General features: G+C 37.1%; 2 protein-coding genes across 11 annotated transcripts; one reads left to right on the top strand and one right to left on the bottom strand.

The window, feature by feature from the left end:
• Positions 1–36,597: 36,597 nt before the first annotated feature.
• LOC114385692 (1,4-dihydroxy-2-naphthoyl-CoA thioesterase 1-like) lies at positions 36,598–49,123 on the bottom strand. 7 transcript variants are annotated; one of them, XR_003660995.1, is made up of 5 exons: positions 48,786–49,122; positions 48,305–48,517; positions 45,705–45,853; positions 44,512–44,650; positions 36,598–37,292 (listed from the first exon to the last, which is right to left on the bottom strand). XR_003660995.1 is itself a non-coding variant. In XM_028345724.1 (5 exons), the coding sequence occupies exons 1-4, from the start codon at positions 48,921–48,923 to the stop codon at positions 44,578–44,580; spliced, it is 573 nt and encodes a 190-aa protein (XP_028201525.1). In that variant the 5' UTR covers positions 48,924–49,123; the 3' UTR covers positions 44,254–44,472; positions 44,541–44,577. The 7 variants fall into 7 exon arrangements, 3 of the variants coding, with proteins under 3 accessions (XP_028201525.1, XP_028201526.1, XP_028201527.1); XR_003660993.1 differs by lacking the exon at positions 36,598–37,292 and adding an exon at positions 38,380–40,501 and having other exon boundaries at positions 44,499–44,650; XR_003660992.1 differs by lacking the exon at positions 36,598–37,292 and adding an exon at positions 38,380–40,501.
• Positions 43,265–45,691, top strand: LOC114385694. Of its 4 annotated transcripts, none has more exons than XM_028345729.1 (4): positions 43,265–43,534; positions 43,683–43,733; positions 44,330–44,987; positions 45,101–45,642. In XM_028345729.1, the coding sequence occupies exons 1-3, from the start codon at positions 43,298–43,300 to the stop codon at positions 44,432–44,434; spliced, it is 393 nt and encodes a 130-aa protein (XP_028201530.1). In that variant the 5' UTR covers positions 43,265–43,297; the 3' UTR covers positions 44,435–44,987; positions 45,101–45,642. The 4 variants fall into 4 exon arrangements, 2 of the variants coding, with proteins under 2 accessions (XP_028201530.1, XP_028201528.1); XM_028345727.1 differs by having other exon boundaries at positions 45,087–45,642; XR_003660996.1 differs by lacking the exon at positions 43,683–43,733 and having other exon boundaries at positions 43,398–43,534; positions 45,087–45,691.
• Positions 49,124–72,089: the final 22,966 nt, after the last annotated feature.

The raw sequence follows: 72,089 nt of genomic DNA, 5'->3' as shown, positions 1-72,089 counted from the left end.
TACCCCTTTGTCTTGTTTTCTTTCCGTTTCATGCATACGCATCGCATCATTCATGTCGGAGTCTTGATCCACCCCTTTTTTAGGTAAATGATGGGGACAAATCAAAACGGCAAAAGGTTTTATCAAGTCAAGGTTAAAGGTCTAGATGTCACTAGCCTCAAGGAATTGGGACGATTGATGGGACCCCTCCAAAGACAAGCCTTCTGCAAAATTTACGGGAAGATTCTAGATTTGACCGTAGTGGAGGTATTTACGGAAGCCGTAGTATCCATCGCCCAATACTACGACCAGCCGTTGAGGTGTTTCACGTTTGGGGACTTCCAAATGGTACCAACTATTGAAGAGTTTGAAGAGATATTAGGATGTCCTCTTGGGGGGAGAAAACCGTATCTTTTCTCCGGCTTTCTTCCTTCCTTGAGCAAGATCGCAGCTGTGGTTGGAGATTCAGCAAAGGAGTTGGATTGCATGAAGCAAATTCAGAACGGTGTAGTGGGCCTGCCTCGGAGATACTTGGAAGACAAGGCAAGGGATATGGCAAGCCAAGAGAAGTGGGGGGCGTTTGCGGATGTTTTAGCTTTGCTGATTTTTGGGGTTGTCCTCTTTCCGAACGTTGACAGTTTGGTAGACTTAGCCGCCATTGATGCTTTCCTCGCATATCGCCATAGCAAGGAAAGTCCAGTCGTGGCTATCTTGGCAGATTTGTTTGACACCTTTGACTGGAGGTGTGAGAAAAACAGTGCACAGATCGTCTGTTGTTTACCCGCTCTCTGTGTATGGTTCATTTCGCACCTATTCCGACAAGACACGAGACACCCGTGTCCGCTTCAAAGCTATCGCTCGTGCGCCGAAAAAGGAAGAGTCGTTTGGGACCAACATTTGGCTGGGATAGGGGGCAGCACGATCAATTGGTTTCCTCGTTGGAAGGAAGGCAAGGAAGAAGTTCTTTTCTCGTGTGGAGACTATCCTAACATTCCACTAATAGGGACTAGGGGTTGTATTAATTATAATCCCGCACTCGCCATAAGACAGCTAGGATATCCCATGAGGGGAGCGCCGACCGAAGAAAGTCTCTCACCTTTCCTTATGAGAGATCTAGGCGCGCAAGGTCTCAAGGTTATACAAAGAATCCACAAGGCATGGAGGAGTCCGTTGAGGAAAGACAAGGAGCTTAGAGGCATCCGAAACGACGTCATTGGAGGTTATCATGGATGGCTAAGAATTCACATGCGGGGCTTAGATTGGCTCTCCAAATTGAAAGTTATCGATGAGGAGAACTTCGAAGCTCCGGAGGAAGATGAAGAAGTTTGAGCTCTAAAGTTAGAGCTAGGGAAAGCGGGACTCGCCAAGGAGAAGTTCAAGTCAGCTGCTACACACATCCGGAAGGAGTGCACCGTGTTACAAGAAGAAAACGCGGCCACTGCAAGAGCCCTTGAACAAGAAACCAAAAGGGCCCGCAAGGAGGAATACGGCCGAGAGAAGTTCCGGGGAGCGTTGTGGGGTAGCAACAATGAGCTCAAGCTCTGAAGAGAGGAAAGAGATCGGTCACGAGTGCATGGCATGATCTTAAAAGAAGAGTTAGTTGCTTGCGCAAGGTCCAAAAGGAGTTTGGCTCAACACTTGGAAGCCACGAAGCAAAGCATGCTAGCCATCATAGGGCAATACAAGGAAGAATTGAACCAGTCCATGGCCCATGAACAAAAGCTAGTGGAGGATTTTGCACAAGTGTATGCTGAAAAAGAAGCAAGAGGGAAGGTGATTGATGCGCTGCATCAAGAAGCGACTATGTGGATAGATAGGTTCGCCTTGACCTTGAATGGAAGTCAAGACCTCCCGCGTCTGTTAGCCAAAGCAAAAGCCATGGCCGAAGTGTGTATTGCCCCCGAGGAGATTCATGGGCTAATCAATTACTGTCAGCACATGATAGATTTGATGGCCCATATAATTAGGAATCGTTAGGTTCTTTTGTAACACCTTTGTATAATCTTGGCTAGATGAAAGCTTTTGTTCTTTTTATAAAACGAGAAGTTCTGGACTCATTACGTTATCTAAAAACCTTGGGATGGATCCAAGTGCTCCGATCATCCATTTGCATACTCATGTTTTGGTGGCATACTCACCGTTGTTTATTTCTTTAGGAATTTCATCATAACTAAGAAAACACCGAGGCACCCCTATAACACTCGATCCAGAAAAATGGATAATGAAGAGGGCGTGCATGAACAGATGAAGGCCGATCTGTCGGCCTTAAAAGATCAAATGACTTCCATCTCGGAGGTCATGTTAAAACTCCAGAAAACCATAGAGGATAAAGCCACCGCAACCGCCTCCAGTACAGTTAGGGAAGCGGAGCCGGTGCTGCAACCCGCCTTGAATCCGGGCCTAGACAGAAACACGGCCGTGTTCGGTCGAAGGTATAGTCCGCAAGCTTATCCTTATGGCCTGCCTCCGGACTTCACCCCCCGTGCCACCCCGGAAGATTTAAGTCAAGCCCCTACTTTTGAGGGGCAACTCCCACCTTATGAAGACTATCCTGGGCAGGACGATAGGGAAGGAGATACCCATCTTGGCCCCCTACTCCACCTTAAAGATCCGTCCCCGCATGAACTACCCCAGCCGAACATAGTTCGCCATATCCCGGCCTCACCTGCACCCGTAAAAAAATCTGTTCCCTTTGCGGAAGATAAGGGAAAGATTGAGGCCCTTGAAGAGAGGTTAAGAGCAGTCGAGGGCCTCGGTAATTACCCATTCTCGGATTTGGCAGATTTATGTCTTGTGCCCAACATCGTCATCCCTCCCAAATTCAAAGTACCAGACTTTGATAAGTACAAAGGGACGACATGTCCAAAAGGGCATCTCCGGATGTATTGCCGGAAGATGGGGGCGTATTCTGCGGACGAAAAATTGTTGGTCCATTTCTTTCAAGACAGCTTGGCTGGGGCAGCTGTAGCATGGTATACCAATCTGGAAGCTTCCCAGATCCGCTCATGGAAGGATTTGGCAACTGCCTTCATTAGGCAGTACCAGTACAATACGGACATGGCTCCCGATCAGAACCAGCTTCAGGGTATGACTAAACGAGAGCATGAGTCCATTAAGGAGTATGCCCAAAGATGGAGAGATCTCGCAGCCCAAGTCGTGCCGCCCATGACAGAAAGGGAGATGATCACGATTATGGTAGATACGTTACCCACGTTCTACTATGAAAAGCTGATAGGCTACATGCCAGCTAACTTCGCGGACCTCGTCTTCGCCGGAGAAAGGATTGAATCCGGGCTACGAAAAGGCAAGTTCGAATATGCTGCCAATATGGCCCCCAACAACAATAGAAGAGCCCCAGTAGTGGGCGCGAGGAAAAAGGAAGGAGACGCCCATGCTGTCACCACCACCCCAACATGGATGAAAGCACCCCAAAATATCCAAAGCTCATACCAGCCCAATCCCCCAAATTTTTTTATCCGAGCCGGGAATTCCCTCCCAACTCAAGTAAAAGGACCACCCGTGGCAGAAAGAGCGCCGGCCCAACGCACAGCTCCAGCCGCACCCCGGCCAGTTAATAATGCAGCCCCCGGCGCGACCTATAAGTATGCACAGCACCCGAAAGACAACTTCCCTCCTATCCCCATGGCATACTCCGAGTTATGGCCTTCACTATTAGAGAATCACTTGGTGGTGGCCATACCCAGGAAAGTTCTCCAGCCACCCTACCCCAAGTGGTATGATCCGGGTGCCAAGTGTGTGTATCACAGTGGAGTTCCCGGACACAATATTGACTCCTGCATCCCGTTCAAGTATAAGGTGCAGCATCTGATTAGTGCCGGCTGGCTGGCATTTCAGGAAGAAGGCCCAAATGTTAAAACCAACCCACTAGCTAGTCATGGGGGTGCTAGCGTGAACGCCGTCGAAGAGAATGGGCCATCACGGACAAAGAGGTTAGGAGACGTGGCTACTTCTAGACGCTTCATCTATCAATCACTGCAAGCGGTATGCATGGTCCCCCGAGGTGGGGATGAAAGGGATGAATGTTTGTTTCACCTCGGGGAGTCGCATGACATGGAAACCTGTCCCGTGGTGGAAGAATTGCTTCAACGGCTCATGGATTGCGGTCAGCTTGAAGTGTTCATAGGAGGGAAGGAAGAACCACAAATCTGCATGCAATCGGAAGAGAAGAGGGTTCCTCTAACCCCGAAGGCCCTAGTGATATGTTTTACTAGGAAAGGGACCGGCTCCACACCCATATACCCGCGGGCGGCACCCAAGCCAACGCCATTTGCATATCAAAGTAATAAGGTCGTTCCGTGGAAGTATACCCCTCCCGCGTCCAGCGAAAGAGTTACAACCAAATTTGACTCCCTATCAGCTAAGGTAACCAACATCACTGGCGTCAGTGGCATAACCCGCAGTGGTCGGGTGTTCGCTTCCCCTCACCCGGCGGAATTGCCCTCTAAAGGGAAGGCGCCCATGGTCCAAGAGCCCACAGACATAGCCACCCCCTCAAAGGAAGTAGAGCCTCCCATGGCAAGAGGAGCCGAAAAGAAAGAAGGTCTTCAAGGAAAAACCGTGACTTTGGAAGAGGTCCATGGGTTCCTCCGCCTTATCCAACAAAGCGAGTTTAAGGTAGTCAAGCAACTGAATAAAACTCCAGCAAGGATCTCTTTGCTTGAACTACTCATAAACTCCGAGCCTCATCGTGCGCTATTGATGAAGGTTCTTAACGATGCCCATGTAGCACATGATATCTCAGTGGAGGGTTTCGAAGGCATCGTTAATCATATAACCACCAACAATTACATCGCGTTTGCGGAAGAAGAGATTCCCATTGAGGGGAGAGGACACAACAAGGCTCTACATGTGTCGGTGAGATGTATGGACCACGTTGTCGCAAAGGTACTTATCGACAATGGATCAAGTTTAAATGTGATGCCGAAGACCACTTTGGAAAAGCTTCCTTTTAGTGCGTCACATTTAAAGCCGAGCTCGATGGTGGTGCGAGCCTTTGATGGTACCCGGCGGGAAGTAATGGGGGAAATCGACATTCCCATTTAGATAGGCCCCCACACTTGCAATGTGGTGTTTCAAGTAATGGATATAAATCCTGCCTATAGCTGCCTCTTGGGAAGACCGTGGATTCATGCCCTGGGAGTGGTCCCCTCAACGCTTCACCAAAAATTAAAGTTCGCAGTGGGAGGACTTTTAGTGATAGTGTCGGGTGAAGAGGACATGTTAGTAAGCTGCCCTTCCTCTGCACCGTACGTAGAAGCAGCGGAAGAATCGTTGGAAACGGCTTTCCAATCCTTTGAGGTTGTGGGCTATGCCTCTGTAGAACCAAGTCCGTCGCTACCTTCTCTCTCCAACGCGGCCATAATGGTGGCGCGTGTTATGCTCAGGAACGGATTCGAGCCCGGAATGGGTTTAGGCAAAGACTGCCTCGGGAATCCCGACGTGGTCGATATCAAGGGAAATCCATACAAGTATGGATTAGGGTACGAGCCCGGGATGCCGGGAAGGAGGAACGTGCCCTCAAGATTTTGGGCAGATAAGGTATGGCCCGGCCGTATTAGCCAGTGTTTCACTAGTGCTGGAATGGTGTCCGAGAAGGAGGTGGCCGCAATAGAAGAAGGGTTTCCTCAAGACCCACCAAGTTTTGTGCAACCATGCCACCCCGATTCCCAAGTGGGGAACTGGCGCGTGTTAAGCCAGTCAGAAGTCTATACCGCTGATTCAATGTAATTAGAGCCTATAGATTTCCTCTCTCTTTTGTTTTGTGAAACCTACCTTATTAAATAAACAAAGAGATCTTGTTTCATCTGTTCTTGCAGTACCACCCTTTCTCATATCATTTTGCATGTTTTTGTTTCTTTTGTCTTGTTTGGTATAGATATGAGGGTCGAGTCTTTGAGGATCCTAACAACGAGGGTTCGACAATCGATTTCGATCGAGACATAAGCCAAACGATAAATGAGGAAGAGGAAGAGGACATCCTGTCACCGGAATTGGAGAGGTTGGTCGCTCAGGAAGAACGTGAAATGAAGCCCCACCAAGAGGAAACCAAATTGGTAAACTTGGGGACCACGGAGGAAAAGAAGGAAGTAAAGGTAGGAACCGACATGACCGCGCTTGTCCGCCAAGGCTTGATAACCCTTCTTGAAGAGTATCAAGATGTCTTTGCGTGGTCGTATCAAGACATGCCCGGTCTGGATTCCGACATTGTGCAGCATAAGTTGCCTTTGAATCCCGGGTCTTCTCCGGTTAAGCAAAAGTTACGAAGAATGAAACCCAAGATGTCTTTAAAAATTAAAGAAGAAGTAAGGAAGCAGTTTGATGCAGGTTTCTTAGCTGTGGCGCGATACCCGGAGTGGGTGGCCAACATTGTCCCAGTTCCGAAAAAGGATGGCAAGGTTCGAATGTGTGTAGACTACCGGGACTTGAACCGGGCTAGCCCAAAAGACAATTTTCCCCTGCCACACATTGATATATTGGTAGATAATATAGCCAAGTTTGCCCTTTTCTCGTTTATGGATGGTTTTTCAGGGTATAATCAAATAAAGATGGCACCCGAAGATATAGAGAAGACCACTTTCGTCACCCTATAGGGGACATTCTGCTATAAAGTGATGGCCTTCGGGTTGAAAAACGCTGGGGCAACCTATCAGCGTGCCATGGTGGCATTGTTCCATGATATGATGCATAAGGAAATAGAGGTCTATGTAGATGACATGATTGCCAAGTCTCGGACTGAGGACGAACACCTTGTCAATCTACGTAAGCTGTTTGGAAGGCTGCGGAAGTACCAATTAAAACTGAACCCGACCAAGTGCACCTTTGGGGTAAAGTCGGGCAAGCTGCTAGGATTTATCGTAAGTCAGAAAGGGATAGAGATAGATCCCGAGAAAGTGAAGGCCATCCTTGAAATGCCGGAATCATGCACAGAGAAGCAGGTTCGGGGTTTTTTAGGCAGGTTGAATTATATCGCGAGATTTATCTCGCAACTCACCCCTACCTGTGAGCCCATTTTTAAGCTGTTACGTAAGAACCAAGCGGTCCTATGGAACAGTGACTGCCAAGAGGCTTTCGAGAAGATCAAACAGAGTCTCGCGAATCCCCCGGTACTCATGCCACCTGTAACGGGAAGACCCATTTTCCTGTACATGACCGTGTTGGACGAGTCTATGGGGTGCGTGTTGGGTCAGCATGATGATTCTGGAAAAAGGGAGCAAGCCATCTACTATCTAAGCAAGAAGTTTACCGCATGTGAGATGAATTACTCGATGCTGGAAAGGACGTGTTGTGCTCTGGTATGGGCATCACATCGGCTTAGGTAGTATATGCTCAGCCATACCACGTGGTTTATTTCCAAAATGGATCCCGTGAAATACATCTTTGAAAAACCGGCCCTCACGGGACGAATCGCCAGGTGGCAGGTACTATTGTCTGAGTTTGATATCGTTTACGTCACCCAAAAGGCGGTAAAGGGAAGTGCCTTAGCGGATTATTTGGCCCAGCAACCCCTTCAGGACTATCAGCCGATGCACCCCGAGTTCCCAGATGAAGATATCATGGCCCTGTTTGAAGAGAAGCGGACGCATGAGGACCTAGACAAATGGATTGTCTGCTTCGATGGAGCATCAAATGCTTTGGACCACGAAGTAGGGGCAGTCCTTGTATCCCCGGATGATCAGTGTATTCCTTTCACGACTAGGCTAGGTTTTGATTGTACCAACAATATGGCCGAGTACGAAGCGTGCGCCCTCGGGGTTCAGGCGCCCATTGATTTTGATGTAAAACTACTCAAGGTGTATGGAGACTCAGCTTTGGTGATACGCCAGTTGAAAGGAGAATGGGAAACTAGGGACTCGAAGTTGATACCCTATCAAACTCACATCTTGAGGTTAGCCAAGTACTTTGATGACATTTCCTTCCACCACATACCTCGGGATGAGAATCAGATGGCTGACGCACTAGCCACCCTGGCATCCATGTTTCAACTTGCCCCACACGGGGATCTGCCATACATCGAATTCAAATCTCAAGGCAGGCCGGCATATTGTTATGCAATAGACGAAGAGCGGGATGGGAAACCGTGGTATTTCGACATCAAGCAGTATGTCGAGAACAAGGAATACCCACCAGGAATTTCTGACAATGACAAAAGGACGTTGAGGAGATTGGCTACTGGTTTCTTTGTAAGTGGTACCATCCTGTACAAACGAAACCACGACATGACCCTCCTACGATGCGTAGATGCCAAGGAGGCGAACTTCATGATTGAGGAGATCCACGAGGGTTCCTTTGGGACACATGCCAATGGGCATGCTATGGCCCGAAAAATCCTTAGGGTCGGTTATTATTGGCTCACCATGGAAAGTGATTGCTGCGCTCATGTAAGGAAGTGTCATAAATGTCAGGCATATGCGGACAACGTCAATGTTCCGCCTCATCCTCTGAATGTTATGTCCGCCCCTTGGCCTTTTTCTATGTGGGGAATAGATGTCATTGGGCCATAGAACCCAAAGCGTCGAACGGTCACCGCTTCATTCTTGTGGCGATAGATTACTTCACCAAATGGGTCGAAGCAGCCTCCTATACTAACGTCACAAGGAATGTGGTAGTTAGATTCATAAAGAAGGAGTTGATTTGTCGATACGGACTCCCCAGGAAGATCATTACTGACAATGGCACCAATCTGAACAATAAGATGATGCAGGAGATGTGCGAAGACTTCAAGATCCAGCATCATAACTCTACCCCTTATCGGCCAAAGATGAATGGGGCTGTAGAGGCTGCGAATAAGAATATCAAGAAGATTGTTCAAAAGATGACGGTGTCATACAAGGATTGGAATGAGATGTTGCCGTTCGCCCTACACGGATACAGAACCTCGGTACGAACTTCTACTGGGGCAACGCCGTATTCCTTGGTTTATGGGATGGAGGCAGTACTCCCATTTGAGGTAGAAGTTCCTTCTCAGAGGATAATGGCGGAGTCGGGCCTGAAAGAGTCAGAGTGGGCTCAAGCGCGCTATGACCAACTTAACCTTATTGAAGGTAAGCGTTTGGCCGCCATGAGCCATGGGTGTTTGTATCAACGAAGGATAAAGAACACATTCGACAAGAAGGTACGCCCGCGCAAGTTCAACGAAGGGGACCTCGTGCTGAAGAAGATGTCCCACGCTGTTAAAGATAATCGAGGCAAGTGGGCCCCGAATTATGAAGGACCTTTCATTGTGAAAAGAGCTTTTTCTGGGGGTGCTCTGATACTCACCCACATGGATGGCGAGGAATTGCCTTCGCCCGTGAACTCCGATGTAGTTAAACGATATTACGCTTAAAGTCTGGGGCAATCGAGAGGACCGTTGCACGTTTTTATTTATGAGTTTTTCTCGTTCCTTTTGGTTTCCTCTAGGGATTCCCATTCACTGTATTTGTCTCGTTTCTTTGAAAAGAAAAGATGGGCGGGGTTTTAGTCCCCCCTTTGATGTTTCAAACTTTGTGTTTTAGCATTGTCATAAGCATGAGCCCTCTTCGCTCGGTGTATGGGGTGCCCCAAACGCTTATTTTAAAAATTGAATCTAACCAGTCTTCACTAAAATAAAATCATTGCATTAGAAACATTCATACATGCACATGCACATGCATATCTTGTGATAGCAAAGAGTAGGATCATCTCAGGCCACGGTCAAAAGTCAAGACAAATCAATGGCAGAAATCAACCAAGGTAAGAGATGACCGGTCACGATTGGCCGCGTATTTTTGTTTCTTATTTGCAGGTACATAGGAACGGATGCAAGTGGGGATAGGGTCACGGCCGATTGACCGTTGCCCCTCCCCGGCGCTAAACAAGCAGAGAACGTCGCTGCAAGGCAGCCCAGTATCCTTTGTGTTCGCAGTTTCTTTTACTATTTGTTTGTTTTAAATAAGTAATCGACGCCTAATTCTAACTTAAGTATGTTCAAGTAAAGAAAATGCTAGCCCATAAGGGGGGAGGGGACATGGTTAATGTTCCCCTCAAAAAAAAAAAAATGGCAGGTTAGCTCGCCTGGGCGAGCAACCCCTGCACCCAAATTATAAAAACGAGGGAGGGGAACATTTTGGGCATCCAAAAACTTCCCCCCTCATTCAAGAAAAGAGAGAACACGAAGGCTTGCGGCTTCTTGCTCCCCTAAGCCCTTTGATCGCGTTTTGTTTTCGTTTTTGGTGTTTCAATTCACTCTAACAAGTAAGTATTCCATCCTTGAGATTTTTGCTTCCCATTGATGTGCTTTCTTCATCTTTTGGTGCCTTAAATTGTGAGAACATGCTCATATTTATGAGGCAGTTTTTGGTTTGCTTTGGTGCTTGTTTTCTTGAATTGAGGATTTGAATGAAAGGCCTTAGGCTTAGGATGTATTCTGAAGCAATGGGGCATGCCACATTGCTCCCATTCTCTTGCAATTTGTATTCAAACAAGCGCCCACCAAGTGCTCGGCGAAATGCCCCAATGATGAATGAATATGATTTTGCAAAATTGAGGTGATGGGGCTGTTTTCTATATCTAGAGACAACATAGGAAGGTCAAAATAGATGCCCAAATGCAATCCCGAGCCTAGGAACCTAAGCTTTTAATTTCAATGTAAGGAAGCATGACTTATGCCTAGGGATTTAAATTTTGGTTTTGAATGTAAAAAAGCATGAAAATAGGGACTTGTTGGTAAGAGTGTGGGCTGCCCCATGATTAGTATTTTTACACCTAAGTGACGTGGGACATGCTTTTCAATGGTGTGTAGATATATGTGTAAATGTACATGGCATAAAAATATTTTGCGAAATATGTGAATATGTGGCATAAAAATACCTTGCAAAGTGAATAAATAGTAAATAATGCATTTCTAAATATGTATATTGTAGCATAAGAGGCTTTTCAAAAAAAATGTACCCATGCCAAGATGGCACAAGAATGCTTCCCAAATGAATATATGATGTGGAATTGCCCCTCAAGAGTAGATAGATGGCATGAAAGTTTCTTTTCAAATGCAAGTGTGTGCGTGACGTGAGATTGGCTCTCCGATGCGCATATATGTATAAATAAATAGGAATGGAACAACAAAAATTTGTATGTTAATAAAATACTTCAAATGTGTGGGTAGTTTGTGGTAGCAAATGGTTAGGATATGAACATATGTAATTTTGACACAATACCTTGAGCATGTATGTGAGTATTCTTTCCAAAAAAATGTATATGTGTGGTGAATAGAATGTTTTGAATATCCTTGTATGTTGATAATAGGATATATTTTCTACACGTACATGTGTGCATAAATGGATTATGTGAGTCCGTTCTCCATCAGAAGGATTAGCACGACCTTTTTGTATTAAGATAAGTGTTATCTTGTAAGACTAACTTTTAAATGTTTGTTCTCGCAGGAAATGGCCCCGAGGAAGCTCCCCTCAAAGAGATCCAGGAAAGATAAGGCGGTCGAAGGAACTAGTTCCGCTCCCGAGTATGACAGTCACCGCTTTAGGAGCGCTGTACACCAGCAGCGCTTCAAGGCCATCAAGGGATGGTCATTTCTCCGGGAGCGACGCGTCCAGCTCAGGGACGACGAGTACACTGATTTCCAGGAGGAGATAGGTCGCCGGCGATGGGCATCGCTGGTTACCCCCATGGCCAAGTTCGATCCAGAAATAGTCCTCGAATTTTATGCCAATGCTTGGCCAACGGAGGAGGGTGTCCGTGATATGAGGTCCTGGGTGAGGGGTCAGTGGATCCCGTTCGATGCAGATGCTATCGGCCAGCTCTTGGGATATCCTTTAGTGTTGGAAGAGGGTCAGAAGTGCGAGTATGACCAGAGGAGGAACCGGTCCGATGGGTTCGACGAGGAGGCCATTGCCCAATTGCTGTGTATACCGGGGCAAGATTTTGCCCGGACTGCTGCCGGGAGACGGGTGCGGATCATGCGCACCAACATGACCACCCTGACTCAGATATGGATGACTTTGATGCTCAGCAACATCCTGCCCACCAATCATAATTCCGACCTCCCCCTGCCGAAGTGTCAGCTGGTGTACGCCATCCTGACACGGATGAGCATCCATGTGGCTCAGTTAATTGCTGATGTCATCTATATTTTTGCAGGTATGGCGCCTACCAGGCACCCTCTAGACCCAGATAAGTCCAACAGGGCCTTGGGATTTCCCGCCTTGATCACGGGACTCTGCCAGTCATTCGGCGTCCCCGTCACGCCTAGCAAGGTAATTCGGCCGCCCATCACCCGAGCTTTTATCGAGAAGTACTGCTCGCAGAGACAGGGCCAGGGTGATGTACCACAGGCCGTGGACGCGCCGCCACCTCATCAGGCTGGCCCAGCCGGATTGTTTGATACAGAGCGGTATTTGCGGCATTTGGTTCGCCAACAGGCGGCCAACCACCGGGCACATGTACAGACTCATGATTGTCTGTATCAGATGAGTCTCAGCCTGCAGAGTCAGGGCTTTACTTCTTTTCCGTGCCCTACCCCGGACCAGTTTAGGGCAGAGGTCGCGTGGCCTGGGGATTGGCCTGAGGCCCAGGCAGCAGAGGCACCAGCAGAGGCTCCCGATGAGGCAGATGAGGCCCGCGAGGACGAAGAGATGACAAATTTACTTGATTTCTTAGGAGGGAGCGGAGCCGCATGATTGGGAGATTCTTTGATCCATATTTCTTTTTGTTTACATTTTTTCTTGGTATATATCATCTTGTTTTATTTGACTAAGGGACTAACGTTTGTTTCATGTGTTGACTTTTGTTTTGCACATACATATCATTTGAACTATTACGTTAGTACTTGTTTCGTTGTTGTCAATGATGTCTGTTAAAATTCCGGAATCACGTAGAATTTTTCATTTAGGAACGTCGTCCTAAAAAATAAAATGAACCAAAAATAAAAAGAAAAAGAAGCGTTGTGAATAAAAGTCATGTTCATAAAGAAAAGAAAAAGGTTTTTATCTATACATGTGTACAGAAGGATTCCTGTGTGTAAATGATGCGTGGAAAGGAATTCTTGTGCGTGTAAGCAACGAGTGTACTTTTGTGTATAAGTGTGTGTTGGGAAAAATGAAAAAAAATCTTTGAATGTAAATAGACGGTGTGACGTAAAAAGAAGAGTTCTAATGTGTGTACAAAAACAGTTTGTCATATAGATGTACAAAGGAAAGTTTTCCTCATAAAGAACCACAAGTGTATAGTTTTAGTGAACAATGTTTAAAGATAAAACAAAAAAAAGGGGGTAAAAAGAAAGAAAGACCGCGAAGGTCGACATGTTATAATTGAGAAGTATAAATCATTCGTAAAGAGCAAACGCATCTTCTGGAAACAAGGGACTGATGCTGAGAGTTCATTTTCCGGAATGAACCGAGATAAGGATAGATGAATTCATTGAACTAACGAAAGAACATAATTGGGAAACGTTGGGTCTGTCTGTGTAAATTCCCAACCGTAGTATCACAATGCCATAAACGGGATGCTTGAGTGCCCACCTGGCTGTAGCCATGACTGATTTTGCACGTTGTTTGCACGTTGTTTTCAAATAAACATTACAATGTAGTAACTAGGAAGTGATCCTAGGTCGTTTCCCAACGAGCAGTGACAAGCCAAATGTTCATAATATACTTGCAGTAACAGTAACAGTAACGATGGGGGGGGTTGTTTGCTTTTGTAAATTAAACAGCGAATATATGTGAATTAGAAAATATCAGAATTAAAACACGTTGCTTCCCCTTGATTCACAAGCAAGTCTCTTATCCTAGGTTACGAGAGTTTATCCTTTATCAGTTTAACCACTTAATCCAACCCTAAATTAAATTACTAAGCGAAATTCAACATAAGGCATTCATTATGTGATTAAGCATCACATACACCAATTACTCATAAACGATCATTAAGCATGAACGTAAATTAAGCGCAGAGACAATTAATCAAGCACTAAGCATGCGTGAATTAAAAGCAACAAATTCAAAGTAATTAGTGAAGAGGAAAAACTAAACAGAATTTAATAGTAATAATAGAACCTCAAAGAGAACTGTGCTTGATCCTCAAGGGAAAACAACGCTGCGGACTTAGCCTTCCATTAATCAAATAGAGAATGAAATTTTATTGATAAAACTAAAAGTCTGAACTGGAATTGTAAAAAAAACGAAAATAAAAGAGAAAGAGAAGAGAGACTAAAACTAAAAATGAAAAATAGAAGAGAGAGAGGAGAGAGAGAGAGTCTCCCGCGAGGGAGAGAGGGAGTCCCGTAAACTAGAACCTTGGTGCTGTTATATAGTTTTTCAGTCCCAAAGCTTACAAATCTGTTTTAAATCCAGGCCCATAAATAAATTAAATTCAAATCTAGATAAGATAAGATAAGATCTAGATTAAATAATATCTAGATGAGAAATTCAAATCTAGATAAGATAAGATCTAGATTAAATAATATCTAGATGAGATCAAATCTAAATAATATCTAGATAAGATAAAGATAAGATAAGATCTAATTTTGTAGAATAAAATAGTCTGCCCTCTTCAAGTCCAAGCTCAATTCTGGATTCAAGCCCAAGCCCAATTCTGGATTCAAACCCAATGCTTCATTAATTCCTGAAATTAGATTAAAAAACATCAAATTAGCTGAATGGGCCCAAATAATAAAACTGCCTAATAAATTTGACAATTAAGACTAATCAGTATTTAAAATGGGGCAAAAAGGGTTAAGAAATAGGAGAAAATGATGGCACATCAAAACCCCCCATACTTAACCTTTTGCACTCCTGGGCAAAATGAAACAAAGAACAAAATCCAAGGATATCAGAGGGAGACAAACAAAAACATTCACATATTTCTCAATGAACATCAAGGAATAAAAGGAATGGGTAACATCTAACATAAGGAGATCCAAAAAGTCAAGACATTCATGAAAATCATCCAAGCAACCCAATCATGGCAAAATAGTTAATCAGCTCAAGAATGAAAAGTGATAAAGCCTCACAAGATATACACTCTATCTCTCAAGTGTCTAGGCTACTATTTACCCTCAAAGCACCCATGAAAGCAAACACCACATAAACTTGGCAAGATTCTAAAATTGACAATCAACTCATAAACACAAGCACATGAGGATCAAAAGGTCTTTTAAGGTTGTAATGGGGCCAAGGACAAGGTATGGAGAAATATGGAATAAGTGGCTAAATCCCAAAGGAATAGAGGAGCAAAGGGGAATAAGTGCATATTAAAAAAATAAGAAAATAAAAAGAAGTAAAGATAAAAATTAAACATGAAGAGTAGAACCAAGAGTTTCATCATTCTTGTGCCATTTAAGATCTTATTCACTCAACTTTATTGCTTTTTTTTTTTCGAATTTTTTTTTTTTTTTCGAAATTTTTTTTTTTTTTTTTTGTTTAAACTAGCCTTTGAGAAACAACATTTCATTCAGCATGTCCAACATTTAACCAATATACAATGTACATCAAGTATGGCCCAAAATACATCATGAAGCATAGTCAACAAAACAAGTTGTCCAATGAAACAAAAACCCCCCACACTTATTCCCAAAACAATTCCAAAGCTCCAAAATTCCTTAAGGATATGGTAATATCATGGTTTTTCACTTAAGGCTTGTAGTGAGCTTCAAAACAAGGAAAGGGAAACAAGGCTCAAAAGGGCTATCAAAGGAATTAATTCAAGGTAAGTCCATTTGGCTAGAAGCTTATAAGAACAAAATTGCCTTAATCATTTCCAAATATGCATGTGAATTAGGACGCATCAACAAGAATCAAGCCAAGGCTATTGTGCAAGCAATCAATGGGGCAAAACACACCAAATGATTATAATGATGAATGGCTCAAATTCTCACAAAGGTAAAATCATCACTTTCAAATTGAGCTTTCAAAACTATCATGACATGTAGAGAAGAATCAAGGATTTCAAGTCACAAAATGTCAAGAACTTTTATTTTCAAAACAATTACCCATTTCTTGAACATATCCTATAATTCAAAGAAAAACATGCAAAGTCGTACGTGCACACAAAATTGACCCAAAATATTAAACTGAAAATCCGACGAAACTAACAACATTAACAAATTAACACAACTAACAAATTAACAAAACCAACAAAACTAGCAAAACCAAAGAACACTCCCCCCCCCCATACTTAAACAACACATTGTCCTCAATGTAGCACAATTAAAAGATTAAAAACAATTAAATCATCAAAGAGAATCGGACAAGTGTAATAAAAGCAAAGAAGGAGATAGGAAAAGAAAAACTCCCTAAGTCATGGTGGAGGAAGAGTAGGGTGGAGTAAGGAAGTCTCTTCCACCACTACGTCCACTAAAGAAGGGTTCGTGAGGAATGGCTTAAGTCGATGTCCGTTGACCTTGAAGCTCTTGTTTGTGGAGTCGCTTTTGATCTCAACTGTACCATAAGGAAAAACATTAGTAACAACAAAAGGACCAATCCACTTAGACCTCAACTTACCACTCATGAGTCCAAGCCTAGAATTATACAATAACACTTTTTGCCCAACCACAAAGTCTTTTTTAACTATCATGCTATCATGGAACTTCTTGGTCTTTTCTTTGTAGAACTTGGCATTCTCGTAGGCGTCTAGGCGGATTTCATCTAACTCACTCAGTTGCAACTTCCTTTCCTCGCCAGCTTGATCCATAGAGAAGTTGCAAGTCTTCACTGCCCAGTATGCTTTGTGCTCAATTTCCACTGGAAGATGACATGCCTTTCCAAAGACAACCCGATAAGGAGACATTCCTATGGGTGCTTTGTAGGCAGTCCGATGTGCCCAGAGAGCATCATCAAGCCTGGTACTCCAATCTTTCCTGCTTGGCTGCACAATCTTCACAGCAAAACACCCAAGACTGAAACAGGGACTTTGTTTGTATTTAGATTAATGCAAACCCAATTTAAAAGCAAGAGATAAGAATTTAAAATAGAAGATAGAAGATAAGGTAAAGAAAAGATAAGATATTTAAAGATAAAATTAGAAGATAAAAGAAAAGATAAGATATTTAAAGATAAAATTCGAAGATAAAAGATTGAAAGATCAAAATAGAAGATAAAGATAATAGATAAGATAAGATAAAAAATTTAAAGATAAGATATGATAAAATATTTAAATTGCGATAAAGATAACTACTTCTAAGAAATTCAAATAAATAAGATCTAAATCTACTAAATCTAAATACTTACTCCTAAAACCCAACAGGAAAAAATAAGGAATAACTACTTCTAAGGAAGACCGACAATGAAAATAAGGACTAAAATCTATATATTAAAATCGCTAAAACCTGACAAGTCTACTTAGCCTAGATATATGGATTCTGGATTTGTCTGTTATCAATACCAGTGAACCAATCAACACTAACACAGATACTAACACAATACTAACAATTAAACATAAAACATGAAAGGATTAAACACACAACAATAGCTAGCTATTATGAACCTTTGGACACTGCTCCCCGGCAACGGCGCCAAATTTGATCGAGGCCGTACCCGAATCAAATAAACATTAAAATGTAGTAACTAGGAAGTGATCCTAGGTCGTTTCCCAACGAGCAGTGACAAGCCAAATGTTCATAATATACTTGCAGTAACAGTAACAGTAACGATGGGGGGGGGTTGTTTGCTTTTGTAAATTAAACAGCAAATATATGTGAATTAGAAAATATCAGAATTAAAACACGTTGCTTCCCCTTGATTCACAAGCAAGTCTTTTATCCTAGGTTACGAGAGTTTATCCTTTATCAGTTTAACCACTTAATCCAACCCTAAATTAAATTACTAAGCGAAATTCAACATAAGGCATTCATTATGTGATTAAGCATCACATACACCAATTACTCATAAACGATCATTAAGCATGAACGTAAATTAAGCGCAGAGACAATTAATCAAGCACTAAGCATGCGTGAATTAAAAGCAACAAATTCAAAGTAATTAGTGAAGAGGAAAAACTAAACAGAATTTGATAGTAATAATAGAACCTCAAAGAGAACTGTGCTTGATCCTCAAGGGAAAACAACGCTGCGGACTTAGCCTTCCATTAATCAAATAGAGAATGAAATTTTATTGATAAAACTAAAAGTCTGAACTGGAATTGTAAAAAAAACGAAAATAAAAGAGAAAGAGAAGAGAGACTAAAACTAAAAATGAAAAATAGAAGAGAGAGAGGAGAGAGAGAGAGTCTCCCGCGAGGGAGAGAGGGAGCCCCGTAAACTAGAACCTTGGTGCTGTTATATAGTTTTTCAGTCCCAAAGCTTACAAATCTGTTTTAAATCCAGGCCCATAAATAAATTAAATTCAAATCTAGATAAGATAAGATAAGATCTAGATTAAATAATATCTAGATGAGAAATTCAAATCTAGATAAGATAAGATCTAGATTAAATAATATCTAGATGAGATCAAATCTAAATAATATCTAGATAAGATAAAGATAAGATAAGATCTAATTTTGTAGAATAAAATAGTCTGCTCTCTTCAAGTCCAAGCTCAATTCTGGATTCAAGCCCAAGCCCAATTATGGATTCAAACCCAATGCTTCATTAATTCCTGAAATTAGATTAAAAAACATCAAATTAGCTGAATGGGCCCAAATAATAAAACTGCCTAATAAATTTGACAATTAAGACTAATCAGTATTTAAAATGGGGCAAAAAGGGTTAAGAAATAGGAGAAAATGATGGCACATCAGTCCTAAAAAATAAAATGAACCAAAAATAAAAAGAAAAAGAAGCGTTGTGAATAAAAGTCATGTTCATAAAGAAAAGAAAAAGGTTTTTATCTATACATGTGTACAGAAGGATTCCTGTGTGTAAATGATGCGTGGAAAGGAATTCTTGTGCGTGTAAGCAACGAGTGTACTTTTGTGTATAAGTGTGTGTTGGGAAAAATGAAAAAAAATCTTTGAATGTAAATAGACGGTGTGACGTAAAAAGAAGAGTTCTAATGTGTGTACAAAAACAGTTTGTCATATAGATGTACAAAGGAAAGTTTTCCTCATAAAGAACCACAAGTGTATAGTTTTAGTGAACAATGTTTAAAGATAAAGCAAAAAAAAGGGGGTAAAAAGAAAGAAAGACCGCGAAGGTCGACATGTTATAATTGAGAAGTATAAATCATTCGTAAAGAGCAAACGCATCTTCTGGAAACAAGGGACTGATGCTGAGAGTTCATTTTCCGGAATGAACCGAGATAAGGATGGATGAATTCGTTGAACTAACGAAAGAACATAATTGGGAAACGTTGGGTCTGTCTGTGTAAATTCCCAACCGTAGTATCACAATGCCATAAACGGGATGCTTGAGTGCCCACCTGGCTGTAGCCATGACTGATTTTGCACGTTGTTTTCAAATCATCATTGTCACGCGTGCCTTGTGGAGTAATATGGAAGTTCGGCCCGAGACCGACACCTCGACACCCAAATTTGTCTCGCCCCAGATATCAAGATTGGGGTTCCCACGATAAAAGCTCCCATTGAGACACAACCTTAGACCTCTTTGAACCTTGACCTATCAAAAGAATCCTCCTCCTTTCCCCGAAGCAAAGGGCAGTGGAATCTCCTCAAGGGAGAGCAAATAGAATGCTAAAACCCGATTTCCCATAGAAAGGGATGGGGAAGAAAAAAGTGAAAAGAAAGAGAAGGAAGAAATGGAAAGAAAGAAAGAAAAAGAGAAGAATGAAGATCAAGAAAAGAACAAAAGAAAGGAAAGAAGGATTCCCGATCAAAGATCGAAAGGAAGTGAAAAAGGAAAAGAAGCAACTCTCGATCAACGAAAGGAAGAGAATAGAAAGTCTCCAAAGCCAGACTACCACTCAGAATCATGCTTGATTAGCAATATCCCACCCCACCTGAACAAAGAGGAAAAGACCGAAACACCCAGCTTCCTCTCCAAAAACTCTGACCTCGAGAAAATCCTATTGGTCCGTGGTCATACGTTTGATCTATGATTCGATAGGAAGTCGCGTGCAAAATAGAGTCATGGTGCAGTTATTGGTTGGGAATAGGTTAAGACACTTGCCTTGTGAGTTTTATACACCATGAGTGATTTATTTTCAGCTAAGCCCGGTGTTTCCCCTGCGTGTTCATTTGAAAGCTAGAAGTTGACGCCCTACTCTTCATTCTCGGTTACAAGGAAGATTACCCTTGGCACGAGTATATTGTTTCTCTAAGATGTGGTGCTCTCGCGAATGATTTATTTTTCTTTACAAAAAGCATGTTTGCCTTTCAATTGGAAGAACCCGGTAGACCGTTTGGTCCTGCCAGTCATCCTTTTCCGGAGCCACGTGAGTGAATTGCGTTGTCGTTCACGTGTCCTCCATTTTCGAGTCTGGAGCTGTATTCCATGATTGCCTAAGAGAGGACCCTCAAGGCAATCCTTCATTCTCGTCCTTTTCCGGAGCCACATGAATGTTATTGCTTAGGGATGTTCATACGTTCTCCATTTTTTAGTCTGGAGCTGTATTCCATGATTGCCTAAGAGAGGAACCTCAAGGCAATCCTCCATTCTCATCCTTTTCCGGAGCCACATGAATGTTATTGCTTAGGGCTGTTCATGCGTTCTCCATTTTTGAGTCTGGAGCTGTGTTCCATGATTGTCTAAGAGAGGACCCTCAAGGCAATCCTCCATTCTCATCCTTTTCCGGAGCCACGTGAGTGAATTGCGTTGTCGTTCACGTGTTCTCCATTTTTGAGTCTGGAGTTGTGTTCCATGATTGTCTAAGAGAGGACCCTCAAGGCAATCCTCCATTCTCATCCTTTTCCGGAGCCGCGTGAGTGAATTGCGTTGTCGTTCACGTGTCCTCCATTTTCGAGTCTGGAGTTGTATTCCATGATTGCCTAAGAGAGGAACCTCAAGGCAATCCTCCATTCTCGTCCTTTTCCGGAGCCACATGAATGTTATTGCTTAGGGCTGTTCATGCGTTCTCCACTTTCGAGTCTGGAGTTGTATTCCATGATTGCCTAAGAGAGGAACCTCAAGGAAATCCTCCATTCTCGTTCTTTTCCGGAGCCACATGAATGTTATTGCTTAGGGCTGTTCATGCGTTCTCCATTTTTGAGTCTGGAGCTGTGTTCCATGATTGTCTAAGAGAGGACCCTCAAGGCAATCCTCCATTCTCATCCTTTTCCGGAGCCGCGTGAGTGAATTGCGTTGTCGTTCACGTGTCCTCCATTTTCGAGTCTGGAGTTGTATTCCATGATTGCCTAAGAGAGGAACCTCAAGGCAATCCTCCATTCTCGTCCTTTTTCGGAGCCACATGAATGTTATTGCTTAGGGCTGTTCATGCGTTCTCCACTTTTGAGTCTGGAGCTGTGTTCCATGATTGTCTAAGAGAGGACCCTCAAGGCAATCCTCCATTCTCATCCTTTTCCGGAGCCGCGTGAGTGAATTGTGTTGTCGTTCAGGTGTCCTCCATTTTCGAGTTTGGAGTTGTATTCCATGATTGCCTAAGAGAGGACCCTCAAGGCAATCCTTCATTCTCGTCCTTTTTCGGAGCCACATGAATGTTATTGCTTAGTGTTGTTCATGCGTTCTCCACTTTTGAGTCTGGAGCTGTATTCCATGATTGCCTAAGAGAGGAACCTCAAGGCAATCCTCCATTCTCGTCCTTTTCCGGAGCCACATGAATGTTATTGCTTAGGGCTGTTCATGTGTTCTCCACTTTCGAGTTTGGAGCTAAGTTTCATGATTGCCTAAGTGCGGACCCTCAAGGCAATCCTCCATACTCCACCTTTGTTCGGAGCACCATGAATGTCATTGCCTAGCGCTGTTCATGTGGCTCCATTATCAAGGGCGAAGCTTCTGGTGACTGGGAAGCACGTTATTCTGTTGTTTTCCAGATCGGTTTCTTCGCCAAGTATGTGTATATGTGTGTATATCTGTATTATATTCGTTGTTCTGGTTGTTGTTTGTATTTTTGTTTTGTGCAGAAGAAAGAAGAAGAAGTAGAAATGAGAGTCGTCATCGCGAAAAGGGCAGGACGGACGAAATCAGTGTCCTATCTTTGCTTTCCTCTTATCTCCGATGAGAGGTAAGTAAAGAGGGGCAACTGTCATACCCTAATTTCGTCCGGGGATTATTACTTGAGGACATGCAATAAATGAAGTCTCGAGACGTCTCAGAAATCGAAAGGAAGCGGGCTTGCGCGTTCCGTGAGATTCCGTAATGTGGCGGAAATCAAAAAGAGGTGTTTTTGCGCAATCCGTAAGTTTCCGTGATTTCTTCAAAAAGTAAAAAAGGAGTAAATACATAGTCCGCAAGGATTCATAACCTTACGGAAGGGAAATAAGTATCGTTACGAAATTCGTAAAGTTTCGTAACGTTACGGAAAAAGAATTACAAAAAAATAGAAAAGGGGGGTGCATATAGTAAAAAGGGGGGTGTAAATAGCAATCTGGCCCACTTGGGCCTTCTAGAAGGTTCCTCCAGAAAGCCGTTGCTTCTGGAGGAAGCAACCTGGCTCGCCTGGGCGAGCTGAGCTCGCTTGGGCGAGCTGGGCGGCAAGCATCTCCCCTATTTTGCTATAAATAGGGGAGGAAGTGAGAAGGAAAAGGGTTCAGCCCCTTAGGCACTTCTCTTTCTTTCGAATTTGCTTGGAAAAATTGTTTCCGTGAAGAAAATCTAAGCCGAGGCACTTCCGAAATGTTTCCGTAATGTTTCTGTGAAGAATTTCGTAAAAGGTTTCAATCGTTCTTCGACGTTCTTCGTTCGTTCTTCATTGTTCTTCGATCTTCAACGGGTAAGTACCTCGAACCAAGCTTTTCAATTCATTCTATGAACCCATGGTGGTCCACATTTTGTTTCATGTATTTTTATTCTCATTTTCATTTACTTTTTATACCCCCTTTTGACGTGCTTAAGCCATTTATTTAAGTCATTTCTCGCTTAATGTAAAAGTAAAATAAATTTCCACCGATCATTTGAATTGTATCATCCGTTACTTTCGTTTGAAATGAATTCCGACCGTTCGGTCGTGCCGTAACCACGTTGGAAATCAAAAAAGAGGTAAAATAATAATATAATAATCAAAAAATATCTTTTAGTAAAATAAAAGCGTAAGATCAATCGGACGTTTTTCTCTTTGGGACTTCTCATTCTTAATTGAATTGACCAATAACTAAAGTGAAACTAAGGCTAAAATCAACTCGCCTAGTCAAGCTCGTCCACAAAAATAGGTTTTTTGAAAGTTTATCATATCAGTTTCTTACTAAGTAAAAAAGGATCATTTTAAGGTCCAACGCCTTAAAATGGTCACCCTTCAAAGTAAAAGAACCACTTGTTTCACGCATAAGGAAGAACTACGTAGGTCTGATTTCCTCTCCAAAGGAGGGTACGTAGGAGCAAAAGCCCCGCTTTTGTCGACCTCAAAAAATAAAAAGAAATAAAAAGTTAAGATAACACAATTCCACAATTCTAAAAAATAGGTTGTTGTCTTTCGAGACAAACGTAAGAGGTGCTAATACCTTCCTCAAGCGTAAATACAACTCCCGAACTTAGAATTTTCATTTTTAACCGGTTTCCTTCGGTTTTTCCGACGTTTTCCACAAATAAACGTTGGTGGCGACTCCGCACACCTTTCCTCCTTTGGGAAGCGCACCCGTGAGCCCCGCCCTCGCTCGCCCGCGAAGGGCACGTTGCGACACTGTCAAGTTAGATGAGCTGGAAAACGAGGCTGCCACTATATTGTGTCAGTTGGAGATGTATTTTCCTCATTCGCGTTTCGACATCATGGTTCACTTAATTATTCATCTAGTAAGGGAAATCAAATGTTGTGGTCCCATTTATTTGCGGTGGATGTACCCGGTTGAGCAATACATGAAGATCTTAAAAGGGTATACAAAGAATCTACAATGTCTTGAAGCACCTATTGTTGAAAGGTACATAGCAGAAGAAGTTACTGAATTTTGTTCATAGTATATTGAAAAGGAAAAACCTATTGGGCTTCTCGAGTGTCGGCATGACGAAAAGGTGGAAGGAAAGGGTTATAGAGGATTGCATTGTATCACTCCAAGTTTAGACGATTTGCAACAAGCTTATTTGTATATATTGAATAAAAGTAATGAAGTTTTGCCATACATAGTTCGTCACGATGGTTTAGTGAAGGAAAGTAATCCAAAAATGTCGAAGAATACGGTGTTGAAAGAGCATAACAAGACTTTCCTAAATTGGTTTAAAGATACAATATTTTGTGACCATGATGCTTCTGAAACGTTAAGGAAGTTAGCAGATGGACCTAAAGGAAATGTTATATTCTAGCAAGGATATGATATCAACAAGTATTCATTTTACACCAAATCACAAGACAAAAGTACAATTCAAAATAGTGGGCTTAGTCTAAGGGCTGACTCTCAGCACTAGTGTACATAATGACAATCCCCGCCTAGCTTCCATGTCTTACTTTGGAGTCATTGAAAAAATTTAGGAGCTTAATTATGTCAAATTCAATGTCTGTGTTTTCAAATCTAAGTGGGTTGATAGCAATATCGGTGTTCGAACCGATGATTTTAGATTTACGTTGGTAGATCTAAAGAAGTTCGCTTATCAGAATGAGTCTTTCATCATGGCAGAACAAGCTAAACAAGTATTTTATGTTCAAGATCCTTGTAATGAAAGGTTGTTGGTGGTTTTACACAGAATAACAATCGGTGTTAATGTTGAAGATGACGATTCAATCGTTGATACTTGTGTTAGTCCTTTTTCCACACAGGTAATAAGTTAGGCTAATGTCAACCAGTGTTAGTCCTTTATACTTCTGATTATTGTCAAAGGTAATAAGTTAGGCTAATGTGTAATTGTCATAAGAGGTTCGAAAGAAGGCGTAGACCATTCAGAAACAAAATATTGTCCCTCACGTGTTATTTCATGGGTGTTATGAATATCTCAAAGAAAAGTTCATGGAGAACAAGAAAAAGATATAATTGGAGGAAACAGCCCAATCAGGGAGCAGTGAGACAATCGTTGATCCTCCATCTCCCATTAGACGACACGTGAAGTGGAAGATGGCCCACACAAAAAAATTTGGTCAAATGACGTCTGAGGCAACAAAGGAAATTACAGATAGGATTGTAAGCCACTTTCATTTGTGAGTGTTCATTTTTTATAATAATTGTTGGATGAATAAACCAAATTTTTTTCATCTATTGACTACTGGATTACTTGGAAGAGCAGGCCTCACAAGGAAGCTTTATCGCCCATGGACGTCAGGATGTACTGACTGCTGCCATTGGGTGACTAGAACACCCTGGTCATGTCCGTGTTGTTGGAGCAAGTGTCGCAATCAAACAATACTTTGGACCGGCTTCAAGGACCTCCTGCACATCTTCATCCATGGCTCCTGAAGACCTGGAGTAGCTGACACAAAAAATTAGGGACCAGCTGGAGGAGTTGATCACATAAAAAGTGACTCGACAACTAATGATATCCTTCAATCAGATGCAGTCCCAGTTTCAATCGTAGATGCAATCACAAGGACTTGCACTGTCTCCTGAAGTTGAGGTTGGTCCTTCTGCTGCTCATGTCAGCACAAAGAAAAGTTTTGTTGATCCCTCAAGGCATGAACCAGAAATGGGTGACTCAGATAAATGTGGGCTGTATGTCAATGAAAATACTTCTCGTCTGGTTGTCCTTGGAAGACTTTATGAGGGGTTGACACCCGTTCACAACATCACTTTGGGAAATGATCAAGTAAAGGTCAACATTGAGGAAACTCGAGATGTTGATGCTCACATTCTTGTACCCACTCAAGAGGTTCAGTTAGTGGCGCAAGCACTTAACACCTTCATTGCTTGGCTGACACATCTTGTAAAGCGTTTGTGAGACCATGCATTTCATTTTGTTGCTTTTAAGAATTATTAAAAAGGGATTTGTTACAATTAAAGTGTTCATTGTCATTCACTTATGTTTATCAACTGTGCAGGATAAACAAAGCTGAGGGACCAGCGAAACCTGTAGATAGGCTGGATCTAGATGTTGATCCCCTATACCTGATGACATTGTCCATCCCGCAGCTTTTTCTCAAGCCATTGCAGGTGTCGTGGGATGCTACCATGTTTGGGGTGTATAATGATAACTTCCCTTTATACATAAAGCATGAAGATCTTTCTGAAATAACACACGGTGGTCAATGTCTCGACATCTCTGTTATACAATTGTGGATTCTGTAAGTCACTTTACATTATTGTATATTAGCTAACAGATTGTTTTAAATTCATACATAATTTACTTTATTTTAACAACAATAGGCATATGACTGAGACAAGTATACGAGCGAGAAATGCCTCTGTGTATGGATTCTTTGAGCCACAGTCCATACAGAGATCTGGGCAATCACAATTTGAATCAAAAAATTATATTAAGAACTGGATGCTTAATTCACATAGGTATGTCTACCTAGGAGCTTACTTGAATGGGTAAGTTAAATCGAATAAATGAATGTAATTAATGTAATTACTATAATAACTTAATGTTCTCCACTGTAGTGCACATTGGCAAATGGTCCTTATATGTCCTAAGGACAATGTTGCCATCTGATTTTGTTCCTTGCACAATAGGCCCGACAACTACTTGAAAGGAATTATTAACATATCAGTCGTATTTTCTAATACATTTACAATATCATTAGTTGGGAACATCAATATTTTAATTGTACAATACATATGCATGTTTCTCTTGAATAGTGCTTTGAAAGGATTCGACGATAGTAAACAAAGTAAATCCAAGCCTGTTGCTAGATGGATTCTAATTAAAGTAAGTGATTTAAACAATGTTTGTTGACTTAAAAATTAAATTTTATTACTTTGTACACTACTTTTTGGTTAACTTTGAATATCTAAATATCCTATTCAATCTAGTGTAATAAGAAAAAAGGAAGCACTGAGTGCGAGTACTACGTAATGCATTGGATGTCAACGATAGTCTTAGGAAATTTCAAGGATAATTGGAAAATGGTAATTTTTTACTTCAAAATTAATTCAATTTGTTATAATTATTATTATTTATACTTATTAGCTTATGTTTTATTATATCATGCAGTATTTTACTAATTCAAGACTATTGGAACAACAGAGAATGAAGGCACTTCGCATTCAGTGAGTAAAATATTATCTAAAAGCTAAAAATGAAACACTAGGTGTTTAAGTAATTTAAGAATTGTAGAGTTTTCTTAATTTAGATTTGCTACAACTCATTTTATGCATTGACTTTAATTACTTGAAATATTATTTTAATTCATAGTAAATATTCAATTTTTATGGACTTTCTACTAAGAAATGTCTAAAAACTGTCTGGATTGGTTCTGATTTTCAATTTGCAGGTTAATTTGGGGCAATTAAAAAAACAAACAGCATATTAAAAAAAAATCCAAAAAACAACATCGGTTATCATAAAAACCAACAACATCAGTTTTTCTAAAAATCGATGTTGTTTTTCCTCAACAACAACATCAGCTTTTCCAAAAACCGATGTTGGTGAAAAAAAACAATATCAGTTTTTTTTTCGAAAAATCGATGTTATTTTGTTTATATTTGACATTTTTTTGTTATTTCTTACTATATGACATCAATTTTTTATAAAACCGATGTTGTGTGGTTTATCTTAACATCATTGTTAACGTTATTACTTTTAACATCGGTTATTAACTAATGTTGAAAGCCCTTAATAACTGATGTTAAAAGTCTATTTTCTAGTAGTGACAACATTTCTGAATGTATGGTTATGGTTAATAACTAATAACCGCATTTTACATTTATCTTTTTTATATATATAAGTGCAATTATTTAAATCCTTGTTTTTATCTTCTTTTAGTTCAAAAAGATTTAATTTTTAAGCATTTACTTTGTTGTCTAAATTTGAAATTTAGTCTCATGTTTTTAATCTTTTGACATTTAGAAATTAGAGTTGGACTTTGGAGCATCCCATAATTAAGACGTCAAAGTAGAATGTTATCATTGGCCCAACTGAACAAAGAATCTAGACACAAGTCAAAGGCAACATTTCATTGGAAGAAATTCTAGCCCAGCTAAGAGACTAATTTTAAGTAATGAAGTTTTGTAGGCCCAACTAGTCAAACAGTGCGCCTATCTATAATCCTTCCAATAATGACACTTTTTGGACAAAAAAAAACAAAGCATTAAAATGGGCTTTTGCAATTGAACATGACATTCTTTTCAAACCTAGGTTTTTGGCACAAGTAGGGTAGCTTGGAACTCTCATTCCTCTATTTTCCACCTTCATCTCTTCTCCACCATTTTTGTTGTTCCTTTCACTCAAGAGTGGTTGAGCTCTCTTTGATTGGGGTTTGTTAGTCACCATTACACGTTTTTCTTCCTTAGCTTAATGCTTACTTTGGCTTGATCATCCTTTGTTTGATAGGAAATTGTATTTGAGCTATGAATCGGATAAGAGCACTTATTAGCCACCTTTGACTCTCTTTCTTAAGACAAGTAACTTGGCTATGCTATGCAAGGGATTGGTAGTTTAGTCATGAGACTTGGACTCTTCTTGTAAGGAATTAGGGATTGAGCATTTTTATGAGTTGGTGACAATAATGGAATGATAAAAATTGATTAATAGCTTATGTATGCATGTGGGAGTGGTTTAATGAAGTTGAACCCGAGCGTTCACTATCATTGTTTCTTGTCACTAATTTCCAAAATATAGATCTTTGAGAATCAAAAACACCTGTTAAAAATTTATTTTCAAGTTTCCATCTTTATTTTTGGTTCTTAATCATTGCTATTTCAAGTTCGCTTTATATTTTTTCTAGTAAATAAAAAGTATGTAAATTGCCAAAAATTGAACAATCCCTTGGGAAAATGATACTTGAACTTTCCATTTTATAGTACTTATATATCTATATATATATATATATATATATATATATATATATATATATATATATATATATATATATATATATGCACCGAAGATGCAGTAGTAGGAATTACAATTGAAAACAAAATCACTGCATGGCCTTATAACCCACCCTACTTTCTGAGAAATAACTCGATTATGCATAATCCCCATAGAGCCAACCAAAAACTTACCATCTAATAGCTTTGCCTAAACATTATCCACTTAGAGAAAAAACTAGGCTAAAGCTAGAGATCAAACTCTACAAATGAAGCATCATCAACTTTGGATGAAGGGACCAATCGTATAACGAGAAAGAAAAGTTTTGCAGTTTAGCTTTCCCCCACATCCACGATCTCAATTTCACCAACTCCAAAATATTATCTGAATTCATTGTAGTACCATTGAAAATAATGCCATTGTGTTGTAGCTAAATTGACCATATACCCAGAAACCACACTCCCCACCAGCCAACCCTTGCTTTTTTTCCCAAACAACAATTCATCGTGTTGCCAAATGATCTACCACATAGCATGGTAGAATTGATTCCACACCGAACCAAGGATAAGTTAATTTCCAAACATTAGATGCAAAAGGACATGTAAAGAACAAATGAGAGGTTGTTTCTACACAATTCTGATAGAACACACAAAGAGTATTGTCATTAGAATTCAAGGCATTTATTTTCAATAGATTTTCCTTAGAAGGAATTATGTCTAAAGCTATTTTCCACACCAAGGCAGTGATCTTAGATGGAATGTGAAGATTCCATAAGAATTTTAAAAAGTCTGCATTAGTGGATTAATCACATACCAGTAGATACATGTATGTTTCCTTAACTGAAAAAACATTCGCCCCCCCCCCCCTCATCCTCCCACCTCCTACTACCTGAAGCTCAGAGTTGAGCTGAACATTGCTTATTACCCCCACTAATCTCCCCTAACACATGCCGTTCCCATTCAAGCGTGTCTCTCATTCAAGAAAACTTCCATTGCCACCCCTTTTCATTAAAACTACCCATTTGGATAACGATAATATTTTGTTCAAGAGATATGAAAATAATCTATTATATTTATCCCTCAAAGCCACGTTTCCCATCCAATCATCCTCCCAAAAACTAAAATTCGTCGACATTCCTCACTACTCTTTATGCTCAACTCTAAAACCAATCCTCCTCACCCTCACTCTTGCACATTGAACTTATTACCTTCCACCACCCCGAATACCTGGGATTGTGCAGCAAGTTCTCACTATCTTTTGCCCTTGCTTTGATAACTCTTACCCACAAAGCCTTCCTCTAGTTCATAAACGTCCACATCCACATAGACAAGAAAGCTTTGTTAAAAAACTCTAAGTTCTTGATCCCTAATCCTCCACTCTCCTTTACTGCACAAACCTTCTTCCACACCACCCAACAAACTCTCATTTCCTCTTATTTTGCCCCCCAAAGGAACCTTCTTTGGATGTTGTTGATTTTATCAATGACTCACAAAGGATCTTTAGAAACAGAAAAAAAAAAAAAAAGAGGTATAGAAGACAAAATAGATTTTATAAGGCATATCTGACCACCGAAGGAAAGGTGTTTATATTTCCAAGTGGCGAGTTTGCATTCTACTCTACCATCGGATTCCATATTGGCACCTTGCGAAGGTTTGCACCAACAGACATCTCCAAATACACAAAAGGAATCTGCATAACCTTGTAGTTTAAGATTTCCTCCATCTACCTAAAGCAAAGATCAGAGATACCAATCCTTGCAACTTTACTCTTGTGGAAATTTACTTTTAAACCAAATGCTAACTCGAAGCACCTTAAGACATCTTTGAGTACCACCATATTCCCTGCCTTTGGTTCACTGAAAAACACCACATTATCTGTGAATTAAAGAAGTGATATGCACAAGTCCTTACCACCCACTTTTGAGCCTACAAACAAGCTTTTGGCTACAACTATCCTCGTCAAGCCCACAAGACCTTCTGCAATGACAAGAAAGAGGAAAAATGCCATTGGATCTGCTTGCCTTAGGCTTTTCTGATTACAAAATTCCTCTATCGGGCTACCATTTACCAATACTGACATAGTAGATGATTCCATATAGCCCTTAATCCATGAAATCCATCCAGTGCAAAATCCTAACCTCCCAAGCATAGTGCATAGAAAAGACCACTTAACAAAATCGTAAGCTTTTTTGAAATCCTCTTTGAAGATCACACAAGGCCTTTTTCTCAGTTTTGCATCCTGAATTACTACGTTCACAATCACCACAGAATCCAAAAGATTCCTCCCCACTAGAAATGCCAACTATGAGTCATCAATGATCTTATAAAGCACCCTTTTCATTCTTTGAGACAAAAGTTTTCCAATTACCTTGTACATGCACCCAGCCAAAGAGATAGGTCTATAGTCCCTCAGCTCCCGTGCTTTTTACTTTTTTGGAATAAGTGCAATAAAAGCTGCATTTGAGCCCTTTGGAAGAAATCCATTCCTATGAAAATTAGTCAGGACATGCACAATATCCCCCTTAACCCATTGATCTCTTTCTTCCCAGAGCCTATTGCAAAAAAATTGCTTCCCTTCTCCTTCACTTTCTCTGGCTCCTTCACCCAACATCCATTTATGGGCAATCCTTTCGCAGTTTGTTCTTCTTCTCCAATTCACCACAACATGGAAAAAATGGTATTTGCATCACCATCAGGAATCCATTTAATACGACATTTTTTATATAACATGGATTTGTACCTCTTTGATATCCTTTAAAACTCTTTCACCGGATGGCTTCTCACTGCCACTTCCTGAATAGATAAATTTCCTTCTTCCTCCCTTTTATCCAGGTCACCTATTTGCTGGATTAGAAAACTCTTTTTTCCTTCTAAATCCCTATATTTTTTCATGCTCCATGCCTTAAGCTCCTTTTTCAAAAGCTTAAGTTTTTCTTTATAAACATAGGCTCCACCCTTGAATTATGAACCTATTGTAAGAGTCTTGTACAAATTTGAGGAAAGATTTATGGGATATCCAATCATTGATCACCTTGAAAGGCTTAAGACCCCAGTCCTAATGAGAATGTTTCAGCAGCAAAGGGCAATGATTAGAGAATCTACAATTGAGAACATATTGGCTCGAATGGGGCCACTATTTTAACCACTCTAAATTCACCAATAATCTGTCTAATCAATTGACCGCCAAGCCATTTGAACTAAACCATGTAAACTTCTTCCCTAGCAAGGGCACATGTAAGATTTGGTACACTTTCCAAAGATGTAACGATAATATGTATTAATATGGTTAATTGTATTTTGTAAGTGGTTAAGAGTAAAAGATAATTATGAGTGATTAATATTAATTAATTGTAAGGAAAAATAATAATATTTTACATTTCAATAAATAGAAAATATGAGATAAAGAGATGAACATGTTGTCTTTATATCATAGTTCACCCAACTATATATATTAGAACATGTTTATTTGACTCTCTAATAAGATTTTCCAATCGCAATATAATATCGTACAAAAAGAATATGTAAGGTTATCAAATTTAAGAGTTTACATAGATTTGTGGGAGTTCTGTAGACTTAACTCATAGACTAATGAAAGTTTACTTCATATAAAAAATAATAAAATACCTATAAATAATATACTAGCTAATTCAACATTTGGGGACCTTAATCTTTTACCACAATCCAACCAGACAAAAGAATGTGTTGGAACAAGTGGTCTCAGAATAATTAAGAAGGGGGGGTTGAATTAATTATTAATGTGTCTTGACTAATTAAAAATTTATCCTTCTTAATATTACTAGATTCAATTATGCTTTACTACTAAGTTATGAGAAAGTAAAGAACAGAAACAATAACTTAGACAAAAGTAAAGCGGAAATAAAAAGTACATAGTGGAAAAGTAAAGAGTGTAGGGAAGAAGAAAGCAAACACAAGATTTATATTGGTTCGGCCACAACCCGTGCCTACGTCCAATCCCCAAGCAACCACCGGTTCTTGAGATTTCCAATAACCTTGTAAAATCCCTTACAAGCAAAGATCCACAAGGGATGTACCCTCCCTTATTCTCTTTGAACAACCAAGTGGATGTACGCTCCACTTGAACTGATCCACAAGAGATGTACTCTCTCTTGTTCTCAGTATTACAACTCAAGTAGATGTACGCTCTACTTGTACCACAAAGGATGTACGCTCCAATGTGTTAAGACCAAGAATTCTTAGGCGGTTAGTCCCTTGAATCTTTGTAAGGGGAAACAAAAGATATCTCAAGCGATTAGTCCTTTGAATCTTTTGGCAAGAGGAAGAAAGAAGAATCAAAAGAATTCTCGGACGGTTAGTTCTTTGAATTCTTTTGGCAAGAGGGAGAAGGAAAGAAGAAGAAGAGTAGCACAAGTTTTTGGCCAATGAACTTTTCTTTACAAAGAAAGTATTGAACAAAAACTCTTAGAAAGATGAATGAATGAATGAAATAAATCTTTTATGCATCCTTTGAAATTTGTGCCATGGTCACATATTTATAGCCATTTTATGGCTCTTGAAAAAAAATTGTGACTTTCGGCAATTTCTTCAAAACTAGTCACTTTAAGAGTTGTGACTCTTTTGAAAACTAGTCACTTAAAAGTTGTGACTCTTTTTGAAAACTAGACACTTTAAAAGTTGTGACTTTTAAAAAATCTTCAGAAACTAGTCACTTTAAGAATTGTGACTTTTGGTAATTTATTTTTCAAAATAAGTCACTGGTAATCGATTACCATCATAGTGTAATCGATTACATATCAACAAATGTGACTCTTCATGTTTAAATTTAAAAATCAAAACGTTTAGAAACACTGGTAATCGATTACAAGTATTGTGTAATCGATTACACAAGTTTGAAATGATTTGAAAATGTTTTATCACAAGATGTGACTCTTGAAATTTGAAATCTAACATTTTAAAACATTGGTAATCGATTACATGATTATGGTAATCGATTACAGCTTTGTAAATCAGTTTGAAAAGAAATTTGGCTACTGGTAATCAATTACTACCTTTTGGTAATCGATTACCAAAGACTAAAACTCTTGGTAAAAGATTTTTCTTTGAAAAATTCTCTTGAACAAATTGTGCTATTCAATCTTTTCTTTTGAAAAAATATTTTTATACTTATCTTGATGTTTTTCTTGAAGTTCTTGTATATCTTCAGTCTTCTCTTTAATCTTGAATCTTAATTGAATGACTCTTTGATTCTTGATACTTGCTTGACTCTTGATTCTTGACTTGAGTCTTTGGCATCATCAAAATAAACTTGGAAAGCATTGCTACCACAAAATGTTGAATTAGTGAAAAGCAAAATGCTTAATTGCTGTAAAAATGACATTTGGGGAGCAACAACATATAACAATCATCAACATGTACAAACAAGACAACAAGGAAGAGAATGAATGGAATGAACTCACAAAGCTTACCTTCAACAAAGGAAGGTTTGAAACTTCTGATCATTTCTAATTTCTACGACCCAAAAATGACCCCTACAGGTGTTGTTTCGTTAAATTTTTTTTGGTCCAACTAAACTCGTTGACTCAATGATAAACTTGCAAATCTACCAAGTTTGCACTTAGTACTAAAATATGACTAGTAAACTTCTTTGAGTTAGCGAGTTAACTCGAGAGTTTGACAACCATGAAATGCATAGCCTTTTTCACCTTTTTTTTCTTTTATAAACAGATTTGATGCTTTCCTCCCTTTCTTTCCTTTTTCTTTTCACTCTCAATTACTCTCCCTTTCAATTCCTTTCTCTGTTTCTCTCTCAACTTATTTCGATTCTCCTATATCTCCCGTGGAGATAAAGGTGCAAGATGATCTTGTGCTCTTTGCGTGTAAAAGAGAACTTGTTGGAGTGTCCATCATGGTTGGCCTTTTTGTCAAATTGACAAGGCTTACCAAGCAGTAAGTGACAAGCCTCCATAGGCACCACATCACATAAAACAACATCTTCATATTTCTCAATGGAAAACCTCACTTCAACTTGCTTTTTCACGGTCATGTAACCATCTTCATTAAGCCATTGAAGTTTGTAAGGCCTAGGGTGTGGTTTAGTCTCAAAATCCAGTTTTTAAACCAACCTTGCACTAGCTACATTAGTACAGCTCCCACCATCAATAATCAAAGAACATACCTTTCCTTGGATGACACACCTTGTGTGAAAAATATTTTCTCTTTGGCTTCATCCAAGTCCTTTGCTTGGCTACCTGACAACCTTCGCACCATGAACAAATCTCCTTCTACTCCTTTTCCCTCTTCATCACTAGATGGAACAAAATTTGAAGAAGAATCACTTATAATCTCTTCAACCTTCTTAAGTAACATAGTCATATTACTTGGACATAGAGAAGCAATGTGACCTTTCCACAAGTACTTGAAACATTTTATCTCACTACTCCTTGTCTTTTGAGTGGACTCATTGGATTAAAACTGAGTCCTTTGAGGTGCAGGATTGTAATTGCTTGAAGAAGTACCTCCTTTATTCTTATTTTTGTCATTCCAACTTGGAGAATTAAAGTTAGAAGAGCTTTTTCTCATGGTACCCTTTCTCTTGAGTTGTTGTTCTACCTTGGCAACTTGATGTACTAAGTCCTCAAACTCCACATAATTCTACAACCCCACAACATCTCTTATATCACTATTAAGCTCATGTAAGAAACATGTTGATGGATTAGCAAGTGCACCAATTTGTCCCAAGTAGTAAAGTTAAAACGAAAGTCCAAGTATCGCATCCACAGAGACTTTGTTTATACTTAGGTAGATAAATATTTAATTAAAAAAAGATTTGGAAAAGGTAGTAGAAAACAGTAAATTAAATTGCTAAAAATTAAATCAAACAAGAAAAATAATTAAACATGAATTTAAATTAATTAATTAAAGACAGAAAAGATGAGAAAATCCAATAATATTATAGAAGGAAATTCAGAAGATGAGAATGTTGGAAACTTAGCCTACCAGAAATACTTTTTTATGTAATGTTAATGATTTTTCTCTATTTATAATTATTCCAATTTACACTTGTATCTACTAGTGTATTCTAACTTTGGTCCCCGTACGAAAGAGTCTAATTTATCTATTTTCTCTCCCAAATCCTTTTGCAGAGCTAAAATAGTAAATTGCATTAAGAATAGAGATGTATAATAGGCTAAACAAATATCAACCTATCCCTAATAATGACTTTATTTAGATACTCTTTCCCAATTCTATTAGAAAATAATGTTTCCTAGTGCTACCCCTAAAACTTACCATGCAAATGGGTGATCAAGCCACAAACAATAATATTAAGTACAAGAAAGGATAATGCAAAAGTAATATTCATAAATAGGTAGGAAGAGAAATTTCATCAAAAGTAGTTGGTTGCCAAGTTCCCAACAAAGGGGGTTTAGTCTCTCTTCTCCTTCTTCTAGCCTTTGTCTTCTATAAGGAATTATATTTTGTTAGAATTTATGTGTGTATTCTCCTTCTTCTCTCTTCTTCTTTTATAGGTGCAGATTAATGGACTTCTGAATTAGTTTGATTTCCTTAATTAGTCTTTTTTTTCCTTAATTATTTCATTTTCCTTAATTATTCCGTTTTCCTTCTTTCCTCAATTAGCTTGCTTTCCTTAATTATTCTTGTATTTTTTAGCTTTATTTTACTCACCAAGCTTCATAAATCCATCACTTTTAATATTCTCTACACTAAAACTTAAATAATATTAATTTAACAATTATTTGCTCAAAAGGGAAAAATTAAAAGAGAAAAATTACAAAATCATCTATAATTTAACCTCAAAATAGACTCATAATTAGCAGTTATCAAAACACACCATAGTAGCTTCTCAATCTTCACTAAGATTAGCTCTAATCAAGGAAACCTCCATCTCTTTGTAATATTCATCTACATTTTTGTTTCCTTGTGTGAGCCTTTGAAGCTTGTTGTGAAGGTCTCTATGATAATGAGAAGAAACAAACCTTCTTCTCATTAATCTTTTCATCTCCTCCCAACTATTCATCAAGGGTTCTCTAAATCTTGACCTCTCTTTTTATAGTCGGTCCCACCAAATAAGAGGATAGTTAGTGAACTCCATGGCTGCCACCTTCATCTTTTTATCTTTTATATAGTTGTGACAAGCAATCAGTTCCTCAATCTTCATCTCGCACTCCAAATAAGCTTTTGGATCACTTTTCCCCATGGAAAATGGGTATGTTCAACTTCACTCCTTCAATTTTGTCCTCTCTAGCATCACCACCATCATTATCTCTTCTCTTCCTCCTCCTCCTTCTACCCCCATCATCTTCACGATTCTCTTGATTTTCTAACTGTTCAATTCTCCCATATAACTCCTTTATATGCTCCCTCATCATCCTTTCCATTTGAGCTACAATTGCATCAATTAGTAAACTGTTGTCTCCCCAAGTAGAGGGTACCATCACTAGCACCTACCATAATTCAAGCAAAAAGAAACAAAAGTGATAAGACCTCATCACTCTTCTCATGTGTTTACACTCTTAGAAATATATCACTAGTGTTTAATGCTTTCAATTAGGCTTTTGTGTAATGTGCTCACTTGTCTTTTACCACTCAATTTGCTCTCTTTGAGTTCTTAAAAGAAGTCATCCTCCAATCTTTGTAATAAACGAAACCAAGTGATTAGCAATCAACTTATTAGACTAAAGAAGAAAAAAGGACAACTCAAATAGAGATCTAAGACAATTTGAAGACTCAACAATAAGAGAGACCCAAAATAATAAGAGACAGTCAATTCAAGAGAGACAAAATGACAAACTGTATGATAATTAAAGAACTGAGCAAGGGGTGTAGAAGGACTTGTATTGGGAAGATTTTCCTTCTTTTTTTTAATGTATATATATTTTAATTTTCTTTTGGCCCAATATCTTTTTCGTTTTTTTATTTACTTTTCAGTCCTTTTCTATTGCTAATACTCAACCTTCAACATTTGCAAAACACTCAAATTTGCTTAAACAATTTTTCCAACGATCAAACACAAGGGTTTATCTAAAATCCCTCAAGAACAAACATGAACACTTATGAACATAAGTGTTGAAATTAAACACCACACAACCAAAGCTGGACAATAACACAGATCCCAAAGGAAATGCACAAAACTGGAAGCAAATAGGAATGCATAATTGACAAAAGCAAATGAGAATTGATGGAATTCAACTCAGAATTAGGTGCAGAGCATCACGCTATTAATTGACACACAAACAACTAACACAACACTATAAAGAGATGCACCTAGAAGCCAACATACTTCACGCAACAAATAAGCGCCAATCAGGACAAAAAGTGAGGTACCAATAGGAATAAATACCAGGTAATATGTATAAAAAAAGATGATGCAATTAGCATATGAGAAGCAATTTGGAATTGACGTGCCTGATCTGGGAAAAAAACTAAGATTTCAATATCCAAGATTCTGTCTTTCATTCATAAAATTTAAAATACATTTAGCTGGCCATAGGATACCAAAAGTCTCTAATCATAATATACTACTAATGGTGGTAATTATGTCAAGTTAGTGACTTTATTAATTAACATGTAATCCAGTCAAAAGACTCAACACAGCAACAACCCAAGCATCTAATTACATCTTTGTTTAATATAAAACAAAACTAGATATTATATCTTCATGGGTCATCATCCAAATCAGTCCATCATCTTCATTCCTCTAGTTGCTTTATGTAGTTGATTGACTTAATCCTTCTAGATGTGAATCTGCTTCAGTGACAATTGCCACCATTTCGTTCAAGGCTTCCTTTGTTTTCTTATCACGCACCCTTGTCATTGGCCCACCAAATCCTTTTATTGCTTCAATATCATTGTTTCTTATTTGATTCTCATCAGAATATCATATTAAACTATTGTTTATGAGGATGAACTGAAAGTTTAAGAATTGTTGTATTCCATTTTTTGAGTTATAAAATAGCAGCTGTTGTATATCTTCAATTAATGTTACTTTTGCCAAGAAATTGTTTGATAGACATGGAAATCCAGACAGTGCAAATTAAATAAATTATATATCCTTACTTCTATAAAAGAAGACTTAAAACAACCAAATACCAAACCGCAGAAAGATGACAAACATAGATGAGCATATATATGCAGTGAATTACTAAAGTAGAGTTAAACTTATTTGGTGTTTTGAATTATTGGAGTAGAGTTACATGCAGTGATTACATACATATGCTTACTTGAGTTACTTCTATAAAATTTATCCACTGAATTACTGTCACCATAGATAACCAACACCACTCAGAAAATGCAACCCACCATAAATCAGTTTAACTCTACTTCATTGATCAAAATGCAGAAAAGAATTGAGCAAGGAAAGCATTATGACTGACAAAATACTTAAGTGGGGAAGTTGCTTACAAATTCCAACTTCCATCATAGTCTTCAATCCATCCAATTTTTCACGTCTTACAATTAAGAAAGGCTAAGTTAAGGTAATTCCAACTAATACTGACATTGAACCAGAGGCCGTTTTAGGCCAAAGAAGTGTCACAAAATGGGTGCTACAGCCTGGCAAGGCTTGATCAAGTGGAAGGAAAGTCTAGTTGAGAATGTGACTTGGAAAAATGATATTTTCATCCAAAGCCAATTCCCAAATTTCAACCTTGAGGACAAGGTTGTTGTTATATGGGTGGTATTGATAGAAATCGAGCAGAAGACTTGGTCCAGCAGATACAAAATTTGGAAAATAGTCCCAAGGTTTGGCAAGTATACTATAGGAAACATAAGCAACAAAATAAGGCAAAGAATGACATAGTGAGTTTAATATATATAATAAGGGGGAGGCAAGAGAGGATCATCAATTATAGAGAGTGTGAGATCACTGTGAGTCTTCAGTAACGAGGGGAGTCATTTGGCTTGCCTGATAGATGTCCTTCTATCAAATTATCTTTCAATTTCCTGTTATTTCCTTGTTCATCAATAGAATCTACACTATTTCTTTAATCATTTATAGTTGGTAACATATATCAGGATATGAAAATTTTTAGAAATTATATATAAGACATGACATGGCTATATTTATGCTTGAAATCATCTATCAGATTTCAATATCAAGTATCTGATAGCTGAAGAGGGAATACATAACTGAGTAAGAAAATCTTATATAGAATCGATGTAACCATAGCTAGATATCCAAAATGGGAAAAAAATATTTGAAAATGGGGAAATAAGTCATTGAATAAAAAAAGGGGCACAAAGTAAATAAATCATTGTTTGGTTTTTCATATTATATAAGAAACTAAGAAAAAAATAAAATAAGCTTCTCCAAAATTAAAATTAGCTTAAGCATAAGCTAACTCTAGTTGAAGTTATCTTGCATTAGCTTTTTTTAAAAAAAAAAACTTATTTTTAACTTCTGCATTTATTAATTTTAACTTTTGGAGAATATTATTATCTCTTTTCTTCTTATTTTCTTCTTTTATAAATAGTTATAGAGAAATTTTTCATAACAGAACCTAAATATAGGGAAAGAGCATAAGATTAAATTAAGTAACTCCTTCAATTGAATTTTTCTTAGTGAATCATTGTCCCTTTTACCATCAGAAAATATAGTTCTCATTTCATTCCTCTGTGTCGTGCTGCCTCTGCCTCTACATATGCTCCTTGACTCCTGTTAATCAGATTAATACTGTGAGTGTGGGCTACAAGTTTTGATTAATACTGATGAATATATTTCTAAATTTTAGTAATTCTTTTATTATTTTTTTGAACTTATATGTGTCCGGTATAAATTAGTCACATGTCGAATCCATTATGTTTAGTGTATTTGCAACCCCCATTATCCTGCTTACACATTGTACCAGTTTTGAGGTCATCTACTCCCCTACTGTCGGGATTGACTACTCTGAAGCTAATTTAGCCAAAATTATTGTTAGAAGTCTAAATATATATTACCAAAAAATTAGCAATAAAACTTTTGGCCTTTAGAAAAGGTTATATTCAAAAAGGGTATTAGCCTATTAGGTGGCACACAAGAGTGTATGGACAGCTACTCCACACATAACACACAAAAGAGGAGTCAGTCACACAAGATATAATTAAAAAATGGTTTTTAATTAAGGAAAAATAAAGAAAGAGGTATATTTTAAAAGAACATAATAATAAATAAATAAATAATATAAAACAAGTGCTCAACTTTAATATCAGCATCCTTGGTTGCTTAGAAATATGAAGACGTTAGATATATTGCTCACAACTCTATAAAATAGGAGATTTTTTATTTATTTTAGTTCCTTAAAAAATTTTGTTTTGATTTTAGTCCTTTAAAGATTTTCATTCTGTTGGGTTTAGTTTGTATTGTCAAGTAATAACATTAAGTAATGATGTCATAACAACGTTGGTTGTCATTGATTTGTCATATGTAACTTTCTTTTTGGTAAATTATGTTTTTAAATTTTTATTTGTTCAAAATAGTTGATAATATCATACTAGTTGATGAGAGATTTAAAAATAAAGTTTACTAAAAAAAAAGTAGACATAACTACTTTGTTAGACTCCTTGATATGATGACAAGTCAATAGACTGTGATCAACATCATTATTATGTCATCAGTTAACGTTATTATTTGATAACATGCAGTCATTAAATCAAAAAATTGAAATCTTTAAAGGATTACAAAAAAACTATAAATGATTAAAATAAAAATAAATAAAAATGTCCTATTTTATAAGAACTAAAAGGTTATTTAAGCTTGATTAAGTAAAAGGTTATTTATCTTTTGGTAACCACATTAATTAGGGCATTTAGCTCCTTGATGGAATCTTGAGGTATCTCCACAAGCTTTGCTTTTTTGGGCTGGTTGTGGAACTATTTTTAGCCAAGTAGAGAGTTTACAATAAATTACATATTCTACTCAATCAACTAAGATAAAACCCTTGACATGTATTGTGAATTTAGATATACTCATTAAATGTTAAAGCTTATTTATGAAACATAGAAAAGTTGTAAGAGGTGGAATTAGTTGATGTGACCAACAAAGGGTCCGGTCATTATTTAATAGTCTTAACAACAAGGATTAATATTGTGAATGAAAACAAAATTAAGGAACCAATAAGTTTTAAAACAATATAGGGAGATTAAATATAAAAAAGTGTGAAATATTAAGTAGCTAAAACTTAGTTAAGTAAAAAATATAAGTTAAAATACTCTTTAAGTTTTGTGTGTTTTGATTATTTTATTTTGGTATTTTTATTTTTATAAAATTTAATTTAATCTTTTATGTTTTTAAAATGAGTTAAATGATTCTTTTGTTTTCAACTTTGGGATACCATCTTGAACCCTTTTATCCTAATTTGTGACTTGAAATTTTGTCACATTAGATTAATTTATATGAAAACTATGCAACTGATGTTCATAAAAAAAAATGGACATAAACATAATAATAATTACATAAAAAAAATAAATCTAACAATAAAACTTGAAATATATTTTCTTCATCCTAAAACAAGTATCACATTTTGAAAAAAAAATAAAATTATCCCTAGATAAAGGTCATGTTAACTTTTCAATATAATATTTTTTTTACTAATACTCTTAATAAATTTTACTTTAGTTTTTTAATATAATACTAATATTATTCTCTTTCGTCTATTTAAAAGGATGATTTTATAAAATTAATGTATTTTCTTTCATTTGTTTGTTACTTTCTCTGTTCGAAAACAATGACCGTTCTAGGATTTTGGCTTTTTTTTTTTCCAAAATTATACTACTCCTTTTAACTTTTAAAATTATTTTTTCCAATATTACTCCTAGAGATAATTAATAAGATCAATTAGTATTTGCATTAAAAATAAACATTTGTCATACGTTGGTAATACTAAAATGTATGTATTGTTATTGGTGGTTAGTGAGATAATTTATGATAAAAGTAATTGAAAAGTTAAGGATGTATTAATCTAAATTTGTATCAAATTTCTTAATCACTTCCCTCTTATCTCAAATTTAAGAAAAAAATATTTTCTTTTATCAAATATAAATATTTTTAACTAATTTTAGTTCATTTAATGTTATTATTTCTAAAATATTATTCATTTAATTGAAGACTTATTTTTAATGACTCATTTTTATTTTTATTACCAAACTTCGATGAAGGATTAGTTAAAAAAATTTAATTTTTAATTGAAATTGAAATAATTAAATATGATTAAGTAACTTTTTTTAGTATAAATTAATTTTTTTTAATATTTGAGACTGGAATAACTATGCTATAATCTTAAAAATATCATTATTTTGGAACAAATGAAGTAACTTTTATTCACGTGTAAAATAATTTAGGAAGATTATGACGTAAATAATATGTAATTTGATAGCAGCAGAAGTTGACATAGTCGTAAACTATATCAAATTGTCAACGTTATCTCAAACGCATTTTCTGTCTTCGCGCCCTTTCAGCTTCAACAGATTTCCAATGCCCACAAAAATGGCCGCCACTTCACGTGCTCCGTTCTCCGTTCGTGTCAGTATCCTAACCACGTCGACGCCGCTCGCCGGCGACACAATTCCGGCACCAGTAATCTCAGAACAGCAGACACCCAATTTGCAGTCGCTGGTCGCGGCAGCTCCGCCCACTACGGTGGCCAGAAATCTAGGGTTCCGCCCCTCCCCTGAATTGGGGCTTCTCTCTCATTTGTTCGTTCTCTCCATGGTACTGTTATAAATAATAAATAATTACCTATTTGCTCACCAAACGAGGATGAAAATTTTCATCTTTAAGCATTTTTGGCTTCTGGGTAATTAAGTTGGTATTCTTTTCACAATTAAGTAGACTGAACCTGTTTTTTTCGGGTTGGCAGGCTTTTGGTGCGTTTTTCTCAGTAGCCGTGTTTTCCATTGCAACGTTAATTGTAGGTTAAGGTTTATCTCATGCTAGTTTAAGGTTTTAAATTGTGGTTGCGGTTATAGTTTAAGGTTTTAAATTGCAGTTGCGGTTTTGATACCCCAAAAATTGGGGATTAATGCTACTGATTTGATTGGAATTGTGGTCGCATTGTGGTAGCAGATACCCAAAATCATTGACGTTGCAACCACAATTGCAGTGGCAGGACGTATTTTAAAACCTTCGCAGACAATATTTTAAGAGCGTTTTAACAAATTTAACTTGTTAAATTATTTCTTTCAATCCCGGATGTATGTAGTGATGTGTTGAATGGCTAGTATTCAAACAGTTGATGTTCTTTTCGAGGTTTTAAATTGCTGTGGTGGTTGTGGTTTTATCAAAATTTTCTATATTGTGGAAAATTGAGGATAAATTCGACTGATACAGCTGCAACTGCGGTTGTGTTAACCTAAAATTCTTGATGTCGAGGCCACAATTGTGGTTGCAGATGAATTTTTAAAACATTTGCATGCCATACTTTAAGAATATTTTGACAAACTTAACTCGTTATTTCCTTTAATCCTGTTTGTATGTAGTGATTTGTTGAATGGCTAATTGATACAGCTGAATACACAGAGCAACAAAATACAGAAGAAACAAGCACAATCAGAGAACAATCAAACGCAGAAAAGGAACCAAATTCAAAAGCAATCCAGGAAGCAGAATTAGCAGAAGCAGGATAAAACACAGGGGCAAGCACAGAGGAAGCACAGAGGCCAAAAAGGACCATTACCAAACCATGTTACCTGCGGGATTTCGTGGAATGAGCTGGCAGAAAAAGGTGCCCAGCAACGTAGCAATCCACCTTTATTTCATCTTGTCGGCTGAGGTGGCACAATTCTGTTAGGATTAGATTCCATTTGCGTTTTGTCTTTTCTTCCAAGGCTACATGCCAGAAAAATGAATCGTTAGAGCTCGTAGTAGAAAACTCTATATAAACAGAAGAGCAATGTATCTAAGGATTCAAGCAATAATACAGATTTCCTTTCCTCATCTTGTTTCTGGAGGTGCCTAGGCCTCTAAAGCTAAGAATTCTCTCTTTGCTCCTAACACTAATGTTCAAGCAGTTGCTGTTTGTTTCTTGCACAGGCTTTTGGAAGATTAGGAGCTTCAGTGAAGAAATTGTCAAAGGTTGTTTCGGAAGAGGTGCCTGGAACTTTATATTCTCTGAAACTTTCTAGCGTGGAGCTGAGCGACTTACCCAACAACTTAGTAATATCAGGTACTAGCTTAGTTTTTGCTATTCTATTTGGTGGCTGCTGGAATTTGCTCTTGTTCATAGTCTATCTCTAATCATGTTATGTTTATTAATGTTTTTTAGGCATAAAATTGCAGGATTCATAAGGAAATGAAGGACAGGAGCACTGCCAGATCAAGATCCTTTCGCAAAAAGAATGCAACCTCAGGTTGCCAACATTGCTTCGGTGAGCAAGCTTATATGTTTCTGGAAATGAGCTTGGTTGGTTGGTTGAATGGAAATCACTGAATAGATGTAAAGTGATTTCTGTCATATGGTTTCAGTTGAAAATTGAAATTACAAGCTGTATATTGAAATATGATCACAAGGAACTGTTGGGATTCTAAGTTTGAAGCTGATGTTGCAAAATAATGAGAACAGCAGCTCAATGAGGGTTTCTATGTTGATCCTGAGACTAGTAAATTACCGACATTGACTCAATCAATGTTGGCTAATTTGGGGTTGGCGGGTATCGAGTTTGTCTGTGGTGGATGATGTGAACAATTTTGTAAGAGCTGCAATGTCTATCACGGTCTACATTTTGAAGCGTTGAACAATTTTGTAAGAGCCACAATGACTATCGTGGTCTACGTCTTGAAGCATTAGAAAATTGATCCGAATGCATTTGGATCCTTGGTTTGATATAATTACATTCAAGCTAAATTTGAATTTCACTTAAGAACAAATGACATGAATATTTACAGTTTTGCAAAGTTCTTTAGCGGTTTGGCAGCATCTTTTGCATGATCTGGGACGGGCATGTTGGATAGTAGAGTTACCCTAGAAGATGAAACCAAGGATCTGTTTTGTGAATTTGAAGCATCAATCTTCGAGAGTCTCACCTCCCACACCTGCTACAGAAAAAACTGTTATGACATGCTTTTCTCATTTGTAAGCTTCAGCAATAACAAAGTTCATATTTATTGAACAGTCTTTTTTTAAAATGACTTTTATTGTTGGTTATCTAACCAACAAATATTTAGTCATTACTAAGATAGTAAATTGGGGAATTCCCTTGTCAAGCAGAATGAAGCTAGTAATGTCCACAAGCCCATGGAAAAACTTATTGTACGAATATTATTGTCCTCTCATTTCATTCCAATCAAACATTTGTGGTGATTATAGGAATTTTGCTTAATGCGGTTTGCCATCAATTGTGAAGTTTTGTATTATGTTAAGATGGATGAATATGTGATTAGCAATTCATATTTCATGCATGAGATACGGGTTTCTGACTAGTATGATAAGAATTATACTGTAAGTTGTTCATACTTTCATGTTGCGTTAGTTTAGTAAATGCGCATTAGAAGTCTTTCCATCACCGGTTATAGTAACTATAACCTTGGTTTTAAGGAAGGGGCAGTGAGGGAGAAACAGAGACTAATAAAGAGGATATAATTTTTTTTTCCTTTTAATCATAGGAAACTTTTCAGGGAACCCGTTTTGGTGCGCTTGGAATTTCCACGCATTTACGCAATTAGAGGATTATAACCATTGGATGAATACTAGACAACTCCGATTTTGAATACGTGTTTTAAATTTTGATTTATTGAAATAAAATGAGTAATTATCTAATCTTTATCCAACAGTTCTGATTTACTCATTGGATGAATATATGAAAAATAAAATGTTGGATGTTACTATAGATAAGCTAATATCTATCTGCGCAAGCTGGCAATAATTGGATTCACTCATTTATATTCCAACCAAATCACTCCATTTAATTATAGTCAAGTCATAAACTATGGCCATAAATTATATAGAACGAGTGAATTGTGGTGATAGATGAAAGTTTTAAATTCCAACCAATAAATATCTATTGAAAACACAACTCCTTTTCATCACAGTCAAGTTAATTATAGTCAAGTCATAAACTATAGCCATAAATTATATAGAACGAGTGAATTGTGGTGATAGATGAAAGTTTTAAATTCCAATCAATAAATATCTATTCAAAACACAACACTTTTTCATCATAGTCAAGTTAATTATAGTCAAGTCATAAACTATAACCATAAGTTATATGGACAAGGACAAGGAAGAAACAAACTGTGCAAGTTTCATCATTCTAAGATAAAGAGAGCTTTTCAACCTAAATTGCAGCATCAATTTTCCTAATGGCACACTCAATAACAGAGCAATATGATCCAAGCGCGGCCAGAAATGTGTGAATTTCTTTTATAAAAAAAAATTATGTGTAAAATGATAAACGTATATACTTTTTGGTCATAAAAAATGTTTATATTTTCATTTAAAAACATAATATTGAATGTTTTTAATTTTTAAAAATGTACTTGAGTATTTGAATGATTGAGATTGTATAAAGTTTTTAAAAGTTCGTAGACGATGTCAGTCAGTCCACCAACCACTGCATTAGGTACATCAAGGGAGTTGGTGTGAGATCAAATCCATTTTGCCACTCGGAGTGTCTTTATCTGAGAGAATAAAGGGGAACAAGGGAATATACAATTGTTTTTTTTTTTATGAAAAATACAAATGATCTTTATCCTTGACAAAATAGAGAAATAACAAGGAAATGGGAGAAAAAGCTATGGATGTAAAAGGTAACGTTGAGAGAGAGATGCAATACAAGTGTATAAATAATAATAATAATAATAATAAAGATTTTAATTAAGATTGGATAAGAGAATATGTAAAAATAAAAATAAATATTGGGCAAGATAGAGATAGTGGGCAAACAAGTGAACCAGAGAGGGAGGACATATGGGTGAATTACATGCCCACCCATGTTATACATTAAAATATAGTAATAAAAAATGGATTATGTTTTAATACTTTTTGGGTTCTTATTTATTTTCCTTCAATGACAACCTTAAATGAGAAATCATCACACATTAAATGTGGACATCAACTTTTTACAACATACTAAATGTCTGAATTAAAGAGGAAGGACAAGTTGGTGAATTTAAAAGTCGCATTTATATCTTTAAAATAGATTGATAAATGGATGATGTTTTCATAACATTTTAAAAAATACTAAATGGACTAAAGATTTTTATCCATAAACTGTAATTAACAATTCATTCGATCCATACACTTGTCACCGCAAAGTGCGAAGTCAAATTCGGTCTTGTTCCATTGTTATCATCATCATCTCAATTCTACATCATTGGCCAAGTAAGACACGCTTCTCCTTCATATCTCATATAGTAATGATTTTTTTTTTTTCAAGAAACATATAGTTATGATAATTGCAGATAAATTGTATTCGTACTATAGTATGCTTACTATGGTTCAGTTTTATCTTATATGAATTAGAGATAAATGGCAATAAACATGACCTGAATGGTTTTGCCGACATTTAAAGGTGTAGCTTCCGCGTAGACCAAGTCACCAATCTCTGCTCTTTTCAAATGGTTGATGCTTAGTTGAATTCCAGCCACTCTTTTGTAACCAGAAGCCATGTGTGCTCCCATGCTTGCCAAAGACTCTGCTATCAATGCTGATACCCCTCCATGAAGCACCTTGAATGGCTGCCCCATGCAAAAATCAAACTACCCATAATTTCAATTCTAGTCATAAACATAATTTAAAAAAGAAAAAAAAAACAATTAAATGAAACTTTCCATAACATTCAGAAACTAACTCATGTTTATTTTTCTGTAGCCTGTATTCTAATGCAAATCCAACGGATGTATAAGTAGTAAGAGGGAGATGCGTTGGCTAAAGTCCGTTGGTGCTCCACCAAAGGGATTGGCAAACATGCACTACCAAAGATAAAATACTTTTTATTGAGAGGAAAAAAAAAGAAATTGGGTTGACCTGGCAGCATTTCTGGGTGACAGGGAGACGACCAGAGATTTTTTGTGGTGACAAGTCTTCAATTTCAAACCCAATTGAATGAAGGGTTTGATCCAAAGCAGCAGTCTTTGATTTTGATGATAATGGTTGGTCCTCCATGAAGAAATTAGATCAAATTAAAGCTATGTGTGTGGTTTCCCTTGTTCACAGATTATTGATGGTGCTTTTTTTTCTTTTTTGTAAGTGGAGGCTTTGTAAATGAGGAAAGTTGTTTAGAATGGATTGAATTGAATAAAGTTGTGGTGGTGGTTGATTTGAAGGGTAGTTTAGGCCATTCATAGAAGATGATGGAGATATTGGTTGGTGCTTGGTGGTGATTTGGTGAGTGGGGATTTCCAATTTTGTACAACATGGAATGAATTTAAAAATAAAAAAGGACTTTATGACGTTGGCAAGCAAGGTCCTTATGGTCATGCGACATGCCCCTAGCCCTAAACGAAAAGAAAAATGTTTCTTAAATACCCATGATATGGTAATATTACTAATATACGCCTAGAGAACGAGAAATAATAGGAAAAAAAAAATGGAATTCACCGCCTCTCCGGTAATGGAAATTGGAAACATCCAGTAGGAGAGTCCGAGAGTCTTGTGTCTTTCTCTATCTTACTAAGCTTTCGGTAATTGGAGAGAATCTTAATTAAAAAAGATGATAAATATAATAATATTTGATGTGATAAAAAATAATTAACACTTATGAAGGGTTTTATTGGGGTGTCTCAAATCTTGGGATGCTCTACTATCAAACCTCAACTGAAAAGTATTATTCCATTTGAACTAAAAAAAATACTTCTATATTGATTAAAAAGTTAATTAAAATTATTTATATTTAAGTTGAAGATATAAAATAACTTTTATATATATATATATTATGATATTAGTATGGAATATTGAGGTTATTTTTAATGAAGTCTTCTCTTATAATCATATTTTTTTATTTAAAATTTAAACTTAAATTTTTACTTAAAATAATTAAGTTCATTATCAATGCAATCAATGATTTGTTGATCTTTATTTATTTATATATTAGTTGGAAAGGAATAATGTTTTGAGAGGATATCACAATTCGAGATGGAGGCCGTCCTCATTCTTGACCCTTTGCCTGAGATTCGTTGAGAGAAAAAATAAAATATAAAAACAAAAGCAGGGTCAGTTTTGCAAATTTATGATGGAACTAGAGTTAGGCAATTTAATTATAGTTTAATGGACTCTTCCGTGTCCGAGAAAACGACATCGTTATTTTTACACCTTTTTTTTTTTTTGTCAAGATCACACTTTTACTATTTTTTTTTTCTGGACAAATATACACTTGGAAGAAACACATTTTTAATATGATTAATACATAACAAAAATTTATTTTCATTGTGTTATAAACAAAAATGGGTGCGAATTTACTATATATAATGAAAATGCATTACTGTTATGTATCATGACAAGATTTTGACAAAATGTGAATTTTTTTGTGTATTTTGAAAAGAAATATGTTCAAATACACATCGAAAACAATATTTTTTTTATTTTGATAAAATTTATCGAAATATATAATAAAAATATATTTTCATCAAAGAGTATTTTTATAAAAATAAATTAATTATATTTTATCTCTGAACATTTTCGATTTGCACTTGAAAAATTGATCGGTCTCAATCTTTTAGTTTTTAATCCGTTTTTTTTTAGTTCGTGCCTTGTTTGTTTTTTCTGTTATGTGCATACGTGGACAGAAGACCATGTAATATATGTCAGGTTGAATTAGTAAAAAAAAACTAAGACTTATTAAGTTCAACCCGGTTAATCGTGTTTAAACCTTTTATTTTGCAAATCTCTATATATTCTCTAAAATTTTAAATATTAAAAATATTCAATTTTAATTATTTATTCATAATTAATTAAAATTGATTTCGCATGCTATTCCAACATAAAACTTGGTTGGGTCAACAAATTAATTATTAACATTATTTTCTATTCCTATTGTTGTGCATAACCCACAAAATATAAGTGGTATCTTTCATGGTATGATACTTTACTATACTGTTAACCCTCTAAATCAGTCCTCTTACAGGAATGTGGACGTTCGGTTCTTAACCATCGGACTCTCCGACCAACAGGTTATCTCTAACCTACTCATATCTAGATGTATTTGAATATCTTATCTATTGACATATAATTAATTATCTATAAGGCAACACACATTATCTATAAGATACAATTATCTTCTACTTTTTATCTATAAGCTCTTGTTATTGTTATCTGCAAAGGCTACAACAACCCTTACAAACAAGGACCAAGAGTCATGTTCAACTAACATAAATACAAGTTCCACCAAATCCTCTACACAATCCCATCACACACTTAGTGTGTGTCCCTCTCTCTTTCTCGCTCATTCGAGCTTGAGCTTTACTTAAGCATATACTTGTCTTATTTTCCTTAATCATATTCTTACTTGAGCATCAGTGTCTTTTGTTTTGCAGGCCTCCCTTCTGTTAAAGGTACTTTTTCAAGCCAATGTGCGAAGTTTGGAACCCTACTCAATCACGTCACCCTAATGTGTCACAATTCCAGATTTTGGTAAAAACACCTATAAATAAAAAAATAAAATTACCATAGCCTAACCTGATATATATCAAAGTTAAATGCAAATTGAAATCTGTCTGCTACATAAAAAAAAGTAACAAACACCTACCTCAGTGACTACTATATGATTGAATCTCATTGATCACTTTCTCCTCACTTCAAGATCCTACTTTGATGTCAAAGTCTCATTTTTTTTCTTTTGATGGGCATATCAAAGTCTCATATTCCTTTAACAATATTATAAACTATTAAATGTCGGCACTGATTAAATTACACTCCACTTGTTGATGTTCACCTGAATTTATTTATGTTTTCTTTTTCTTGTCCAATTCTTTGTTTCTAGTAAATCGAGATTAACTAAAAATATTTATTTGTTTGGATTAATTCACAGACCCCACCACACACATTAGCCTTTTGCATAAAGGCCCAGATGGTCCAATAGTCCCTCTGATGTCAGTACGAATTAAGGTTTTTCCTATTTCCACTCTTTTAGAAAAGCCAGATTAGACTTGGACCAGTTTAAGCCCTTTGGATATGAGGACCTGGCGATTTCCACAAAAAGCCTATTAGATTATGGATGTTTGGAATCAATCCTGATTCCTCCATTTGATAGATTCGAGGGACTCAACCCCTCAATCAATGAGGCTATAAACCTGATACAGGTAGAAATGATGGACTACATTGCCATCAAAATAACAACTTGCCTGGGCAACTTTGGTGCTCAGAATTACCCATCTCATGTTATGAAACTCTTACCAGAGGATCATAAAAACTATCCCTGTCTGTTCAATGATGAATACGAAAGATATACAAGGTAATACACAGTATCAATACAGCATCATGAGGGCACAAATACAAGGGTATCAATGGTTCTTTTCAGAATTAGACAAACGAGAGTTTGACTTAATAAGAGAAACTCATGATACAAAGCTTTTCCAGCCATCATACAATAGGAAGTTCTTTATTGCTTTCCCGGTTGATCACAACAATAAATTGGTTCAATTTTTTCCAAAAAGAAAAGAAAGACAAAGAAATTTACAAAGCCAGTGGATGTCATGGACAACAAACCCCTCCTTTACCATCCACCGACCTCTCAATGGAAGACTCATCATACATCTTCTGTTCCGAAAATATCCTAGACGAAGAAGATGTTACTATCACAAAATCAACCAAGAATTGAAGACAGAAGCATCCTGCCAAAACACAGCCATCAAGGCGGGAATCTTTACTGTTGCATAGACTATGACATTGGGTCTATCCATAAAACTTTATTTGTAAAAGACAACCCTGTGATAAAGTAAATGAACAATAACTTTATTGTTCTTGACTGAAGGGGCTTTTGTATTTTTCTATCAGTTTTCTTTATATAAAGGGTTTTTGGGTTCAGTTGGGGACACGCTGAAAAATACTAGACCCACTAGTGAGAGAAACTAAAAGAAGAAAGTTTGTAATAGTAGTCTGTGTAATAATACCAAGTTTCTTTTTGGATCCTCCCCCTCTTCCCCTTGTTGATTCCTCTGATAAACTGTAAGTATGAGTTCTACTATGTCTGGCTAATCTTTTCGAAGGCACCCTAAAGGGACCTTAGTTATCTTTTTTTTAGAAAATGCAAATATGATTTAGAACCCAGTTGTTTTATTGTAAATAGTTTTTCTTTATTTCTTTCTGCTTGTTTTTGGAAAACCTGGGATTGGTAAGCTTGCAAAGGTGTGCCCTTGATAGCTGTTTTTGGAAAACGATAAAAGTCCTTTATGGTTAGGCTGGTGCTTGGAGGAAAATAAGATCAACGTAAGACCCAAAGAAGTCTGGGCTGGTAAGGATCTTCAGTACTCAGCTTAATATCTAGAGAACTGATAAGGATCTTGTATATTTTTTTTTTTAAAAAGAGTCTGGGTTCATCATATTTTATATTTTTCTTAAATGAGATAACTTACCGTGTCCACTTGAGGAGTGCCCTCTATCCATCTAATTTGATCCTTTTCTTCTGCATAGTGCTTACTCTTAATTGGTATACTTATAACTGTTTCTTTATTTACCCAAAAACCCTTTATATAAAGAAAATTGATAGAAAAAGACAAAAGCCCCTTCAGTTAAGAACAGTAAAGTTACTGTTCATTTATTTTATCACAGAGCTGTCTTTTACAAATAAATTTTTATGGATAGACCCAATGTCATAGTATATGCAACAGTAAAGATTCCCGACTTGAATTTTGGCTATGTTTTGGCAGGATGCTTCTGTCTTCAATTCTTGGTTGATTTTGTGATAGTAACATCTTCTTCGTCTAGGATATTTTCGGAACAGAAGATGTCTGATGAGTCTTCCATTGAGAGGTCGGTGGATGGGAAAGGATGGGTTTGTTGTCCATGACATCCACTGACTTCGTAAATTTCTTTATCTTTCTTTTCTTTTTGGAAGAATTGAACCAATTTATTGTTGTGATCAACCAGGAAAGGAATAAAGAACTTTCCATTGTATGATGGCTGGAAGAGCTTTGTATCATGAGTTTCTCTTATTAAGTCAAACTCTCGTTTGTCTGATTCTGAAAAAAACCATTGGTACCCTTGTATTTGTGCCCTCATGAGGCTGTATTGGTATTGTGTATTACCTTGTACATCCCAACTTTCGTACTCATCACTGAACATATAGGGATAGTTTCTATGATTCTCTGGTAAAAGTTTCATAACATGACATGGGTAATTCTGAGCACCAAAGTTGCTCGGGCAAGTTGTTATTTTGATGGCAATGTAGTCCATTATTTCTGCCTTTATCAGGTTTATAGCCTCATTGATTGAGGGGTTGAATCCCTCGAATCTATCAGATGGAGGAATCGAGATTGATTCCAAACATCCATAATCTAACAGGCTTTTTGCAGAAATCGCTAGGTCCTCATATCCAAAGGACTTAGACTGGTTCAAGTCTAATATGACTTTTCTAAAGAGGAATTTTATCTTGTAGGGACAGTTGGTATTGTCTTAGCAATAGGGAGTTTTGTTGGTGCATACAAATTTTTGGTTGAAGTAAGCATGCACGCCTATGTAGAGACCTGAAATTTGTGTTTGGCTATTGTGCACCTTAAACAATAGGCTTTGTATCTTCTTGAAATTCTCTAGGTTCAGACCATTTATTGGTTCAGGGATACTTGGACTTACTGTATCTTTGTAGGTTTTGTGGCTGACCTTGGTTTGGTCGGTATTTATGAATATGGTAGTGTTTTGTGGTTCGAGGGCCTTTTTTATTTTATTTATGTCTGTGGTGTTTAGCTCAAGAGCTTTTCTGGCTTCTTCTTTCTAATAGAATCCTTTGTAGATTGGGCTTTGAATACCCTCCTTTGCAAGGAAAAGGTCTTTAAAGTTGGTATAAACACCTTTGTGAGGTCTTGATAATAGGACAAAAGCTGTGTAACCTTTCCCAGAAAGAGAAGCTTTTATAAGGAGGGGGACTCCTTGGTTATCTGCTATGCAGAAATTGTATAGGGTGCAAATTATACCCTTCTTAACTAAACAAACAAATTGTTCATTATTGTTTGTATTTTTTGGAATATTCCAAATGTTATCAATGAGACAGTTAAATTTGTCATTAACAGCTTCCTTACCAGGGTAGTGAGACTCGTTTGTGAGTACGGATAATTCTTGATTCCCAAACTTCATTTTGTGTGCTATATTCTGGTCAGAAACCTTACATGGCTTCATTTCATTGTATTCCTTCAAAACGAGAAAGAATATCAGCAGCAATATTCTTAACTCCTTTTATGTGTTCAAAATTTGTTATGATAAACATATTCTTGGAATAAAAGCCATCTTTTATGAGGCTTTTTACCAGTATTTATTTTTTGACTACCATAAGCCACTATTGCTTCACAATCAGTTCTTATGGTAATTTCGCTTTTGTTAATCAAGAAGAGTCTAAATCCTTCTAAAGCATTTATCACAACGTATACTTCATAATCCGTGGAGGTTGAATATACTTGTGGTTTGGTGTGGTATTTTCCTGAAGCATACCTACAGATTTCTTCATCGTTAATTTTTTCATATTTATTTTTCTTTTTCTTTAGGACAGCTCCCCATCCTCGTTCACAACCATCACATTCTATGACTAAATAGTTGGAATCTAGAGGTAGTGATAGATATGACAAATTATTAACCATTTCTTTTATTTTCTAAACTAATTTTATATCATCTTTATTAAATTTTCTTTGTCCTGTTAAAGAGGTTTTGTTGTAAAGAGGAGTTGTGTATTTTCCCAGGTCTTTAATAAAATTTCTTGCATGATTAAGTAGGCCTAGAAAAGCTCTTAGAGTTTTTATGTCTTCCATTTTATTTGGAAACCCAAGGATTTTCTGGGAGATATGGGGCTAAAGCCTTATTTTCCCGTTTCCTATTTCTGTTCCTAAGAAAGAGATATGGGTCTTACAAATCTCCATTTTTGATTTTGAAATTATTAGGCCAAATTTTTCAAACAAATGAAGAACTTGCTTGAGATGTAAATAATGTTCTTCCTTGGTTTTTGAAAAGACGAGTACATCATCTATGTATGTACAAGTAAATTCTTTATAATTTCCAAAAATATTATCCATCTTTCTTTGGAAAATTTGTGGTGCGTTTTTCAATCCGAAAGGCATTACTTTTCATTTGAATAGTCCTTCTGAATAAGAAAAGGTAGTCCACTTTATATAATCAGGATGCATCTTAACTTGGTGAAATAGTGATTTTAAATCAAATTTAGAAAACCATTTAGCTTTTTGTATCCTATTTATCAATACATCTTTAGAGGGAATAGTATATCCATCTATGTGAGTATTATCATTGAACCTTTTATAATTATAAACCATTCTAGTCTTCCCTATTTTTTGCTCTGAATGTTTATTGACAATGAAGGCAGGGCTTCTATGGGGACTAGTGCTAGGTGCTATAACTTTCAGATTCAAGAGGGTTTTTATGTGGTCTTTACATTCCTCTTGTTTAAAGTTCCCATACTGAATATCTTTAGTTTTGATTATCAGATCTGGGTTAATAATTTCTAATTTACACGTAACAGGATCTTTTTCCCAATATTTTGTGGGGTCTTCTCCTATTATTCTTATTTTATTTAGTTTGTCTATAATTTGTTGAATATTATCGAAAGTTATAATTTTATTGATTTTAATAGAATTGTAATCAGATTCTACTACAAATAATTTGTAGTGTAACTCAGTTTCTGTTTTTATGCTTTCTAAGATATTTCCTTGGTAATAATTATATGATTTATCTAGGGTGTCTATCCTCCCATAGTTTTGTGATTCTTTTATTTTACAGCTGCCAGGTGTGTCACAAAGGCATTTATTATTTTTATTATTAACAGAAATAGGGGTATCACCACGCTTTATTCGCAACTTTGATGTGAGTTCGTCTATTATCGGTGACATTTGTGAATTTGTAGAGATTAATAAATAATCCTTAGTAATAGTAACTGTTATATTATCATGTACAATAAAATCGAGTCCTAAAATCATTTTTTCTTTGGCTGGTTGTAAATCTACAACATCTGCTTTATTTATAAAGATTTTGTTACCAAAGATATCACAGTTTGTAGATAATTGGATGGTAAAATTTCTTGTTTCTGTGTCATTAGTTATTATGTCTCCATACATAGTTTTGGTTTTAGTTATTATGTTACTTCGAAAACAATTATGTTGGGGCACAACACTTTTGCATATGGAAGTAAAAGAACAACCAGTATCTACCAAAGCTTGTAAAATTACTTTGGTTTTGTCAAAATTATTTATTTTAGGAAAATTTATTTTTACCAAAATGTGTAGGCTCTTATTATTATTTTTATTACAAATTATAGGGATGTAATCTTTGTTTTTGTTGGAACCCGGCAAGTGCACCGGATCGCGCAAGTAGTATAAAACGATAAGAACTGAGTATCGAACTCTCGGGGAACTTGTGTTACTTGGTAAAACTATATTCAGTGAATAGGTGTCTAGTATGAAAAGAGATGTGTGGACTATGAACAGGTATGTAAACTAACTATTAAAAGGAAAATCACGTGAGTAATGATGTGTAAAGACAAGTAGACAACACGTTGGTCTTCCAAATAGGTGCCTGATGTTAAAAGGATATTCTCTACTTAACAATGCTCATGTGTTCAATGGTGTCTCCTGAAATGCTAAACCCCAATTCCTCATGATAGTCTAGCCTAATCTCGATCAAGCATCGTCCTCAGATTCCTCTTGTTGGACTACACTCAACCAGAACCGCATTAAGACAAACATACAAACAACTAGGTTACCGTACCCCAATCTCTCGTGATAATATGATAAACTAGCCCTGTCCTATCATGTTCTAAGAATCAGACCAGTTTCCACTGTTGAATGATCCTAACAAAGCATGCATCTACGTGATCAAGGCAAAAACACACTGAAATGACGTACCGATAGCATAGAGAACACATAAAACATCATTAAATAGATATACAGATATTTACATCAAGTACCTACAAGGAAGAACCAACTGAGGATTTAGCTCTTCATGACTGGGAAGCTTCCTTTACAACAAAGAGAAGAGAAAAATGAAGGATTGAAGAAATACATGCGGTAAGGATGTCTACTCCACCTCTAGAACCTCATAGTCACTCACAAACTCATCTCAAGCTCTCAGGACGGCTTCCTCTTCTCACTCAGTTCTCTGCAGGTCTTCGCACAACAAAATCTCTCAAAACTCTTTGGATTCAGACCCTTCTCTCTCTAGAATCTCTCACATGCAGCAGCTCTTTGAGAAAATGGCCAAAATCCATGGAACTTGGACCTCTCTCTCTCTAGAAATCTCTAAAAACGCAGAAGCTCAAGGAAAAGCCCAAACTCCCTTCCAAAATCTGATTTCAGGCTTAAATAGGTGGCTTTGTTTGTGCTAGCGCGCTTAGCGCGACTATGAATCACTTAGCGCACATTAGTGAATTTCAGCTTAGCGCATGCTTTTCTCGCTCAGCGGATGGACTCAAGCGGTGCGCTTAGCGGGATGACCCTTCACTCAACGCAAATGCACATCTCATCCTTCTTTCAGATTCTTCCTCGTGCTCAGCCGAAGGAGTGTTGTGCTCAGTGGATGGCTCGCTAAGCCAAACGATTGGCTTAGGGAGAGGATGAAAATCAGCACTTCACAACTTGCCTAATTAACCTGAAATTGAGAGGAAATGATTATTAAACACACCAAATGGAAGTACTAAGTAATTATTACCCATCTTTAACAAAAAGTAATTACAACACTACAAAATAACCATAAATTGGAGGAGTTTGATACAATTTACATAGGTTTTATACACAAAAGTTAGTCGTATTCATCGACTAACAACTCCCCCAAATTTACAATTTTGTTTGTCCTCAAGCAAATAAAGAACAGCTCACTGGTCTCCCAAGTGACAAAAACATGCAGTGACTATATACAAAGGTGTATGCAACAAAAATTATTGATTGCATGATAAAATAATGAAGCAAAATGCCCTCATCACTTGTCTTTCATAAAGCACACAGTTATTCAAAGAGAAGAATAAAATGTAACCTGTACAATTAGATGAAGTTAGGCATAAGACAGATATCAAGGAAAGCAGCTAAAACCACAGTCTCACGGCTTCTGTTTCACTCATGCACAAGTGTTTAAGCTATTCATCAATAACAACTAGCAAGAGGTCCAACCTTTGAACTTCATCTCATGTCATCAAGTCAAAAATGCATTAATAAAATTAGAAGGACTTTTATAGGCTTGTAGTGAGGCTTGGCTACAAAAAATCATTGGTTTTTCTAGAATTCAAAGGCTTAGATTCTAAGAGAGCACAAATCCTAGATTTATCCAAATATTTCTTTCAATACAATTAGCTTTCTCACCAATTTTTCACTTTAATTTGCATTTCACCTTATTACAACATCACACATTTTCTTTGATTTTTTTTTTATATTTTTTTTAACACAACTTATTTGTTATGTGTGCTGATGCTTTACCTTTTACTTTACATCCCAATCAACTCCCCCAATTTTGGGGTAATTTGCCTTGAACTATCTGCTCTCCTAGAATCTAAACAAGGTATCTGGGGATAATCATTTAAGTTCAGGGTTCAATTTTGAAAATGTAATTCCGCTTATAAAGGGTGCAAAGGATACAATTATAATTCAAGGTAAGCTTTTTGGTCAATTGGCTTGTATATACACAATCATGGCCCTCATCATGTCCTTATTCATACATTTCATTCTAAATTTCAGAGATTGATGCAAAGACTATTACTCAGAGCTAGTCGTTCACTCACAGTTTAAGATCACACTCTCATCGGTTATGGTTCAAGCTTTTCTTTCTCAAACAACCTGTCTATTGCCTAACAATTCTAATTGCAAGTTCACATTCTTCTTTCTTTGTCTAACATACATACTTGCTCAAACTTATGAAAAGAAACACAAACTTCATCACAATCATGCATTCAATCCAAAATCAAATCATAACACCAATTTTCACAAAAAGATAAAAGTGTTTCACTACATAATCATCAAAGTCAAGTCAAACTGTTCTATGCTTCAAAACAAGAATACTAGCTATCCACAAACAAAACAACAGTGAATATAAACATTAACCAAAATAACTAAAAACCAATGTACTGAAACTATAATCATTATAATAATAATCCAAAAAAAACAAAATCATCAGGAATTTAAAACTCCTGTGACTGGTCCTGAGTGTCTTGTGTCTGAACATCCTCCTCATCTGTCAGATGAAGTGCTGGAGTAGCTGGAGGAGAAGTGTTCAGAGTCAGGACTGGAGTGGTCGGGTCCTCTGGTATCTCGAGTATAGGAGTGGAGGGGTCTTCTACATGCTGAGGTGAGGATAGGTCCACCACTGGTGTGACCTCTCGTGACCTCTCAGGAGTAGCACTAGCTTCCTGTCTAACCTGTGTCTCACCTGCCTCCTCCTTTACAATGAATGGCTCTAGAATGGTGGCCTTAGATGATGCATCCTCTACATGTTGTGGTACCTGGGCTGTGGGACCTTCATCTTCCCTGTGAAGAGAAGGTTGGGCCCCAGGCTAGGCTACCTTCTCCAGAAACTGCTCAACAGAAGGAATGGATCCTAGAGGTGCCACCACCTGTAAACTCTGAAGTAAAATGATCTGTCCCTGATGAATGCTCTGAAGTATGGCTTCAAAGCACTGAGAATCAGTCTGAGCTGGAACTGAAGGAGCTATTGAAGTGGATGCTGGAGTAGGAGCTGTAGATGTGGAAGGAAGCTCAACTGGCCTCGCGCTCGCCCTTCTAGCCCCTCGGATAAAAACTGTCAGATCATAAGGATTCCAGCAGTTCTTCCTGATGTAGGCCAAGTTAATGATCGGGCACAGGCGCTCAAAAGTGAGGCTGTCAGAGACAACCCCTCTGGCTCTACATAGGGCGATAATCAGAGTAGGAAACCCAAGTCTAGAAGAGTTAGATTGGGCTATAGAAGTCATCTGGCCAGAAATGAGAGCTCCTATGTTCATGTCCATATGAGAGACTAGACAAAAGATCAACCTAGCTCTGTCCACTGTCAGGTCAGATGTGTAAGATGTGGGGGCCAGGTTGGAGTATGAGAGAACACTCCACACCTGGGCTAAAGTTGTCAGGTCCTTCCTCAGGATCCTCCCAGGATGGCCCTTAGCATTCAAGATGAACCCTCGGCCTGGTATGCATAGGGCAGCCTCAATCTCCCTAGGATCTGAAGGCAGCCTGCAGTATCTGAAGTATGTGGGCAAAGTCTCACCCTCTACCAACACCACAGGTGTCTCTAGGAATGTGTTGAAGCCATCAGCGTCGATCTTCACTAGATGGCCTCTGACCCTGGCTTGCTTTGGTGAAGGTCCATTAGAGAAGTATAGGTTTTCATAGAACTCTTTCACCAAAGCCAAATCTATGCTCCCATCAACCAAATTGGTGAGGCGTTTATGGAGATTACGCCTCTCCAACTCAGTCTTAAAATCATCAAACTCAGTATGGTAGAGCTCCACCTTCCTCTCTGGCTGGATGTTTCTCCCCAGGACATTATCTGTGTACCGGTTTCATGCATCTAAGGAGTGAAATCTCCTTGTATCATATTGAGTTGTGGGTCTTGAACCGATACTCTTGCGTTTCCTAGAGGCCATCGGCAAATAAAGGGACCAAACAGTTAATCAGGACATAAGTTATTCAAATTCAAAAACTGAAAAATAAAACTGAAAAAGGCATTGGTGGCTTAGCGAGACACGGTCCGCTTAGCTTGCCTTCACAAACTATACACTACCGCTTAGGGACACGTGGGGCCGCTTAGTGGATGTTTCAGAAAATTCTACTTCTGCATAATCAGCTTAGCTGGCATCTGCCCGCTAAGCCTAATGTTTGCCGCAACAGATATGTGCTAAGCTGAGCAAGGTTGGGCTTAGCGGCCATACAATTTTAGAAAATTCACTAAGTATGGGGGCTTAGCGAGAAATTCTCGATTAGCCCAATGGCTACCACAATGAAATGCGCTTAGCTCAGGTACGCTAGGCTTAGCGCGCGACTTTCAACAAAAAATTTGACTAAGTTACTTGGGCTTAGCGATTCTGCCTCGCTTAGCCACAGGCATTTCAGCAAGAGGATGAGCGTGCATCCTCAAAAGATGAATTCGCTTAGCGCGGTAAGCGCGCTTAGCTATTTCGTCTGGAAATGCATAAATTCAAGCAATTTTGATGAACTCGCTTAGCGCAGCATGCTCGCTTAGCGAGTTCATCGCATTTTCCAGAAAAAACACAGAAAACGAACTTCGTTTTCTTCTCTTTTTGAGCCTCTAAAAGGCATTGTCAAACATGCAAGACAATCAAAAATATCTACACAACACAATCATATATAAAGTCCTAATTTTTACCTAATCTAATATCATGAAAACCCTAAATATTGAAAGCTAAAATCTATGGTTTTATACCCTATGGTTCAACAAAATAAAAGAATAAAGGAAGTAAGGAACTTACTTATATCATTGATGCTTTGATGCGTGAAGATGTAGAAGAAAGCGAAAATGTAGGAAATTGGGTGTTAGAGAGAAGATGCAGGCAGTTCTGAAAATTTTGGCAAATGTGAGTGTAACTGACATTACACTCACTTAAGCAATTTTCGAGCCTCTCGCTTAGCGAGCCGAAGCGCTAAGCGAGCCCGAGAGACGTTTGGTTTCTCAAAGAGGGTCGCTTAGTGGAACCGTGCGCTTAGCCAAAAGTTGAAATTCAAATTTCAATATTTTATTATTTATTTATTTATATATATTTTTTGAACAGAGGAAGAGCTTGGCTTAGCGCGCAGATAGGGTCGCTTAGCGAGTTCTGCAGATCAAAATACCTGCAACTCTCGCTAAGCCTGGTTCTAGACCGACTTAGCTAAAATAATGCATCTTGATTATAGTGGGGTAGGCGCTTAGCGAATTATGGATCGCTTAGCGCTGCTATGGCTGCAAGGAATTGGGCTTAGTTGGCATGAGTTTCGCTTAGCTCAATGAAACCCCATTCTGGCCGCAAGGAAATGAGCTTATAGGCGACATGTCACGCTTAGCCAGTGAATGCAATGCGCTTAGCGAGAAGGCCATCACTTAGCCCAATTTAAACCGAATTGAAATGGGATTAGCTCAGCCTTGGCCAGCTTAGCGGACCAAGTCAGCTTGAGATGCAAGGGTTGAGCGCTAAGCGCGAGAGACTCTCGGCTTAGCGCATGACCAAAGATGCGCTTAGCGGGAAGCTTGCGCTTAGCGAAAGGACATTTTTCAGAAAGAATTTTCTAAGTTATTTTTCAGTCCCTTCCTCAAGAAATTGAAACCCTTATATCTATCATTTAGAAACAAGCTGATATATCCCAATGTAATAATTATGAAGCAAGTTCCACATGATACAATGCATAAAATAAAACAAACTAACATAAATTAGAACTGGGTTGCCTCCCAAGAAGCGCTTCTTTAAAGTCATTAGCTTGATGCTTTTACCTCAATGGGCAATTTTTTTTTGGTTCTTACTTCCAGAACCTCCTTACCCACTTCCATTACCTATAAACAGACATTTTGTTCTGGAGCAGGCTTGTCTTCGACAAACAAATCAAAATCAATATTCTGATCTTCAAAGCCCAGCTCCAGGAATGTCATTACAGGAATGTCATTATCTTCACAGATATCCATTACCACAAAGTCTGTTGGGAAGATAAAATGTTTTACTTGTTGGATCAAGTGGCATCGGAATAATTAAGAAGGGGGGTTGAATTAATTATTAATGATGTTGGATCGAGTGGCCTCAGAATAATTAAGAAGGGGGGGTTGAATTAATTATTCCTAAACCTTTACCAATTAAAAAATTACTCTTTTAAGGCTTTTACTAAATTGTTAAGAGAATGAGGAGTAGAAGAGAAACTTAACAGAAAGTAAAAGCGGAAATTAAATGCATAGCGGAAAGTAAAAGAGTAGGGAAGAAGGAAACAAACACACAAGAGTTTTTATACTGGTTCGGCAACAACCCGTGCCTACTTCCAGTCCCCAAGCGACCTGCGGTCCTTGAGATTTCTTTCAACCTTGTAAAAATCCTTTTACAAGCAAAGATCCACAAGGGATGTACCCTCCTTTGTTCTCTTTGAACCTAGTGGATGTACCCTCCACTAGAACTGATCCACAAGAGATGTACCCTCTCTTGTTCTCAGTCAAACCCAAGTAGATATACCCTCTACTTGTACCACAAAGGATGTACCCTCCAATGTGTTAAGACAAAGATCTTAGGCTGTTAAACCTTTGATACTTTGTGAATGGGGATACAAAAGAATTCTCAGGCAGTTAGTCCTTTGAACACTTTTGTATTAGGGAAAGGGAAGAATCAAAAGAATTCTCAGACTGTGTCGTTTTGAATTCTTTGAGAAGGGAGAAGGGAGACACAAAAGAATTCAGGCGGTTAGTCCTTTGTTCTTTTGGAAAAGGGAGAAGAGAGACACAAAAAGAATTCAGGCGGTTAGTCCTTGGCGAATTCTTTTTGGCAAAGGCAGAAGAGAATGAAAAGATGAATAACACAAGTTTTCAAGGTTTGGAAAACCAGAAAACTTCAAAAAGCTTTTGGTACAAAGAAGAAGAAGAAGTTCAAAGAGATTCAAGGCTTGTAAAGGATTGATTGGAAAAGTAAAAGTATTGAATGAAATTAATTTTTGTTTGCAAAACAAAGCCTTGCTTTTATAGACTCTTCATGTCTGGTCAAGAAGACCATTTAGAAGAGTTATAACATTTTAGAAAAACTTAAAACCAATTTGAAAAACTCAAAACCTTTTTGAAGAGTTACATCTTTTGATTTATCAGAAACAGTCACTAGTAATCGATTACCAAATTAGTGTAATCGATTACACAATGCTTTTAAGTGAAAGGATGTGACTCTTCACATTTGAATTTGAATTTCAACGTTCAAGGGCACTGGTGATCGATTACCAAAACATTGTAATCGATTACAACTTTTTGAAAATAATTGGAATGTTGTAAATTTAGTTTGAAAACTTTTTCAAACTCATTTTGCTACTGGTAATCGATTACAACAATATGGTAATCGATTACCAGAGAGTAAAAACTCTTTGGTAAAAGGTTTTGTCAAAAACTCATGTGCTATTCAAAGTTTTGAAAAACTTTTTAATACTTATCTTGATTGAGTCTTTTCTTTATTCTTGAATCTTGATCTTGATTCTTGAGATCTTGAACCTTGAATCTTGATTCTTGATTCTAGGCTTTCTTCTTGAGTCTTGAATTCTTCTTGATTCTTTTCTTGAACTCTTGACTTGTTCTTGATTCACTTGAGTTGTTCTTTGATCTTTGAGCTTTTTGTTCATCACCTTTGTCATCATCTTTTGTTGTCATCATTGTTATCATCAAAACACCTTTGAATCACATTCACCATGAAGCCTTGCTTCTACAAATGAACCCTTACTAATTAAAAAACTATCCTTCTTAGGCTTTTACTATAATGTTAAGAAAGTAAAGAACTGAAATAGAAACTTAACCAAAAGTAAAAGCGATAATTAAAATACACAGCGGAAATTAAAGAGTGTAGGGAAGAAGAAGACAAACACAAGAGTTTTATACTGGTTCGGCAACAACCAGTGCCTACATCCAGTCCCCAAGCGACCTGCGGTCCTTGAGATTTCTTTTCAACCTTGTAAAAATCCATTTACAAGCAAAGATCCACAAGGGATGTACCCTCCCTTGTTCTCTTTGAACAACCTAGTGGATGTACCCTCCACTAGAACTGATCCACAAGAGATGTACCCTCTCTTGTTCTCAGTCACAACAACCCAAGTAGATGTACCCTCTACTTGTACCACAAAGGATGTACCCTCTAATGTGTTAAGACAAAGTTCTCAGGCGGTTAGTCCTTTGAAACTTTGTGAAGGGGGAAACAAAAGAATTCTCAGGCGGTTAGTCCTTTGAAATCTTTTTGTTTATGGGAAAGGGAAGAATCAAAAGAATTCTCAGACTATGTCGTTTTGAATTCTTTGACAAGGGAGAAGGGAGACACAAAAGAATTCAGGCGGTTAGTCCTTTGTTCTTTTGGAAAAGGGAGAAGAAAGACACAAAACAAATTTAGGCGGTTAGTCCTTGGCGAATTCTTTTTGGCAATGGGAGAAGGGAATGAAAAAGATGAATAACACAAGTTTTGTTTTCAAGGTTTGGAAAACCAGAAAACTTAAGAAAGCTTTTGCAAAGGAAGAAGAAGAAGAAATTCAAGAGGATGTTTAAAGAGATTCAAAGGATGTAAAAGATTGTAATCAAAAGTGTGTAAAATGCAAGTTAAGGTCTTGCTTTTATAGACTCTTTATGTCTGGTCAAGAGAACCATTAGAAAAGTTATAACCTTTAGAAAAACTTGAAAACCATTGGTGGAAAAGTTATAACTTTTAGAAAAACTTGAAAATCATTGGAAGAGTTACATCTTTTGATTTTTGTTCAGAACTTATCACTGGTAATCGATTACCAAATCATTGTAATCGATTACACAAAGCATTTTTGTGAAAGGATGTGACTCTTCACATTTAAACTTGAATTTCAACGTTCAAACACACTGGTAATCGATTACCAAATCATTGTAATCGATTATACCATTTTGAAATCAATTGGAACGTTCTAAATTTAGTTGAAAGCTTTTTGAAAACAATCTTTGCTACTGGTAATCGATTACAATAAACTGGTAATCGATTACCAGAGAGTAAAAACTCTTTGGTAAAAGGTTTTGTGAAAAATTCATGTGCTACTCAATGTTTTGAAAAAAAATTTAGTACTTATCTTGATTGAGTCTTTTCTTGATTCTTGAATCTTCAACTTGATTATTCTTGATTCTTGATTCTTGAAACTTAAATCTTGAAACTTGATTCTTGAATCTTGAAATCAAATTTCCTCTTGATTCTTGAAGTGTTCTTGACTCAATCTTGAACTCATTCTCTTGGACTTTTTGTCATCATCTTTGTTATCATCAAAACTCCTTGAATCAATCTTGATTCAACATCATGAAGCTTGCTTCTACAATCTCCCCCTTTTTGATGATGACAACTCTGAAATCAAGAAACACATACACACACTTTTTCCTAGTCGATCACTCACTTAATTTTTCGTTCTCCCCCTTTGTTCTTGAATTTATGCTTCTCTTGAAATTAAGTTAATTACTTATGTGAGTTCCTGATTTAATCCCTATTTCTCTCCCCCTTTGGCATCAACAAAAATCCAAAGTGCGTAACAAGTATAAAACATTCATATACTATTAATCATTCACAAGACATTCATTGAAGAATATAAACCAATCATGAAGCAAGAAACATGAATAGATCAAATATATAAAAACCGCATAGTCATATAACATAATTCATTATTGTTCAATCATACCATGCAAATAAAGAAATACTAAATTGTTCAAATGTCATAATATAGCCAAATACACGACTAGAAAACAAAGTACTAGTAATATTAAAAATAATAGAAAACTAAGATGATGGTGGTGGCGGTGGTGGTAAATCAAAGCTTGTACGAATATAAGAAACATCTTCTTCGACCTTGGTGATTCTTGACTCCATCTCATTGAAGCGCATGTCCACTTGTAACTCCAAAGTATCAAACCTTTCACCAACAAAGGTTTGAAGACCATCGAACCTATCCAAAATCTTTTGAAGAAGAGAGGAATCTTCTCCACCATGTCCTTCTTCATCAACAGGTCGAGCACCCTTTTTCACCCAAGAGCCATCATGCTCTTTACGGTAACCAAAGGATGCAATCACTGCAACACCTCTTAGAAATGATCTCTTGATTGGAACATAAGGTTCAGGATCAAGAGGGTAGTTAACTCTTGATGTGAAATCACTTGTGTTGTAAGCTATGAATCTAAATGTGACACCCTCTACCCCGACATATATATAAATAAATAAAATAGATTGGTAAACAAAAATCAAATGGGTAAAAGGTTCACATTCATTTCAATTAACAAATAAACTCATTAAAAATATATTCGGCTCAAAATAAGACCGTCAAATTTACAAAAATATTTTGTTAAATCAGTGAGGTGAAATAAAATAGACTAACATCATAAAATTAACATAAAAACTTATATCCCAATGTCACATCTTATCAGAGCGTTGTGTCCCGACGTCCTTCAGCACAATATTCCTTAAAGCAGTTCACCTAGTCATCTGCTCCCCCGAACACAAAGTTCAAGATCATCACAGGATCCAAACACAAACAGCAAACTGGGAGTGAGTTATCACATTCCTAACTAATAGAGAACAAGACAACTAGATATACATATCATATAAACCAAATAAAACTTACTTACATGTAATTCACGTAATTCCACCACTTTTTCATTCAAAGTTCACTTTTCATCCATCAATCACACTTTTCAATCATCAATCACATTACACAAGAATCACACGCTCTGATCAAGACATAATAATACCTCAATTTCATAATAAACAATTAGCAAGCGCATGAGAAAATTATGCTAGGACTCAAGCCTACATGCAATGTGGTACCATGTCAGTGAAAAACCACCCTGGGGCGCTTAGGAGTACATAACAAGACACACCACACAATGGGTTTGCCAGGTCACTCTCACTAAGTAAAATCATAGGGAGACCAGTCAGGGTCACGATGTTTTGCGAGAATGCTCCAACCATATGGGATCAGCATAGGCTTAAAGGAGCACTCAAACCCGATGACCCCCAAGGCCTACACTCCGAAGAGTCCGTCAGGGCCTCTCCCTCCTGATTCAGGTCCAACCCCTAAAATCATTTTAGCACACAGACACTGCTAGTGAATTATACAATACCCACGACCTCACACTCGTGTCTTAAACACGTACAACATATTGCGCTACAATTTAACACTGGTTCTTAAATAGGAACCTACACTTTGTCTTTAACACTGGTTCCTAAATAGGAAACCTACACTTTCTCTTGAACACTGCACATTTACACTTTTCTCAAGATAACACTGGTCGGGTTATTGTACAATTCATAGCTTACAACACAAATAATGTCACATCAAGAATTAATCACACATTTATTCACAACCAAAACTCATTCACAATTTCACATCTCATAATGTCACAATCTACCATCACATGCTTTCACATATCTCACAATTCAACATCTGTTCTACTTTACACTTTTACTCAATCTCAATAATAATATTATAATCTCAAGGCAACATATTATTCCACAATTCATCACATATTTCATTTATAAGCACTGCTCATGAATTATACAATACCACGACCTCACACTCATGTTTCAAACATGTTTAACACAATTGCGCTACAATTTAACATTGGTTCCTAACTAGAAACATACACTTTCTCTTTAACACTGCGCATAAACACTGGTCGGGTTATTGTATAATTCATAGCTCACGATATAATTAATGTAACATCAAGTGTTAAACACATTCACTTATTTACAATTGAATATCACGTCCACACTTTAACATCTCATAACATCACATCAACCATCTCATAACATTCCTAATGATATTCATAAGGTACAACATACACCTGTTCATCAAATTTAACCATAATATTCTCAAACTCCAACACTTAATAATTTTTGGAATCATACTATAACACTCTACAATATTATTTACATAAATTATTAATATAAATAACAACCTCTCTATATATATAAGCTAGCATACATCATATTGAATCACAAATTACAAAGTAAGCTTTCAATGCACAAATTCTAAATAATTATATGAACACTTTGGTCAATTTCAATTATGATATTAACTTTTTAAATTATATATAAAAACCTAAACAGCAAGAAAAAGAGAAAATACAAAATCAATATCTCTCTCTAAATTTCTCCTTTATTTCAACAATTCATATTAATTAGAAAAAGTATCGATTTATAGGGTTCACGCTCAACACAATAGCATATTAATTCCACAACAATTGGTCTGTCAAACATATATAATTCACTGTAATAATTATAAGGATAAAATGAAAATTGCAAAAACACCCCAAAACTCATTCCAATTGATATCTCTAAGGATCCCTACACATGTTCTCACTAATTCCCAATTGTGAATAACTCATCCCTTACCTCTAAGCGGACTCACGTGTCTTCAGCCAGCGATAGCAGCATCTCTAGCGGTTCTCTGAGATTTCTCCAATTTTTTTCATTTAGCTGCTCCGATAGAATTCCTAAACGTCAAAGAGACAGAGAAGGGATTGAAGCCTCCACTTGTACTGTCACCATGCGATTTATTTTTCTCCCTCCACAAATAACATCTCGCAAATCCCAACGGTGAAAGAGTGCGAAATTGAATTTCGAACAACATATCCAAATTTCATAAAAATCCAACGGTTAACGAAACCGAGATAGTAGTTTTACCGAGACAGCTATGGGTTTCTGCGGGAAAGGAAAATGGTACAATGCGAGGGGTATTTCTCTTAGCTCAGACATAATATCGAAATTCCCAACGGTGAGAATTCTCGTATTTGGGTTTCAAACGTGGTGCTTAAATTTCACAACGATCCAACGGTGAAAGAGTCCGAGATCGTCGTTTTTCTGAGACAGGTTAGGTGGCCTGCGGGAAAAAGAGAGGGTTTTGGAAGAAGAGAGAAGAAGCAACATTGTGAGACAGAGGAAGCTGAGGAGTCCGTCTGAAAACTGACCTAGCATGTTGTTATTTATAGCTAGGGGCATTTACGACCTATTGTTTACTCTATTTATTTATTTATTATTTTATAAAAACAAACTTTATTTTATTCTCTATCAAACAAATAAATAAAATACCCTTTTCATTTTCTCTCAAATCATTATTTTAATTAATAGTTATATCTCCTTATTTATTTATTTATAAAATCTCATCATTTATTTTAAACTCTATTTATTTATAAATAACAATCCTTTTTAGTCTAGTTTACGAAAATTGGGATGTTACATTGAAGTGTTGAAGAAAGAGGGTGACTAGGTGTGGATATGGCATTGGAGCATTTAATCGCAATGCCTTATGCATGCGATATCGGACTAAGTGTGCCCAATCAATTTGTCGGCCTTTATGAAAATCCCACATAACAATAAGATCTTCTTCAGAAACCTGTGCATGGTTTGAAGATCTTGGAAGCAAGATACGAACAATGAGATAATGAAGGATGCGGCTCTCAAAAGCCAATGAACCGGCAAGAAGCCTTCCGGTCATATCCGCTTGGCTGGTGCAAACCAACCGACGAGCATCATGCACAGAGAATTCATATTTCCAATCATCAATTAGTGTACCTTCAAATGGTACACCTTCACTGGATAATTGGGTTAAATCATAGAATAGGGATTGGTCAATGACCATTTTAATCCCATAAACTTCAGAAATTAAAGTGCCTTCTTGGATTTCAAGGTTTGAATAGAAGGCTTTGACTAAATCAGAGTAAACAGGCAATTTTAAAGACATGAAAGGAATAAGATTGGAGTTTTCAAATGCCTGAATGCATTCAAAACTCTCATTTGAAAAGAAATCCATATCAATGAATTTTGGATCAATAATGGAATGAGAAGAAAAGAGATTTGTGCACTGTCTCCGCTGTTCTTCGGATGAAAACAATGAGGCAGAGGGAATAGAGGAAGGAATCGGCGTTTCCTGAGTCTCGGAATGTCGTTGACTCTGACTCAAAGAACCCTTCCGCTTCTTTGATGGTTTCGCCATTAGAAGAGATTTTTTGAAATTTCAATTGGTTCAAATGAAAGAGAATGAAAAAAAGATGAAGTTTGGTCTTTGTGGGGAGTGATTTGGACAAGAAATGAGTGAGATATGGCAGAAGGAAGTTTTGGGAATGAGGGTTTTCGAGAAAATGAAGGGTTTCAGCTTTCAGATTTTGAAATTTGAATATATAAGAGCAGGGACGTGTTGTAATCGATTACACTAATATGGTAATCGATTACGAGACAGAAATAACTGCCTGTAATCAATTACACTAATATGGTAATCGATTACCAGAGAGCATTTTAGCCAAAACTAAAAGTTGTCTGACTTTTAAGAAAGAAAAGGGTTTGAATGAATATCAAAATACTTTCTTAAAGAAAATATATATATTAAAAATACTTTATGAATGAGTCTTAATCAAGTAATTCACATTCAAAATCATGCATAATTAAAAAAAATCATGTAGACATGAAATTATATCAAAATAATCAACACAAGTATTGAATAATAATAATCATAGACA

The sequence above is a fragment of the Glycine soja genome, chromosome 15 (assembly GCF_004193775.1).
Source record: "Glycine soja cultivar W05 chromosome 15, ASM419377v2, whole genome shotgun sequence".
Taxonomy (NCBI): Eukaryota; Viridiplantae; Streptophyta; class Magnoliopsida; order Fabales; family Fabaceae; genus Glycine; species Glycine soja.
Note: the sequence above shows the minus strand (reverse complement) of the source record. Positions and strands in the feature narration are given on the sequence as shown.

Excerpts from the sequence above, each read along its gene's own strand:
- LOC114385694 (XM_028345729.1), top strand. The coding sequence starts at position 43,298 with ATGCCCACAAAAATGGCCGCCACTTCACGTGCTCCGTTCTCCGTTCGT. Across the intron at positions 43,535-43,682 it reads ATTTGTTCGTTCTCTCCATG|GCTTTTGGTGCGTTTTTCTC; the intron begins GTACTGTTATAA and ends TCGGGTTGGCAG. Across the intron at positions 43,734-44,329 it reads TTTCCATTGCAACGTTAATT|CTGAATACACAGAGCAACAA; the intron begins GTAGGTTAAGGT and ends TAATTGATACAG.
- LOC114385692 (XM_028345724.1), bottom strand. The coding sequence starts at position 48,923 with ATGGAGGACCAACCATTATCATCAAAATCAAAGACTGCTGCTTTGGAT. Across the intron at positions 48,518-48,785 it reads TCACCCAGAAATGCTGCCAG|TTTGATTTTTGCATGGGGCA; the intron begins GTCAACCCAATT and ends AATTATGGGTAG. Across the intron at positions 45,854-48,304 it reads ATGTCGGCAAAACCATTCAG|GTGTGGGAGGTGAGACTCTC; the intron begins GTCATGTTTATT and ends TTTCTGTAGCAG.